The following is a 72,089-nucleotide window of genomic DNA, read 5'->3' on the forward strand; positions in this document are numbered from 1 at the left end:
GTAACCACATCATGGCAAAGATGTAGAATAGACTCTTATATATATAAAGGATTTCAAATTTCAATATTTTTTTTGAAATGATTGCAATTCTTCCCATAATTTTATAAAACAGAAACAGTATAGAAACAGACTTACTTTACTTCATTAAAAAATCACAAATAAAGCAAGTACATCAGTTTATATTCTACACCTGGACGTTTAATAAAAATGCTCATTATTTATGGTATTCAGTTACTAATTTTTTACCAGGCGTTTCTTCAACATTATTATTTCTGGACATTCTTTATTCAGAATGAGTTTCTCGTCTTCGTTAATTTCCTCGCTACTTTCTTCTTCGCTTTCAATAGCTTCTTCTTTATGAGTATATTCAAAAATTGCATCAACAGTTTCGCTGTTTAAGCTTTCAGCCATCTTCACAGAGAAGATATGGACTGTCTTGGACTTAATTTCCCGCGCAAATTGCACAGCCGTATCACGCATTAATTGTATCAGCGCTTTGTATTAGCGTTTACAGTACATTCCCTTCGATAGTCTATGGCCAAACTAATATAATCGTAATTCTTGAACGAAACAAATCCAAGGCCAAGGGCCGTTTAAAAGTCTTATTCATCTAGCATACTTTAGAAAATTGAATTATTTAGTGACCCTGGCTTCATCTTATTCTTAATCGTTCACGTCATAAATAGATTGACCAAAGCTTCGGTGGATATGGCAACTATGTGGTGCAAAGCCGTGAAGAATTCGGGGAGAAGTTGAAATTGATCACGGAAAGATTTGGCTCCGATGCATTTTACGTCGTGTCTGAATATATTCAAGAAGTACAAAGCACTATCGGCTGTGGCTTCTACGTTACAAAATCCGGAAACATCATATACCTCGGAGTTCAAGAATGCGCTGTGAAGAAAGATTTCCAATACCATGGTGGATCAATTGACTGGGACATGCAGGATAAGTATAGAGAGAGAGTGTATGATAAATTTGTGGTGCCTGTAGCGAAATACCTACATAACAAAGGCTACTTCGGAATGGTGGGTATCGATATAATTACAAGTCCCAGGGGAGACTATCTGGTAGACTTGAATCCTCGTATAAACGCCAGCACGCCGCACCTTATCCTTGCATCAAACATGGCAAATTGGGATTGACAAAGTCCCGATACGAAGTATGTGCAACTTTCGATGTCACAAGTGAGGAATTGGTTAAGAAAGCGAATTCTATTAACGAGGAGAATCTCAGCAGCCGGATTATAATTATGACGGCTGTTGATGAAGGCGATAAATGTCATGCAGCCTTTTCAGTGTTTTGTGATAGTGAAGAAATGGTCGATTCTCTGTGTGCTAAACTCCGCCAATATTAAACCATGGACAAGAGCAAACATTATATAATCAGTAATAATTATTTCGTTAGCATTAACAGGAACTTTTTAGTTAATTAGTGCATGACAAGACTTTAATATTAGAAAGTGCATGACAAGACTTTTATTTTAGAAGGTGCATGATAAGACTTGAGCCGTTTTAGGGCATTTCTAGTGCATGTTATAGGTTATGGTAGTTTTTTGTTAAATCTATAGTCATTAGGATTGCATGTGCTTATGATTTTTTCTTATATTCGTTATTTAGTTTACAACTATAATGGACAACCATTAATGATCTTTGAAAAAGCATTGTTACTTAATTGGTAAAAGGAGAAAGTCATGAATAAATAATAATGTATATGAAGGGGCGTAAAATTGGTAGGTAAAAAAATAAAGAGGGGGTGGTGAGCAAAGTGCTGGAAAACCACCAGCCATGTGGTGTGAACGAATTTAGGTTTTATTTGTGCGTGAGAAAAATATTGAAGAAACTGTAGTAGTTACGTGTGTAGTAATAATTTGTGTATTGTTGTTGGTGATGTTCGAAATCAAAAGTATGTAAGGAGGTAGGTAAAAAAGGAGAACAAAAGACAAGATAATCAAGCGTGCGAATCAGTATCCCCGTACGCGGCGTTTCGTCCTTTGTGTAAAAGAAACAAGAGGATAAGAACAGAGCAAAGAATGTCTTTATGTGAGAATTCAAAAGAATCCGCCATGCGTAGAAGTGTATTCATACAAGGTAAAATTGTAAGATAAGAACTTTAACCTTAACCGCTTTAACGCCATGCAGCATTTAATTTTTCGTTTTGAACCAAATCGAATTACTCAAGTCAAGCCTTATATGCTCCAGACGCACGTACACCAAAATGCCTGCTGCCTATTAGATCATTTTCAGACAGAATGGACAGAATGTATGCTACTGGTTCTTCTTTCTCCACTCAGGGCCGTCGCTGGAACCTCAATTGGGGGAGGGGGTGCATTTTCATATATTTGTCTTATTCCTGACTGATTTTTTTAGTTAGCTATTGTTTCTACGAAACATGAATATATGAATATACACCCCCCCCCCCCCATTTTAGGCCTTGTGTCTACTCCATTTAATTCTAAGCATGCATCTTGTTAATTTTGCCCTCCGGTCCACTGGTGTCAATCAAACGTTAATTGAAGGAGACCATGTTAATATATTCTGTTTATTATGCTTTACTAATATCTTTTGAAAACAATTACACTTTTATTAGAAATCAGTCTGGCATAACAGAATATATGATATGGTCCACCTTAATTAACATTTGATTTACGCCCATGTTGCCATTATTAATGGCACACTGTTTCCCTGGTCTTCCAAAAATTTCTGAATAAAACTGTCATCCCTAAAATTCATGTAAACATTTTACTAATTTTAGAAATAACTACAAGGCAAAAGTAAATATTTTAATTCAGAACGTCGGCAGCAATTTCGTCTGATAAAAACTCCTAGTATGAATAAAGAATAAGAGAGAGACTGGACCCTAATGTTTTGATCAGTTTTGGTTTGGGTTCTTTGGTCCAACATTTCGACATCTTCTTTCAAGATTATTTATAAAGAGGATTTCTTGCTTGCAATTTAATAGGAACTGAAATGAAGGTTTGTGAAATTGTGATACTTTATATCCCATTTTATTGAATGGGATATAAATTCATTATATATATTCGATATATATTATTGACAAACAAAATATCTAAAGTAAATTAATATGTTCCCAGGGTAGCCAGACATTCCCAAAGTTGTTGACGTATTTATTTCCCAATTTTTTGTTATATTGAAAAGGCATGTTATAGTCTCGTTTAGTTTGTAGGTGCCTACTAGTTATTTTACTGATATTGCGATATCACCATGCAAAATTACAATTAGTATATTAGTGCTCAACACTGAGAACAAATTGAGTTTTTACAGTTTATTCAAAAGACATTGAGGTATTTGTATATTGTATTTTTGGTGTAATGAAAGTTTTTATTGGTGCAATACTGTATACAAAATTTCAACATAGTTCTTTGGTTTCATGGAACATGGAATACCAGATTATAAACTATTTGCAAGCTACCGCTGAGGTAAAAATGTGTTTGCTTACCCTGTAAACTTGCATGTTTACTGTCGCAAAAGTGTAGTCGCAAGTGTGCTATTTTTAGGTTCAACTGGTTACGCCCCTTTTCTTTAACGATGAACTTTTGCAATGGTAAAATGTAAAGAAACATGTTTTTAGGCACAGAATTGATGGTAGTAGAAATTATATATATATATATATGTATATATATATATATATATATATATATATATATATATATATATATATATATATACACCCGTTTGCAAAAACGTTGGCCGCAGATAGATAGATAGATAGATACTCGAAATCTAATTAGAATTGCATATGTTGTGTAATATTATAGAAATCCCATGCTAATGTAATGATATGCAATTCTAATTAGACTTCGAGTATCTATCTATCTATCTATCTATCTGCGGCCAACGTTTTTGCAAATGGGTGTATATATATATATATATATATATATTAATAATATTATATTAATATATATATATATATATATATATATATGTATATATATATATATATATATATATATCCCTCCTGAAAACCGTCCCAGCCTATAAAGCCGGCTCAAGAAGATGTAACCTCTGCCTTGAAGAGAAGCTATACATTATGAAACGCAAAACTAAATCTCTGCTGAACAAACGCTCTGAACTTTTCACTCGATGTAGACACGTTACCCGATACCTTATATCACGATGTAAATATAGAGAATACCAACTAGACCTGTCATTAGCCTGACGATCGCTTTATAGCGTGAAACTCAGAGTAGCTAAGCTAGTCTTTCAATAAATAAATATATATATATATATAGAGCTTAATAGCCATAACTCTGAGCGAAGATGTAGACGTAGGAACATTACGTGGTTTAACCCTCCATTCAGCAAAAACGTCGCCACAAACGTAGGACGTAAGTTTAGAAATATTGTGAAAGAATCCTTCAAGAGCGGACATATTTTGCATAAAATTTTCAATAAAAACACCCTGAAAATTAGCTATTCGTGTATGCCCAATTTGGAAAGAAAAATTAACTCCCACAACAAATCAATCCTTAGAGAAACCCCACAACAAGCGGAAAGAATGTGTAATTGTAGATCCAAACCCAATTGCCCAATGAAAGGAGAATGTTTACGCGATAATTTACCAGGCCACTGTGAAAACCAACGACGCAAAGGAGACATATATTGGCCTTACTGGTGATCAGTTCAAAACACGTTATAACAATCATACATGTTCATTCCGAGATAATAACAAGAGAAACTCGACAGAGCTAAGTAAATACATTTGGTCCCTAAAGGATAATAACATCAGATAAGCTATAGATTGGAAAATAATGGCTCGTGCAAGCTCGTATTCAAATATCGGGAAAAAATGTAATTTATGCATAATGGAAAAGTACTTCATTATTTGTAAACCCGAGTATTGTACTCTTAACAAAAGAAACGAACTGACTGGTGCATGCCGGCATGCAAATATGCATGCCGGCATGCAAATAAGTTTTTAATAAAGAATGGATAGGTATCACACCACTATGAACGATCGGTACACGGGATATTCCAATTCAATCTGAACACGCACCTGAAGAGAGAGGAGCTTTAATAGGCCTCTCGAAACAGAACTGTAGTGCTTTAAATTTTTAATGAACAATTTTTAGGTTTTAATCTCCAATTCATTTTAAATTTTAACCTAGCTCCACTTTAGTGTAGAGCACTATACGGCTGAAGGAGAAAACCAAATTGTATTTGTATATTTTATATATATATATCAAAATAATAAACCAAAAAGAGTACCTTCAAGTCTTGAACAGAATAAAAATTACCATGGCAGTAAATGTTATCACTATATGAGAAAGTGCCTCTTACATTTGAGATTGATACTAGTAGGAGAACAATATTTTAGAAAGTTTTACCAATTTATGCATGACAAGAAGAAATATGATGTTCATTCTCATTAAATATACAAGCAGTGTATCCAGTCAAAATGCGTTATTTGCTTTTTGCAGTTAAACTAAACTAAATTTTCACTGATCACTAGTGTTAGTCATGCCTGAAAATGGTTAAAATTTTGCATACCAGTGAATTTGAAATTTTGAACTGACCTATTGTAATTGTCAGCCTGTGACCAAAACCGTTTTTTCCTTTTTTTAAATTTTGAAAATCCATTTGGGTATTCCAAGTAACTCCAAGCAGGCTTAGTAGGTTATCGTATTTACGCTTACAATGTGTACTTTTATATCCTTCACAGTAACAATATACTTGCGAGTTGCGATGTTGAGGTCTGCTTGGTGCTAACTGTGAAACTAAAACTGCGTATTTTTGCAACTACGTGTTCTTCAAAATGGCAGCTCAGGGAAATCTGCGAATAGCAGTGAAAAATCTTTATCGACAGGTAATATGAACTGGGCTGTACAGAGGAAGACTTTGGTACTTTGCATTGCCCAAATTCTGGTGCAATGTCATTGCCATAATAGACCTTTTCCCTTTTAAGCGCGCAATGCGTGACGGTAGTTTATTAGCGACATCGCTCTGCTTTGAAGCGATTTTGTTTGTAAGAAAACTTTGCCGATACTTTTTGCTTCTTTGTTAGACCGAATCGCACCTGAACATAGCGAAATCATAACTCAAATTAACATTGATAATCAACTACCGTCACGCATTGCGCGCTTGAAAGCTAAAAGGGATAGTTCTATTGGCGGTACATGCAGTTTCCTGTTCCAAGGTCGTTAGTGAAATTTCTTATATTTATCTTTATCCTCCAAAGTTCTATTCTTAATATTACAAAGACCATTGTTGAGATTTCATAAATTTCACAGCTCTATCACCTTGGTAAAGATTATCCTGCAGGAAAGGAATATTTTCACGCGAAATTACACCAAGCTTTCATGAAGAATAAGGATGTCACTGATCCGAAACAGATTCAACAGCTCATCGATCGAGGAAATTATGTGGTGAAAGAACTGGAAGCACTGTACATGTTACGCAAGTATAGAACTTTAAAAAAACGGTATTATAGTTGATTCATTTGTGTTAATCTTTAATGATATTCCATAAAACTTTGTATATACAGTTGAAAGAAAAATAAACCTGCACAAAGGTGTAGAAATATATGCACGGTATAACCGTAATACAAGAGCTATGATTGGTCGACTTGTTAGCCTCGTTTCCCTCTGTAGAGAGAATAGGTGTATTCAATATTTGACAAAAATTGAGATTTTATAGTTTTCAGAAGCATATTAATTAAATTCTGGAAGCAAAATTTGGAATTTATGCACGCCAGGGCAGTCAAAATGTATTATCATTGCGTAAACTACAAGGATATTATCTGCTTTTGGAAAATAAAAAACTTTGAAAAATCGCACCGCGGGGCTCTAAGGGCTGCTTTCCACTTACGCGTGTTTTGTGTGTAAGTACACGCACGTAAAAGCTTAAAACCTTGTAAGTTGTTTCATAATTAATTTCAGCCAGAAAAATACGCCAAATCATCAACAGAACCCAAACCTATGTATCTAGATGTTCAATCGTTGATTTCATATGTATCATTTAAGTGATTTTAAACTTTTACGTGCGTGTATACGTACATGCAAAAAAAACAACACGACAATGGAAAAACAGCCCTTGTATTAGTATAAAGTCTCATCGTCGTTTTACCAACCTTTAGAAGAGTTTTGAAACTAAGAATAGAAACTTTGTAGCTATATTATAATCTTAGCTTCTTCAATATTGCAAAGCATAACAGCCATGTTTAAATGTAAACTTTTATTTTTTCTATGGTATTTTTTAAAGTCATCAGTATATATATCTCTCAGCTGTAACAGCACATTCTTGCAATGAAGATGGCATGCATGAATTGTTAAACATGAAAAATCAAACACATTATTAATCTCCTGGGGTAATGAAAAGGAAACATACTTGCTCAGAGAGCTCGAGTTTCCACTTTGATCGATTTCAATTTCGCCACGAGGGATAATGAATATATTAACGACTTTTATGGTAGGATAATCGGGGACGGAGACAAATGAAATTTCATTTTCATTACTAATAGCAAGCTTTTTTCTTGTTTCTGGTTATTATTCACTGTTCTAGATTATTGATAATTTTAAAAGCACGCTTAAATAAATACATTATTAGATTCCGGGGTTAAAATCAATTACTCTGTATTCGTTTCGTATTTGGTTGCTTCGCAAGGTATAAAAATGTACCGTCGTTACGTGAATAGGTTAGACATCATCAGCATTGTATAGCGTCGCTATATCGTGATGCATGGACACTTCGTACACTAGGACTGACCGAACGAGAAGTTAGATGGTACAGCGGTACTGGCAAAACTATAACCACCTTGCATGTCCAGATTTCTTGTTTCTACAAAAAATTTAAAACGAATTTTAAATTGACAATTTTCGGTATGAGGTATGCCTTGTTCTCAAAGAAGTTCGTGCCTGGTCAAGGTTGTAAGGTCCTTTCGTCATGATTGGACTTTTGGAGTGATGACTGGAGTAGACGACCATAGTAAACAAAGTAAGCGCGACACACGCGCGAGATCACACGCGCAAGTCAAAGTCTGAGTTGGGGGGGGGGCTGGGGTATTCAGTTCTACCCGACGGATTTCTTTTGTTAGTACAATATTTTTATCGTCAATCAATAATATCCCCAGTCAATAATATCCTCACCTTGTGCCGCCCTCCGCTGATCAGCCAACACGAATAAACGTTGCAGCTCTTGTTTCTGTTCGTCGTTAAGATTATTTGTTAACTGATTGTACCACACTGGATCTTGGGCTTGAATACCTATAATCACGTTGCAGAAATGTGCGATTAAACACTTCCTTATGTTATTACAAGACGCGAGGAGCAATATTTACAATCTTGCCCACATCCGCTCTATTCTTTCGACGACCCCAACCCTTTAATGTCGGTTTCTAACTATTCATTATCGAGCTTTCGTAAATACGCAGACAGTATTCTGTATCGATTAAAGCTAATCGTCCCACAATCATTCTCTCGATTATATATAACATAATAGGGTTTGACTGAAGCAGTATACTTTTGTCCTCCCAAAACGTAAAACTTTGAACAATATTATTAAAATCACTTGATTACAAATTCGAATATGGGTGATCATTTATAAACGCATATTGTTCACATGGCTCTTTTAAAGCATATGATATATTCAAACAAAAAATTCCAATCATAAAAGGAGTTTTTTTTTTAAATCCATTGAAGTGTTATCCCAAGTACAACTGTATATCGCTCATTCTGCGTTATTCACTAATTAACACTTCACCATTACAGTGATCGTGCTTGTCTTAAGAAAGTGACTTACTCAATAAACATTGTTTAAAAACGGAGTACTCGTCAACAGCGTCTTCGTTGTCAATTGTCGTTGTATAAGCCTCAAGTTCCGTTTCATCATCTTCATCACCATCGTCGTCGAGCAACGCACTCGTCGTCTGCAAAAACATACACGAGAAGATTTCATGAAACTGAAAAGCTGAAGGCACGATGCATTTTTTCTCGCAACTTGCAATGCAATTCTACTTTTGAGAGATGTAAATTAGTGACGAGTTTACAAAAAGTATGAAAAAAATCCTTGGAACGTAATGAAAACGAAAGTTTCGTAGTTGCCAAATATTAATTTAGATCACTTAAAAGTAGCTTCGCATTTAATTTACTGCAAGTTGCAAGAAAAATTGAAAAATTTTACGATTCATGCAGAGAGGTTAAGAGATTAGAAGGACGTGTTATTAAGACTAGTTTCTGCAAAATAATGTTGGACAATAGCTTTACCCGTTTTGCAAGATTTTCAACATAAACAATATCATCTTCATTTAACTCATCGTCGTCACTTTCCAACTCTCCTACACAGGAAAAAGAGATGGTTATTAAGAAGAGATAATTATTAAGCCAATTAGTATTGGTATACGTTCCCTACCTTCATCGACATCTTCGCCTTCAACACTGTCATCGTCGTCATCGTCACTGTCTTCACCATCTAACAAAGCTTGTTCTTAACAAGAAATATCTCAGCTGATTTATGAATAATAGCATGAAAAACAATGCAGTCACATGCAGATGTCAAATATATCAAATTTGTAGCAATCGGACAGTGGAGAGAGAACAACGAAAATTCGTCTCGTTCTATTTGCAGTTTTAGATAAAACTTACTTTCATAGGATCTTTGAAGTCCAGAAAAAATCATTAACAAGGAAGGAATGATTTTCGACGCACAATCATGTAATCCCTTTGGCCTCAGAGAACTGTTTATACCAAGAATAGAACATAGACCAAGAACAAACATTTTACGATCATGTAATCTACAAAGAAGAAATGATCGTGAATTATCTTCAACAAATTTCTACCTAAAGGCCGGTTTTTCACTGGAGATAATTTTCACGCGGAGCGACATTTTACTTTTGTTTCAGACCTGTCAACTGCACCATCTGGAATAAATTGCTCAAATACAAAGGAATAAACTTTCGTTTGCGCGTAAAATATCGTTAGTAGAAAATTTTTCAGTCTTTTCAATTTCAATTTTTCAATTCTTCTTATAATTCCATAAGTTGTGAAGAGAACAGATTAATATTAAAGAAAAGATTTCTATATATTTATATAAAAACCTTTTATTTGAATTGATCGACCTCCATAAATTGATTCTTTTCTCACAGGCTAACAGAAAGGAAGCACATGCACGTAATCGCTTTTTTTTTCACTTTCATGCACTATTATTTTTAAATATTAATAGTTGAAATCGAGTTGAAAATTAAATACGATCCTAAAAAACTTTGCTTGTGTTTGAGAAATACTACAATGTAGAAATACTTTGAGTGTTCCATAAAATGCTCTTATGAAATACTGCGGGGGTTTTTTGTCGTTTAACTTTTTGTTGCATGTTTGTTGCATGTTTGTTGCATGTTGCATGTTTGCATATTATACATACCCTAAAAAGCAATTAGCGTCGCCCATCCATTGAGCAAAGAACTGGACAGTTATCGGTTCGTTAGATTCCGGTAAATGCAATTTATCCAAAATAGTCGTAAGAAACGTTGGATTATAGTAAAGCGTAGCCACAACCTAAAAAGACATATCGGGCTTATTAGCTAGTCAATAAAAGTTTTTTCTTTCAAAACTGTAAAACCTTGGGCTTTGAACACAAAAATCATGATCTATATGTCAGTCAGGAATTCTATGTATTTTATTTGGTTTGCGGGACTTATCTTTATCCTTATTATTTTAATGAAGCAAGAACGCAATTTTGGAAGAACCACTTGCCGACAATTAACTGAACACAAATTGCTTATAAAATATCGAGCTTTAACACAAGTTAATAAATAAATAGCCAGTTCATTATTTTCTAAAGGACACAGTGGCAGCACATCACTTGAAGGATAGAAAATAATGACAGGCATAAAAATATGAAAGATTTACTATCAGTATCAACTTTTTTCACCACGAAAAAATGAAATGGACAAAACAGTGTTGTGCAGCACTTCATCACGGAGAAGGTTGTTAACAAACAATGTTGTTAGTTTGCTGAAACTTTTAGTGACAACTTGTTGATCCACAACCATGTTCGAGGAGCGCAGAACAATATTGTTGGTTTGTGACCCGAATATATATAATTATATCACAATATGGGAGATAGGGCCCAGAAAATCTCTCTCGACGCGTGCACTTTAGAGCTAATATAAACAAAATGTGTTCTTAATTGCCGACTTGGCACATCTATATACAGACTATACTAAACACGGTCTATAGCACTGCCAGTCGATACTTGTTTTTATGTTAATGCAAAATACTCACCACTTGCAAACACATCACTCTAAGTTCACTCGTCACCACATTTCTTGTTAATCGGGCCAAGGCAACTTGGGCAAACGGAGTGATCCACTAGAAACAAGATTAAACTCGATTACATCGTGTCTACCCTTCCCTAATTTCCTTATTGAGCGCAACAATAATAAAATATTAATCTCACGAGTCAAGCCTTTCATTTTGTTAATCTCATCTGAAAAATACGAGGAAATGTTTTTGAAAGACTCTTCGTCTGGTTACCTGATCGATACGGCCCGGAAATTGCAATATTGCGACTTCTAAAAGTTTAGCAGCATAGCACTGTGCATCTTCTCCAGTATCATCATCTGCTAGTATCTGAAAAATGTTTTAACAGAATTTCTGAAAAATGTTCTAACAGAATTTCATTTCCATTTTATTTAGACGCTATTTGTTTCATTTTAGAAATTGAACATGGTTATAAAATGATAGGATCACTGATAGGATACGCAAAATAAGATGGAGCCAGCCTCGTACCCAGGGCCTTCTCGCAGGGGGGAGGAAAAGGCCCTGGAAAAGGTGCCCACGTGACTCCAAATTTTTTGGAGTATTCGGTTGACCGAATAGGCAGCCTTCTCCTCCCCCCTGCGAGAAGGCCTTGGGTACAAGGTTTAGATGGAGCAACAACAAATTTGAAGGAGTTATTACAGAGCCTTTTGCGCATGGGCAAGCTCGTGACAACGGCAGTTTACTGGTTTAAGAATTTCGCTATTTTGTTTATTTCTGAACATTTAAACTTTAAAAACCAAAATGACTTTGAGTATTCTGACAGTTCACGATATTTTATAAAAAGCAAAATTATAAACAGCAAGATTTTATGAACAAACAACTTGTTGTACACGACCTTTAAATAAGACCAAAACCGTTACCCTTCATAGGATAAGAGAAAATATACTAGGGACCACTCAGATAAGAAATTTTTGTCTCACGCATATCTTATTACGCATGCATGGCATTACCATATTCACAGCCAGTCAATTGCATTTTTCAGCCAATCAGATCTTCGAGCTGGCTAACGGCAGCCAGTAACTATATGTAAATATACAGCACTGCAGGCTTGCACAGTGAAATGGCCTTACCTTTCTCTCCCGATACAGTGATATAAGGTATATAATTATTATATAATGTACCAAGGACTCCTTATCATACCTTTTGACACATCGTGTAGAGTATCTCCATATTTTTCGGGTTAGAAAGAAACACTTCAGGATCGACAGTTAAATAATTATGAAGAGGACTGGACATATCTGCAAAGTCAAATAAACTGCGTGTATGATTCAAAGAAATATCTAAATCGACTTGTTTAATTACATGCAGAAGTATATGCATGTATAGGTAAAGCGGCTCTGCATGGACTTGCGGGACGTGAGGATTGGTGAGTGGTTAACGCGGACTTTAGTGAACCACGCTCCTATGTAGACCGTCTAGCTCATTACAGCGTTGTGGAGCACTATCTGTCCAGTTTATATAATAAACCACCACACTCCTATGATAGATCTACTAGCTTATTTAGATAGCCATTATATAGTGTTGAGGAGTATTGTCTGTCTAGATTTTCTCACAAGGACATTGGAATACACAATCCATTACACGAGAAAGGACATACAAAGGAATTACCTAAACTTCAAGGTGTCAAGAACGGTTAAAACAAACCTGTAAAGAAGTCATAACCATCTCTTTCAAACGCTTCATACATTATATAGAAAAGGCTCCACATTAGTGGGGATATTTGATATAACGTGGCCGTGACCATAATGGCAAGCACATCTTCATAGAAATCTAAAAATGAATTATGTATGAATAATTTAGCCTGATCTAAAACAGGCGAAAGACCCGCAGGTGGCATTTCTAAGCCAGGTCGTATCTCAGGGTGTCTAGCAAATCATTTGCGAAAAAAATGTGCACTCCCAACGAGGGCTATAAGAAAAACATGCAAGGCATTGCTTCCATTTGAAATTGGTTGTACCCCTGTACTTTGAAGTGGAAAAAAATTATAAAAAAGCATACAATAGCTTTACAAACTACACACAAGGACAAATTGCACATGCAGAGCGATATTGATATAATAATGGCACGTACCAATTATTCCTTGTTTAAGTACTGCTTCGATTATGCTATAAACTATTTTCTCCAACTCATCGCGAACCTAGAAAATTATTGACAACACATGTGAACGAAGAACACGTTTCAGCAGACAACAAACAACCACCAGTCAATTATTCAACTGCAAACAAATTCCAACGTATACAAAAACAAAACCCTGTTGAGGATGTTGAAATTGAGAATGATACAATTTGGTCTACCTAAATAGATGGTCCAATTTTCATCCGTACCAAACCTTAAATTGCACGTAGTGTAAACGGGACTTAAATTAATATTGTCATTATTGTGATGCTGCTATACTCTGAGTTACTAACTGGACAAGCTGAAAAATTAGCTTGACCACCAGCAACCTTTGGTTTGCTAGTCCAATGCACTTATAACAACTATAAACCACCAGTTACGGCTAAAAAAAACACCCGTACCAACAGCGGCATTAACGGTATCAACCATGCACAACCACCATGCAGTAACAGCTAACAACCATCTGCTGATCTGCATCAACACCAACACCAACTATAACGGCCAATTAACAATTCTGCAATATAAGGACAGCTTACTACCGCAAACCAAAACAGATAGTCAAAATGCCTATTAATAACAGCGACAACATGCATGAACTTACTTCCTTTGACTCGATTACGGAGATCATTGTATCAAAATTTGTTAAAATGCCCATCGCTGTCACGGCTTTATCATCTGATTCATCGGAGTCCAGAAGATTTTTAAACGTCATAGCCTGCGAAAAAAAAGTGCATGAAATAGAGAATTAGAACTAGAGTCCCATAGAAAAGAGAAATATAGCTAGTGTAGAAGATAGAAATTACTGAAGTAGAATCATAGATATATAAAGAAAAGGGAATTCGTTACAAACCAAATGCTGTGCGATTATAACAGCCATTTCTCCAAGTCTAGGATCGTTTTGATACTGTTTTATAAGATCTTGCAAGGCGTCGGTTAAATCATCGTTCTCAGTTTCCCGAATAACGTTTAGTAGTTCTGAAAGAAAGTATAAAAACAGCCATTTTTATTTATTAGCACGTCTGGTAGCTAGGATATTGGTCTGATAACCCTTTTCCACGGTTTATTTGTATAAACCCATTTTCACGAGGCCGGTTATATCAAAAGCAAGGTTATAGTGAATCTCTAACAATATAGTTAGTAGAGGAATTGGGCAACTGGATGCGGTAGTTTAATTTATTTACAACCCAGTATATAGTATATGTATAGCGGTAAACCGCTTGACTTTTGCTTTGAAATACTAAATATTGAATTGCACGCATTAGAACCAAAATGGTGACTATAATATATGCAGTATAGGTATTCATGCACTCACCTTGAATAACAGCCTGCATATAAGGTTGAATGAAATCTTTTGCTAAAAAATAGAAAGTTTCTATTTAACTTACAATATAATGTCAATTCAAAAAATTAGGATCATAAAACACTAGCACATGCTGAAAAAATGGGATTTTCAACAATGTTGACGTAAGAATGCAACATGCACACGTATATTTGTGAAGTCATTAACAACCTTCTTTGACACATGCATGTTTTCGTTTTTTTAAGGACAGATGTGGTGATGCTCGAAGTCGCCCTATGGTGAAGTCGTGGCGTGAATATCGCGGTTAAAGACCATTTGTGCTTACGATTTGCCCTAGGGAATCGAGAATTCCGGTCGTAAGGTATTTTCAGCGGAAATTTCCTAACTTTCCGAAGGAGTTTCCTGGAACCATTTACTTTTCTGACCGGAATGTACGATTTCCCAAGGTAAATGGTAAGCATCGCATGCCTCTTGATCTTATATATTGGATCTGTATTGGGCTAGGCAATGTGATTATTTAGGGCCAATATAGTCTCAAACCTGGTCCTTTAGAAATATACATGCATATTCTTTTCATGAAATTAGCAAGGGAAATGGAATATGAATGATGGCAAGTGTTATATGATCGTTTGATAATTTTCTTCCAAATTTCTTACCTTTATCTTGCCTCTTGATGAAAAACTGCAGAGCAAGAGCTGCCTCAACTTTGACAGGTAATTCTTTATCGTGAAGAAGACAGACTCGGACGGCTTCCACTGCACGTTGAAGGTTGGCTTCGTTTTTGAAAGCTATTCTACTGAAGTAGTTCAACACCCAACAAGCCTGGAAAATACATCAGCATCGGTTAATTTCGACAAACGACAAATTAGACTAAATGCATGCAGTTTCTTTACACATTAAGCTAGGACTGCTTCCCACTATTGCGCGGAAAATTTTAAATGCTTCCAAATGTTATCATTCCATTAATGGGTCAAAAAACGCAAACTAATATATGCCGAAAAAAAGTTCTTTCGATTCATTCACCTGGCTTTATCAAATATGACATATATAAGGCCTGAAACCTTTACGTGCGTATAAAAAACGCGACAGGGAGTGGAAAGCATGCAGCCCTAAGATTTCACCAAGTTTATGCCACGTTGATTTGAACTGTGACGTCATGTTGACAGGTCGTTTGTGCCACGGCCCACGTACAGCAAAATGAGCAAGTATTAAACTATAAACATGTTTGATAATTTCTCACTGACTGACTTGCAAATGCCAAGTTTGGCTGCGAAATTTTGTAAAATAGGGAAAATATAGCCATGCAAATTTGGCATAATTTGTATACTTTTGTACTACGTGTGGAAATGTGTAACTAATTTAGTTACAAACTTCCGGCCGTAATACAAAAGTATATAAAATTCGTGAACTTCGCATGGCTATATTTTCCGTAATTTACAACAACTCCCAGTTGGCAGTTTTACTACTTTTAGCATAAGCTTTTTCATAAAATGTCCTCTTTATCGTCGATGTAAGAAATTAGCCTAAAGCGCAAGTCGTCCATTGTTTTTGCATGTCAGCTATGTGCACCTTTCCCGCAATTTGTGAAGCAAGAACACATGTGCATGGGGGAGACGTTCTTAGAGATTATAAGCTCAGTACAATAGGTCAATGTACAAAGTGTTCCGCGTTACCCTTGCGCGTACAAATCCCAATGGACTTCTTGTCTCGTCAAACACGTGATGAACAAGCATAGCTTCCATATGGTCTTTATATTTCTTTTTCTAAACACAAAATGAAAGTAATATTTTAGTATAGAAAATAATCGTCTAACTGATCGACTATTTAACGTCTTTAAGAAAATATAATCCCAGCTTGAACTACGATCAATTTATTTGCAAGGCACGGCTACATTGTTACAATAATTTACGTATTTTTATTAGTGCTCAGGCTACCGATACAAAGGTCGGATACGGATGTGCCAACAAATTGAGTGTGATGTAAACGGGGCTTAAAATGGGTACCCGAAGCCCATTTAATCCGGTCCCGGCCTATGCCTTTAACATGTAACCTGATGATTCATCACTTCCTTGTAATCTTAAGAAGCTTCTGAACTGTCGTACAGTCCAAACTTGAAAGATTAGTTTTGGTTACATCACTTACACATGCATGCAAGTGCAATAAACCTAGCTATATGCAACCAACGTTTATTTATTACGGCGAAATTTGGCCAATTATAAGATAAAATACAGTATTATCATGCACAAAAAAATTCTGTAAGTGAAATATTTTAAGTACCTTTAATAATATATCAGACAAAGTACCGATCATGTGTAGAACACCATCTTTCTGTCTGGGATTTCTTGTCTCCGCCGGCGTGTTTAAGATTTGCACGCAAAAGTTCATCACAGGATCCAATATTTGTTTACGTTTTTGTGTAGCGCCTCGTAACAGACTTTGGGCTGCAGTGACTGGTGATACAAAATCTTCATATACGTCTAAAACAGCGCATTACATCAATTAGATATGGCGGGAGGAAAGGAATTTGTTTCAATGGTCCGGTTTATACTAGAGACGGATTATCCGTGTGACAGATCATTCGTATGAGTATAAACACACGACAAATTATCTATAATATATAGACGCGCGACATAGGACGGATATACCAAACGAAACAGAATAGCGCGTTTAGAAAGTGCGCGAGAATTGTGGAATTATTTATGTAGCTAGTAAAGAGTGCACAAGAGCCGTTTTATGATGAATTTTTTATAGTTCGTCCAACCCCGTATTACCCAACTACCGTTCGTCTAACTAGACGAACTATGGGTATAATTGGTGTTGACGGATGATCCGTCTGTCTGTTTGCCCGTGTTTACACACAGACGAACCAGAAGACGACTATCTTTTAGTTGCTATATTTGGAGTTCGTCCAGTCTAGACGGATGATCCGTCTCTAGCATAAATCTAGTCTAGTCTAATCGGATGATCCGTCTATAGTATAAATCGGGTCAGTGACGTTGCAGTTATTCTCCAAACGGAATTACGCAAAGGGATATAGTTCTAATGGGAGATAGGTGAATCTCTAAAACTATTGAATTGAAATATGGTGTAGTGCTATTATGATGCCTGCAGTCATCTTATACAGTAAGATTGCTATTATATTAAATACAAACAAATCCTACCCCTTACCATACTTGAACCGGATAAACTCATAGGGATCATCCTGCCATAACTCTTCGTCTTCATCCGTGTGGCACATTATAGGAAATACAATTTCAACGATGATTGTCTAGAAGTAAAGAAATGTTTTATCACCTTTTAGCGCCTCACAGACACGCCATGCGGGAAGAATGCACTGAATCGCTACTGAATGGGAGAAGGGGGAAGTGGCATAACATCGTGGTTTTAGGAAGTCATAGATCCGTTTACACAACATTCAATCAATCGGCGTACGGTCGCATAAAATGGGGACCGTATACCAATTCGCTCGTGCTTGGCCTTTGTATTGGTAGCCTGTACACTCATAAAATTGGGTTCGGGTAAATATTATACCCATGCCGTGATAATGAATTGCGTGTAGTGTAAACGGAGCTCATGTGAAAACAGAGGTCACACAGTAATGCCAGGGGTCTTGATTGAGACACTCTACATCTAAGAACACTCGACATCGCGGAAATTGGTTTGCATTCATATAAACTTACTAACTTTGCCACAATTCTTAATCCTTAGGCCTAGTTCATACGTCGCATTTTGGTCGCGTCGAATGCAATTCAAACAATAGATAATGAGATGGTAAACCTCATTCAGCCTCATTATTATCTCATAATCTATTGTTTGAATTGCATTCGACGCGACCAAAATACGACGTATGAACTAGGCCTTAGCCTTTAAATTGGATGAGGGAAAAGATTTAGAAATATAAGCTCTACAAATATGACTTGCACAAAAGATTTGAAGCTCTGCAAATGAATAGTGACTTTTTGTCAACGTAACGGAAGATAACAACTACATAAATAAACAAATTACGCATGATACGTACGTGCATGTGTGGTTTCATCACTTTCCAGTGGAGTGCGTTAGAAACACTGTTATGAAAGAGCAGAAGATTGGAGGTAAACAATCCTATTAAGATAATAGGAACGGCGCATGCATGCATGCACACGATAGGCATATGTTTGTCGACGACGACCCTTTACACGCGCATGGAGGTGAAAAAAATCACTGTGTACGCGTGTCAATTTAACGATTCAATAAATCTTTTCTTACTAACAAAGAATTACTATTAGGGAGGATAGCATGCAGTAGGAGGAAACCTAATTCCGATTTATAAACTGTTGTGTTGCGCAATGATTTGTTTATCAATTGTATTTTAAAATGATTCGCACCATGCATGCAACGTCATGTATACATGTATTTACTGTAATAAAATTTATATCGTTTGCCCCATGTTTTTATCACTGAAAATATACTATTAACTTACCCATTCTTAAGGTAGTTCAAAGCCATTTGAAGAACTCTTGGTGCGACATATATCTTTCGTCTGTGATTGTCGAGAACCTTGAGTACTGTTTGTGTGTTTCCAACTAAAAGATAACGATTTACAACGTTAATAGTTTACATACAATCATACTCAATACATTTTAATATACCAAGGCCTCCTCATCAACTATGCTGACTCTTATATGCACTCATATCTCATATCATACTCTTGTTTTTTCATTGCAACGCTCCGACGATTTTAGTCCATAGTCATTTCACAATTGTACCTTAACAACAGCCAATAGGCTTCAAATTATTATTTTGAAAGATCTCAAAATGTTCACGTCTGCAGATATTTTGTTTATAAAAAGGTTTCACGTATTTCACCTGGCTATATCTTGTGCATTAGAATCAATATTTGACCGCAGAATTTGCATTCAAATATTAAATGGCGTAGCGGTTTAACCAACCTGCGAATGTTTTGCAGAAATATGTTGCGAATGTTTCGTACGCCTTGTCAATCGATCCTGGAGTGCCATACCTATATTGAGATAAAGATAAATTTTGCAGGGTTTATGAACCATTCGCTCTAAAAGGCCATCTTACACGGTGCAATTGTTCTTGCAAGTTGCAATGCCATTCTACTTTTGAGAGGTGTATATTTGGGAACAACGAAACTTTTGTGTTTATTACACTTCATGCACACTGCAAGACTCTTCACTAATTTACATCTCTTAGAAGTGTAACAGGGCTTAATGGTATCATGCAGCGAGCATTTTATTCATATCTGTTGATTCTGTGCATGCATGCAGTCGACAAATATTCCACATTTTATCTTTTCTCTTGCAATTCCTAATTAAATACTTTTTTCTTCACATTATGCCGCACTCTGTATAATTGTTCCATAGTTGTAGCCGTCATATTTTTTCGCTAACGAGTAGGGAAAAAGCCAGTTTTTAAAAGAAACGGTGTTACACGATTTAATTCTTCCTCCAACTTGCAATGCGCAATTCTACTTCTGAGAGATGTAAATTAGTAGAGGGTTTTCGAAATGTTTGCATGTATACAAGAAAACATGCGTGCGTTGTAATAAGTACAGAAAGTACAAAAGGTAAGTACTTGCCAAATTTGTTGCCATCTTTCAAAAAGTGGAACTGGTTTGCAAGTGGCAAGAAAAATTGCAAAAAAAATTGCATCGTGTCACACGGCCTTGATGCGCTAAAGACAATATTTGTCTTGGGAACAAAAAGGAAATTTGCGGGAATAGATTTGTAAATAAGTCAGTTAACACATTTTCGCACGTTATACAAAAGTAGCATAGAAAACTTGCAACTTCACATTGTTTTATTTTGCGCATTTTCCGTTTTATTTTTCGCATTTTCTTCTTGTTACGCAGATCTAAAATTAGTCTATAGCGCATAAGGTCCATTGTTGAAAGTAGCAAACAAAACGTTGTACAAAGTTGATGTCTGTTTTGTGTTTGTCCCGAAATCTGTATACCTCTCGAATAATCGACACATCGAATGGATAGCCCATTTCTTTAGTTTCCACCACGAAGATTTCTCTTGTTCTTCCTCATCCAACTGTGTACATTCCTTTGAAAAAGAAAATAGTTAGTTACATGATACTCAATGATAAGCCCTGCATGCGAATGATTTAAAACACAGTGATATATTAAGGGTGAAGCAGCTTGCTTGCCGAGAAGTTGCTGAGTGGAAAAACGGGCGTGGAGGATACTAATATCTTCATGCATATATGTACGAAGTGCTAATATTTGGGTTCATCCAACTTAGAATATTTAGAAAGCGAAATTTTACCATATGCGCAAAAATTTTACAATCGACGCCAAAATCTCGAAATACTTTACAAACATTTTGCCCTTTTTTTAAATCCTCCCAACACGACAATGTAAGCAACATGTTAAAGTGTCTAAAAATATTTTTTTTGTGCTTCTATAATATAATCAGTTCTTCGACCAGACGTCGCTAAGGAAATTTTGCCCACTATTGTTCTTTTAATCAGATTACGGATAAAGGATAGTCTGTGCAGCAATCACATTTCTGCATGCTAAACGAATGTGTCTTCATAGTCGATCAAAACACTGCAATGCAGTGGCGGATCTAGGGGTGTGCAGAATAAATTACAGACCTTAACTTTAAATTCAAAACACCTTAATATATATAACAACGCTATTGGATATAGATTTGAAAAGAATATTCTTACATTTAAATCTACCAATGCGATTCCGATTTTAAGCTGGGTAATTTATTCTGCACACCCCTAAATCCGTCACTGCTGCAATGCGCAAAAATAATTTTTGCGACACTTGCAATATCAACTAAAATCCGAGATAGACATAAACATGCAGACTAGTCAAGACTAGTTTACATGGCTGATGGCATAACCTGATAAATTTTTGAGGGGGTTTTACACTCAGGCTGATAGGCTTCCTCTTTTTCACAAGGGTTTCGTGGCACAGAGAACACTTCCACTTTATACGAATACAAGTCTTTCAAAGAAGTCACACCAGTTGATACATACCTCGGGTACTTGTTGGTCAACGATAGCTTGATATAATTGTACCCATGTTGGAAGATTCTGTTCTGTTAGCACATCAGTTGGTAGATGATACTAAAAAGGTCATAAATACAAGAATTTTAATATAGTACCTGGCATATGACAAATTCCGCCGGTTATTTTCAATATCAGTGTCTAGAACGTTTGATGGCTTTTCAAAAACTTCCAAAAGTCGTCTATATAAAATAGGACAGTTGTACGCCTGACGTATGAAAATGAGTGATTGTGCCAATATTTTCCTATATATTCACTGATAATGACAATAAATAGTCCAAAGTACCCATTCAACCGCTAATGATATGTGAAAACCATAATCACATCGGCCAGGAGGTTATCAATTGAGTTCGTTTCTCCGTGAAAGTGAGCATGTGTATGTGTGTTTGAGTACAAAAACTCTGACAAAAACCATCAGCAAAAGATTACCTGAAACACTGCAAACAGCGTCTTTATGACCATTTTCTTTATTTCAGTAGCAGGCTGTGATTGATCTTGCATCAAACTAGCACAGCGTTGGTACATTAACGGAAGGAATTCTTTCATAGTGTCGTTGAGGACGGTTCGTTGCTCTGCTTTTTTAAACTCGTACTTCTTGACTATTTGATAGAGGGCGACCAGTGCGCCAAACCACGACGATTTGTTATCACTGGACAAGTAATTATGAATGGTGCGCGGAGCGGTCGGCCAGTGTTCAGGAAAATCGTGAATTAAAATTTTACCAATGCACACGGTCAATTGTAATCTGTAAAAAAGTGAAGTTAGTCATAATTCATTCTGTTTAGAAGGGGAAGAAGAAAAATGAACAGAATTTTTTCTTAAGGTTGGATCTATTATTTCATCGCCAATTAGGCCACAAATAATAACACTGTATTACTCCTTGATCCATACCTATATTCATACTTGATTGTGAGTTCTAGGGGATGGATGCTAGCAAAACCAAACCAAAGAGGTTCCCCACAATACATGCACTATAATTATATTAGTTTGCTTATTTCAAAACATTACATTATAATTCCTTTTTAAAATTATGCCACTATGAATTTTCTATAATATTTTTTTTTCATATACAAATTTCCTCAGATTTTTTATTTAGTGTTTGTTTAATAGATTATTTGACAAATCTCACCAAAATATTTTCACAATTTTACATCATATTATGTATTAGTACATGTAAAAACAAAGGTGACTATTGAAAATTCTGGTCTCAGATTGGTTGAATGACCTTGGAAACATTACAATGACCTTCTCTACCCCCCATATCATGACATTAACATTTTATTGAGGTGGACACTTGGAGGAGGATCTGAGATTTCATTTACCACAGTCTGTCAGCCTCCCCAAAACCCAGTACACATAGTCACAGAGAGGAGAAAACGTTTACATACCTGATTAGTTCCGGTGAATGAATTATTGCTTCAATTATATTGTTTCGAATAAGGTTTTTATCTTCTGCGGAAATAACAAATGGCATCTCAACATCAACACAGTTCTTAGGATCTCTATCTCGCCAACATTGAGTAATCATATTTTTCAAGTAGATACCACCTGAAAAAACAAAATTTATTTAATACATACAGTACATTTGACTAGAATTAAGGTAAAAATAGTACCTATCCCTTATAGAAGCAATCAACAATCATCAATGAGACTTTCTCACAATGATGAATATCTGCAATTTTTGGGATAATTTCAATTTTACTAAATAGGTTTAAACAATCACAACATTATGAAAACCATTTTTCTAGAGTGAACAGACCATTTTAAGAGCCCAAAATTATGCTCTCAATTTTGAAAAAAAGCACCCCAAAAATGGTACAGCATATTTATCACAATGGAAAAGCTAATTATTATGGGTCACCCGCAATATAGCCTTCTGGCTCAATATAACCTTCTGGCTCAATATAACCTTCTGGCTCAATATAGCCTTCTAGCTCATATGTGTGGCCTTCTGGCTCAATATAGCCTTCTGGCTCATACGTGTAGCCCTCTGGCTCAATATAGCCTTCTGGTTCAATATAGCCTTCTGGTTCAATATAGCCTTCTGGTTCAATATAGCCTTCTGGCTCATACATGTAGCCTTCTGGTTCATATGTGTGGCCTTCTGGCTCAATATAGCCTTCTGGTTCAATATAGCCTTCTGGTCAATATAGCCTTCTGGCTCAATATAGCCTTCTGGCTCAATATAGCCTTCTGGCTCATATGTGTGGCCTTCTGGCTCAATATAGCCTTCTGGCTCAATATAGCCTTCTGGTTCAATATAGCCTTCTGGCTCATATGTGTGGCCTTCTGGCTCAATATAGCCTTCTGGCTTATAAGTCTCAGACTGATAGACTGCCATACAGTAAACAGAATCACCATTAATGGTTGGCTAAGTTGCCTAATAAAACACAAAACAATACAATTCTGTAAATTTTTCAATGTTTTATATATATATATTGAAAACAAATGGCTTTTTTAATGCATACCATTCTTCTGAAGAAGATGATTGTAATATACATGTTAAAACAATGTGATAAAATTGTTCTAAACTTTTAATTATTTTGTCAACCCATTAACTGGAGATTGAATTTAATTAATTAACCCATTAACTGGTGATTACCTAAAAGCATTTATGTTGAACACTTTTGTATGTAAGGTGAACCTTTATAGCAAATTATTCGAAAATAGAATCAACTTGCTAGGAGAATATGTGTTCGGACTTATGCAACAATCAACTGAAATAGGCCCCCTGACACAGGCCAGGATTTTTACATTTCTTAGTGGTCTTTTACAGTGTTAAACTGTGCAGCTGTTTGGCACACTTTTATAATGGTGTTAAACTCAGGTATTAAAAAGGGGATACTTCTTTAAAACATCCCATATCATATACAAAGTATCATTAAACCAGGTCTATATTCTGGTTTAATGGTTTTCAGATGTTTGGGGAGCTGATGGTTTTAAATTTTGTTATGCAACACGTTATATTAAGTTGTCATTAAAAGTTTCACTTTGTACAAGATGTGATCTCACTAATTAAAGTTTTTTTAATGTCTTGAATTTCTTGGATTTTTGTGCAAATAGACTGGAACACAACATTGAGAATTTGCAAGTATGCAATTTATCAAATAAACTGGTATTTGAATTCAACCGTTTTTGTAAGTGTGTTTAAAACTTATAGAATAGGAATTTCCATCCTCGGTGAATATAAATAAAATTAGCGTCTCTCCAATGTACCAAAGTATTTATAAACTGCAATACCATTGCAACTGCTGATATATCCATGGTATACATACCAGCCTGGCGAATAGGTTGTTGAACTTCAGTAGACATAACCACTTGAAGTAACCGCGACACAAACCCTGGCGCTCTGTAAACCTAAATACGATTTTTAACATCAAAACAAAACGGCAGTGATTAGTCCTTTGAAAATAAACAACTACTTTAACTAAGTACAATAAAAATTTCAAACACACGTGGTACTTTGACGTATTATTTTTCAACAAATATATAAACCCGAACCTCGTTCAACTGTCTCTCCGCTTCTACTCTTAAATTTGGATCGAGGGTACATGCCAAAATTTGAGCAAGTTGATTGATATCCATTTTGATCGCTGGCAAACTGTTGAATACCGGCGAAATATATGTAGTTCCTCGACAGCCGTTCAAACGGCGGACATGATATATAAACCACTCTTTCACAGGCACAGCCCACAGGCGCAGGCGGATTACATCAGGCATCAGGCGGCTGCACATCTTGCGGGAATATTCGTCCAAATCCAGTTTTCAAGTGCGCTCAGTGGAAAATTCCCAGCATTCTCTGCGAGTTCATTCCGTCAGCTGAAATACTTCATGTAAACGGGGTTCTTCGTTCGAAGTATTTCTATTTCGGCCATCGTGCAAGCAGCCAAGCACATGGTGTACGTACTGTTTGAGATAAAAATAAAGGGAAATGTTTATGTTTTGACGTAAGAAGTAGCAAGAGAAAGACGTTTATACAAAGGCCTAGATATTTGGGACAAGAATGGACGGTGTGGAACATCTGTATAAAAGTTTTGGTGTGCTTGCCGATGCCAAAGAAAAAGCTGGAGAGGTAGGACTACTCGTATTTTATATCAACTAATTACACTGTAATTATTACAGACCTAAATCCTTGCCGCTAGAAACAGACATTTTAGGATAAAAAAACTGAGGTTTTTGTGGCATGTTTAAGACGTTTTTACGGACAGTTTGTGAAGTGACTAGAGTTGATTTTCAAATATTTAGGAATGAAATCGTTGTATAAATATTAAAAAGTGAAAAGTTTAATAACGGGGGGTTAGGCCTAGGGAAGTAAGGTATCAGCTTACCGTTACATGGAAAAAAAATACGTGTGGGATTTTTTCATTATTCATTATTTTCACCAAAATAGGTCTACATTCTATATTTAGTACAACTGCAGAACAGAGGCCCACAACATTTATTAAATATTGTCAAACAAATATATAAACCATAGTATTATTTTATGTCAATATATTATAAATAGAGATCATTTGCACATTCTCTTCTTGTATATACCAGTAATACAACTTCCTACTTTGATCGCCATGTTGCTCATTGTACCCAGACTCTTTGCTCGTAAGTCGTAATGCTCGTTCAAAGGGTCCAAATGTAAAACACTTGATATGATTGGATCACACAGGGCAACAATGGCCAATCATTATGGTTGTTATAAAATGATACTAGCAACATTTCAGAACTGTTTTTCCTTCATTTTTGATCGAAAACAAAGGTTTTTCTTTGAGCAAGCAATGGGTTTTGTAAAACTTGTAAAATAATGAAAAAAATTAAAATAATAAAATATTTCACCTGGTAGGAAAAATACACACATGTGGTGACAGTAAGCTGATACCTTCGGCCTCACTGTTTAGTGTTGCCAATGATGGATTCCATTGACATCCTTCTTGACTGATTTGTACCATAGTGTGGAAGGGGTTTCCAAACACCATGCCATTTAAGAAAATAGGTGTCCACATTCCCAAATTTATATTAATTATGTCTTTTTATGTTGTGTCTAGTGTTTTTTTTCTTTTTATGTTGTGTCTAGTGTCCACATTTTATTTTGCACAAACCTTATAAAACACTTTTACAAAAGAATTTACAAAATGTGCCTATATTATGGTTGCATATTTTGAATATATCAAAAGTTTAGGGTATTTTAAAAAACCTTGGATTCTGCTAAGTTCTGAATTTTCGATGCAATACCCATGTGTAATTCCAAATATCTGAGCAGAATTGGTTAATTAAAAATAAAAGTATTATAGAAATCTCCCTCAAGGTACAGCAACAGCAAATTAATTTGTTTTGTCCTATGTCAATGAAGAAATTTTCTGAAATACTAGAGCAGACGCATGTGAAAATTCCTACTTGAAATAATTTCGAAAAGTTAAAAGTAGAAATTCAAACTATGGACCAGGGACCGGTTGTATGAAAGCCAGATAGCGCTATCCAGTGGATAGTGATTTTTCCAACCATTCTAAAAATGCTTGAAAAGTGATAAAATTTCAGGTTTGGAATGAAAAATTATCACAAAAATCCTCAATTTAGGAATACTAACATTTAATCAAAGTTATACCCAACAACAGGCAATTTTAAAGTAAGTAAAAAAACACTACCTGGTGGATAGCGCTATCCAGCCTTTGTACAACTGGCCCCAGTGGTTTAAATAGCCAATGGCTCTATTTGTTGGATGGTGATTCTTTCAACCTAAAAATTACTAAATTAGAGCAAAATGTTGACCAGCAAAAATGTTGAGCTTTCAATCACTGTACAACAATCTTTATGTTACAGTATAATACCATACAGTTTTGATTGAGATTCTCAAAAGCCAGTCTATTGTCCATAGAATGTACCCCTCGATCAGGACAGGATACCATGAAGCCCTGAAATGCAAAATCAAATTGTTGCAAATTTATTATATACAAATAATTTTTCTCAAAAATTTGGTTTATTTTGTACTGGTTTTTATTCGCTTTAGTTTCCTGAAGAGTATCAAACCATTTTAAACAGTTCAAAAGGAAGCAATGGAGAAAAGCGATTGGGCGCCACTTTCATTCCACGTTTCTTCAAGTATTTCCCAGATTATCAAGCTACAGCCCTGAATTGCTTGTTGGATTTGTGTGAAGATGAAGACACTCCGGTAAGTGTAGAAAAAACGGACCATAAGCCATTCCATCCTTCAAGGCTGTTTTCCTCCAGGGAGAGTTTTTTGGCATGGAACATGTTCTTTAATCTCTAATGGCTTAATCCAGATTGAGTCAGGATTATTTAAGGTGAAAAGAGTACGGACTAAAATTAGCAATACTGCATGCTTAGCAGTAAGTCACTCCAAAAAAAAAAGCCGAGTGGCCTTTGAAACACATGTGAAATCGATACTAGACGAAAGACAAACAGACACGCTACAGAAAACCATCGCTGATAACAAACCCTGCAAGGCTGCAAGCGGGTTCGGTAATTCCTGTTCAACTAGATTCCCAACATGTTCAAATAGGATAATTTGATTATTTTTACTCCGGCGCCAGCGACGGAGTTGAAAATTCGCCCCGGTTTTGTTTTGTTTGTTTTTTTTTTATTTTTCGTCATCGCAAGTCTGGAATGGTGCGAAACATTCTAGTATTTGAAATCTGTATGTAACCGTATTTATCTACGTCCCAGTCTTATCTCCCAAGAGTTGTGGTGCACAGCTTTAACTAATTTTCCGATGCACGATTCGATTTCGCTCGCATGATACGGCAATTCCTCCAAGAGGAACAAATAAACCGTTGTTTTCATGCTGTTCGATTAAGTTTAGATTGAATTGGGGTAAGAATATATTTAATACATGTAAATTCTGGTCCTATTTTAATAATATCGCTGCTATTTCGCCGTATAACAAGATTGTGGTCGTGTATGGGCGCGTTGACACTTGACACGTCGTAGTTTGCACAGGATTGAAGATTTAATATAACTATATAAGCGCAAATTCCAAAGGAAAAGTGTAAAGCCCTGGTCAAACGAGAATGATAGTTAATGAGAGTTGCAACTCTCGCTTGCGTTTGACTGCGAACTCTCATACACTCTCGTGCACTCATCAACTCTCATCGACTTTGAACTGGTTCAAATTTTGATGAGAGTTGATGAGAGTTTGGGCGCGTTTGATCGGTCATGAGAGTTGATGAGAGTTAAAAAACCGCCAGCGGTTTGCATTTGGTAGCAGACTAGACTCTGACTAGTGACAGAACAATAGTGCAAAATGGCCGACGTTCCTGAGCATTTTTCTGACACTGCTCAGGAAAAGTCCGAGGCAAACGATGTTCAAATCGTTGGCTCTGAATCAAAGAAAAAGAAAAAAAAGGAAGATTACGTGTCCTCTTCAAGTAAAGGTTCGGGCAATGATACAGGCAGTGAAGAAGCTACAAATAAGCGCCGAAAAGAAAAAAAAAGAAATCTTCTGAAAACAACGGGCAGAAACAAAAAAATAGCAAAACGAAGTGGAGTAATGACGAAATTTCTTGACTTATCGATCTGTACGAGGCGCGACCTTTGCTTATGGAAAAGACGACGAAAGCAAAGGGAGAAATTGAAGTAGGTTATAAAATTGTTTCGGTGTTTATGATAAAAAATCGCTGGAAAATTGAATTATTACAATTGAATTCGTTCCTAGTCCCTGCTACGCGCGCGTTAATCAACTCTCGCTTCTCAACTCTCATCAACTATCATTCTCGTTTGACCAGGGCTTAAGACAAAGCGAATGTATCATGCGGTTTATTTACATTTTTGAACAATTGAACTTCTATCCTTTTTAAAGTACGATGTGCTTCTGAATTTCGCGATCGAACATTTATAGGTTCGCAATTAAGGCATCTAAATGCGAATATGAACTGTATTGTTTATGTTCAGAAGCTCTATATTGAAGACTGGCACGTGCGCCGGAGTTAACGCCAGAACAGGCGTCTTGTTTTCTCGATTATTAGTTGGAAATTGGCATTATAAAGGACTTTGATCTGACGACTGCAACAAATTTTAAAGGCAATTTATTAGGGAGAAATGATGTCGAGTTGCTTGAGCTTCCTTTACAATTTGGCATATTTTCTGTTAGATTTTGTTTGCACTATTGAGCCCTCAAAAGCAATCTTTTTGTGCATGTATCATTTTTACAAGTCTCCGAATACCTTCACTATTGAATAGATTTTCTCAATCAACAATTCAATTCTTTTAGATTCGTAGGTTGGCAATCAAAGCATTGCCAACTCTATGTTATGACACCAAGGACCATCTGACCAAGATAGCTGACGTTTTAACACAACTTCTCCCAACAGGTAAATTTTACACCTTTTTGATTGCGCACAATACATGTCATAACTAATTTTGTCAGCATGATGTAATTTCCTTGTTGTTTTCTCAAAATCTAAATCGCTGCTACTGTACGACTACAGCACGGTATATCTCAAATTATTGATGCAGCACAGCGATATTGATACTGCTGTGTAGTGAAACACAGCTTACAAGGTGTATTAAAAAACACAACTTCGGTGTTTTTCATATAATCCATTTGTTGTCAAAAAAGTGTTTAATGTTTCATGTTCTAAGAAATTGCTTTTAATTGTATTCTAGAATCTTTGACGAAATTGAATAGAATTTTCAGGGCTTTAGCACTTGATATGCTCCCATACTTCGCAAAAACGATTGCAATCTATTAAAAATTCCTAGGTTGCTAAAATCTTTTTCGCTTCAGAAGCAAGGTGATTTTTTAGGAATTGCGTGCTTGCTTCTTTGAATATAACCTTTCAATGTACCTATCAGAATCTCTATATAACAAGTCATATAGATTAATTGATCAACCCTCGCAGATGCTTTATGAAATATTTCACTTGCTTGTTTTGGTTTGTGATGACAATCTCTCGGCTAATGATATGGCATCCTTCTAGGGGTGGCCAACATGTTTACAAACTTACAAAGTCTGAAACCATATCTTTGTGACAAGTAACGTGATGTGAAACTGTCGAAAGCGCGTAGACTATTAAACTTCCGGCGATTGGTGCAAAATTACATGGAGTGTGACAAAGGGCAAAACATTTACACGTTCAGTTGTGACATGTTGCGCCTGTATTTCTCCCTTTGCAATATAGATATTTACCCCGAACCTTATAAGGATTAAAATAATAGATAGACCCTTTCAAAAATTACGTCGCAACATTATCGTCTTAAATTGAGAACCACCTTAAATGAGATGGATTTCACGAGCCTCGATCTCGTGATGATGAAATCCCCATTTCCAGACAAATTTATTGGTGAAAATGAAACGATGATTTTTTTTCATGCATGTGTTAAAGAAGTATGTTTTGTATCTTTGCACATAACTTGCGAGAGTAAAACTTGAAATACAGGGTGATATCGGTTTGCTAATGTCATTGGGGATGTCTTGTATGTACAGTAGCTACTACTACTTTTGGTTAGTCAATCTGTGGTTGTTATAAAATATTTGCTTCCGTTTTTTTAGGAAACGCTTTAGAATTATCCACTGTTAGAAATGCGCTAAAAGAAGTTATAGAATTGGATCCTAAAGGTGAGAAACAAGAAGACAGAATTGTTCATCTACTTTTTATACCCAAATTAAAGTGCATGTGCAAGTACGTATAGTGAACTTAGAAATTCTCGAAACGCATTGTTGTAAATCTGAGATGTAATTTATATCAGACTGATAAGAAAATGACGTGCAACAAAATCATGCAAATTACTCGTGTCGTATATATGTGTCGTATATATGTGTCGTATATTTTTTACCATATTTCGCTTTCTACTTGTTTAGGGGCAATAATTGGTATATTTTCTCAGATCAACGCCGGCGATGATGAATCTAGGGAACATGCTGTAAACTTTCTTAAAGAAAACGTACTAGAAATAATTCCGAAAGTTTTCGATCCTAATCCCGACGCTGTGGAAGCACTAAGCGAGGAAATTCATAAGGTTTGTTGTGTATGCAACAAGGCGTCGTTGCCCATGTATTCTACTGAGTGTATATAACACGAAGTATATTCTTACTAGAGATTTACTCGTTGAACTGGAACCGTTCCCCTTGAGTTCCGGTCGGTCTAGCTGGGGCCGGTTGTACGAAGACTGGATAGCGCTATTCACCGAATAGAGATTTTTTTTACCTGTGATAGAAATGGTAGAAAAGCAATATAATTTCAGCTTTGGAACCAAAAATTGTTAAAGAGGATCCTCAATTTAGGAATACTAAGATTTAATCAAAGTTATACTCAACAACGGTGATTTTAGAGCGATTGAAAAAATCCACTATCACTATCCAGTGGATAGCGCTATCCGGCTTTCATACAACTGGCCCCAGCATGGATCTTTTTTAAGTCAGTCCCTTTTCACCAATGACCTTATATAATTCCTTTAAATTTGGTAAAAACTATATCCTGTGGACATGGATTGAATATGAGACTGCATTCATATAATTATCGTAATGGATCTTTTAGGCCATGCCAGACGTGACCGGTGATGAATTTAAAGTTTTCATTAGTCTTTTGTCGAAGTTGAAGTCGTATAAACATGAACACGATCAACTGGTTGACTTAATCGCTGAACAAGCTGAACTAGACAGTGAACTTCAGGTTAGTAGCACGGGGGTTAAATGGCCTCGGAGAATCCCAAATGCCCGTCATGCACAGTTAAGGAAACAGTGAATAATTTTATCCAATCACAATGCTTGACAGTTTATATTAATTACATGCAAACACTCGCAGCGAGGTTATTTTGCAATGAGTGAAAAAGAGCCTTTAGTCCAGTTATCCATATCTTAGTGGCTAATTTACGCCTGGACCCCATTTTATCGTAATTCTCCTGAACAAGTCAAGGTGGCTTATGTGATGGAATATTTTTATGTGCATGCATGTGTGCTGTCAACAATGACCGATTTAAATATACAGAAAAAAAAGACAATTTTATATCCGGACTATTTCTTATCGGTGAAAATAACTTGTTCACGACAATTAAGTGATTAAGACTACGTGGGAACCAGGCTGTATGCAGCAAAATGAAGTAATCCATAATTGTTGTCCGTATCTTTTTTAGCCTAGTGACGCGGAAGCCCTAGAGAAGTTCGTCACTTGTACACGAAGTGCAATTCCCTTTTTTCAGGTGTGTAAGTCTAATACACGCGTATGTCTTAGTTTGAACAAGTTTTCTAACTTATACCCGGGTTGTTTTGCATATAGTGTAAAGGCCTGTTCACACGATCAAATTCACTTCTGACGTATAAAGAATGTAGTCAGTTCTTGATAAAGGAGTACGGCTTTGGCTTTGGTTGATTTGCTGACCATATAGCTAAAGTAGTCAGAAAATATATACATAGAACTGACCTGCTAATTTCGCAAATTTTGATATGCTGATATTACGTGCGATAAAATAAGCCGTTTTTGAGGCCTTTGAAGTTCTAACTCTTTCGGCGTGTAGTGCGAATATCCACAACTTTTATTAAGTGTACGTGTACCCTGTCAGGAAAAGGAAGACACATAACACAAATGGGATTGCTATCCAACATGTAGAAAGTGCAGTTGTAGTAGAAACAACGTGTCTGCCAAAGAGGAAGAAGACTAAAAACGTTCTCTTCATCCACCTGATAAATAGGAATAGCCATAATGTGGTTTTCCATTACGTTCGCTCTGCCAAAGAAAGACAAAGCGCGGTTTGTTTTTTAGGCCCGTCACGGCCGCATGAGCAGATTTCCAAAGGCTTTAACGGAAACAGCGTAAAAGGGAGGCTGAGATGATTTATTATTATCAGCCTCCCTCTACGCTCGGATAAAATCGCCACCCCTAGCCTTAACCTATAACTCTTGAAGCCGTGAATATAGTTTAACAAGCATTCTGAAAGAGTTATGATTAAATTTTTAGAAAGGTGCCAGTGCTGAGAATTTCTTCGTGTATTTGTTGGAGAAGATTCTTCCAGTGGTTGAGGATGTTTGCGGTGGTGAGGAGAGTGGTGACCTCAAGCTGGATATTTATAAAATGTTGGCAGAGATATGCCCGCACAAGATTTCTGACGAGAATTTGCATTTGTCCGTGGAACCAATCTTCAACAAATTACTGGTACGAATGTTTGAATTTAAAAGTATATTTTGCTAAAAACCTGTGGTTGTATTGGTGTTGTGTTGATAACACTAATACAATATTTTAGGCAGTTGTTATGCCACATTTGAAACGAAGCTGTGTTGATACGGTTTTAAATTAACGAGTTTGAACATCGTATGTTTTATAGCTAGATTTATCAATGATTAAGACTGTTGATAACGGCTAATCTAAGGCTTGGTAATTTTTCAAATTGTACGGAAACCAAAAGTGATATAGACACTAGACATTTGTTTCTCTATTTGTTGGAAGAGGAAGCGAAATACGCCATTTGTATTCTGTTTGTAAAGTGAAAAATCGATGACGTGATAGTCATAACAATGGCGTCAGCAAGTCAATATGAAGTAATATGGTACAAACGCGTCCATTTCCTTTTTAAATATAGACTCGTTTTGCTTGAAAAAATTAAAAAAACGTCACCACGCATGCATACGCTTGTAGATTTTTGCTTCACTTCATTCCCTCTGCTTCCATCAGTCATAAACGATTTTATTTTTTGTAGCTCTACATGCCTCTTCCTGTTGTGACCGAAGACAAGTCATCTGAAGAAAGTGCAGAACCCACTGAGCCACAAATTGTGTTCTCCTTCGTCGAGTGTCTCATGTACAGTTTCCATCAAGTTGCTCGCAAGGTTTGTGTTTCTACCGTACCATATTATTTCGGGTACCCATGCATTATATTTCGTTGGACTTCGATCTATATATGAAAATTTTGGAAATTTTTACTGACCGGTTTGCAAATCAGGAGCGCATGCCTTGGGTGGAAAGCACTGCCATAATTTTGCTCGATTCTTATCAAACGCGCTATTTGCCGCGACGGTTGTTTTATAGGCCCGTCTACACTTGCAATGTTAGGTGCGATTTTCCTCTTTTGGTGGATGTGAACGAGGGGTCAGTTGTGAATGATGTACTGTATAAACACCCTTATTTTCAAACCGGTAACTTAATCACTCGTTAACATCTATCAAATGAAGAAAATCGCAGCAAACATAGTAAAAGTGTAAGTGTAGTCGTGAAGTGAAAGACCTGTGTTACCAGTTTGAGTCGAGCAGGAAGCACCGAGCGTCATTTATAGGTTGGCCTTTGCGGCAAACCTATTTAAATTCTCAAAACAAATGCCTCAGGTTTCTGAAGTCTAGAAAATTGGTGCGTTATGTTTTAAACATAAAGCAACTATACTGCAACAAATTATGAGGGAGAAAGCGCTAAAAGTTTATACATTCAAATCTGACTTAATTGAAAGTAGCTGTTTGCCGTTAGCGGTTTGTCTGATCGGTTAAACTAAATATTCTCTCGAGCCTAGCCCATGAAATAATCTATACTTAACCACACTGCTACCCCAAATTAACATTGTATTTTCAATGCCCCAATTCTAATCTGACATGTATTCCATTACTATAATCTGACAACCGAATTCTTGTGATCATTTTCATAAACAAATCATTTCAAAAATCCATCAGCATTTTCCCGTTGCATGGTAATGTAGAAGGTTTAAAAGAAATGGACATTGCGAAAAAAAAACTGTGGATAATACTACGTTTGAAAATTTCCATACATTTAAATTGTCTTTGGGAATCCAAGATATGGATTATAGAACAAGAGTATAATTTATATAAACACGAGTCTATACTCTAGTGCTAATCCAAATTCATAGTCTAAAGATATGAATTTGATACGAGTCCTGATTATGAATTTAATATTTCATATATCTCTGAGGATGTTTCTGAAATTGTTTTATTCCTGTCTTGGATCCTGCAGATGTAATTTCCCAGACTTTGTTTTGTCATTTGTAGTATACTGTTTTGAATCTAGTACCTTTGTATTAAACATTTTCAAGAGGCAAAAAGAACCTTTTTGGTCAAATTGTCTATCAGATGCAACTACTGGTCAAGTGTTGTTACATAGTCTGACTGCCAGTAGGTCGATATCAATAGTATATTAATTATTTTTCTATTTTTAGTATCCAGAGTTTCTAACGGCTGCGGATGCCGCTGATAGACTACGCGACTTTAAGTTGAGGTGAGATGTTCAACTCTAGTTGTTTTCATTATTTTTTATAATATCATTTCTCGAAGCTAGTGTTTAGCAGCCATTAAAGAATATAAAGAATATACGTGGTTTGGAGTTTAAATTTGCGCATGATTTGGAAATACTCGCTCGATATCTCGTTATCCATCTTATTCCCCACGTTTTGCAAGAATTTGTTTGTTTCCCTGTGTTTGTCTCCGACAACGCATTAATTCAAGCGGGATTTTTTTCTTGTTTACTTGTTCAGCATACAATGGAAATGTGACGAGGTGGATCAGATTATTTGCACCATGCAATAGACTTTTTGCATTATCGACTACTTTTTGATGAATGCAAGATAATCCAATCGAATCACCACGGCTGAAAAGAGCGTATCAAAATTAGTAAAAATGCAAAGTTTGGTTGCGAAATGTCGTAAAATGCGGAAAATATAGCCTTGCAAAGTTTGCACAGAAATTGTTGCCACATTCGGGCGCAAAATGGTTACAATTTTCGTGTGTTAAACAAAAGTATAAAAATTTGCAAACATTGCAAGCCTATATTTTCCGCATTTTACGACAATTCGCAACCAAACTTTGCATTTTTACTAATTTTGGTACACTCTTTTCAGCTGTGGTGATTCGATTGGATTAACTTCCATAGATAAAAAAAGGTAGTCCATAATGCCAAAGGTCTATTAGACCTGGACATGACAATTAAAGATTAATAATTGCATAGTTCTTTTAAGGCGGTTTTCCACTAAACGAAATTTTTCGCTAGATTTTCTTTTCAATTGTGACCGGAGCGATAGGGAATCCGCTACGGTTGAATTCTCACAATTGAAAAGAGTATCAGACGAAAAATTTCGTTCGGTCGAAAAGTATTGGGCCCTTTCGCACCCACGTATACGTAAAAAGTTAACTACTGTTTATACGTGATCTGAGAAGACAAAAATTATCTGCAATAATTACTGTTTCCAGTGCTCTATTACAAATACTCATTTAGACTGCAATATGTTGGGCAACGTTGTCAGATGTTATATCAAACAAATTAAAATGTCCTTAAACGAAAAGTCGGGCAAGGACAATGAATATAAAGTTAAAGCTTTGCGAACAACAACAAATATACACACCTTAGTCAAGGTAAGGTCTTTGAACTCTTAGTGCGATGTCTCTGTGAATAGATGAAGTGTTTTCTCTATTTTGGCAGTTTTTATATACCATATTTGATGCGAAGTTGTTTAAAGACGCTGCTCCCTGGTTATCATAGAATATTGCTTGATATTTGCAGTAGTATTCTTTTCCTCTTGCAAGAAGCCTCTTCGAGAAATCTTGTCTCTTTCGTAGGAATATTTGTAGAGACCCACTTTAACCTTTTCACTCTTGTCACCTACCTCTGTAGCTCAGTGGCATTTTTCATCAACTGTTCCTGAAGTTATAATCATGAGTATATTAGCTATGCAGGGAACTAGAATTATCCAGATAGGGCAAAGCAGTCATATTTTTTTCCACCTGCCAAAATGTTTCATTATTTTTTCCTGTTGAGCCACCTTAAACCTTTAGAATTTACCTGCCTCGAGTAAAGTGCCAAAAATCATAAGATAAAAAACGTTTAATATTTTTCAGGACCTATTTCACTCTCCGCCTTCATACAATAACCATGTTAATCTTTCGTGGGTTGATACAAAGAAGAACGTAAGTGGCAATTTGATTTGATAAAATGTATTGGTTGATTTTTACGTTTCAATGTAACCACTTGTAATTAATCATCTAGAGCGATAATTTTGTCCGGCGCTGTATATGCTAATATTTCAGTATACATTGACAGAAAAAAAGATATGAATATAGATAATCTTAAAATTGCACAACGGGGACCAAATCCCCGGGCTTGCTATCCCAATCTGATACAAAAATTTTTTTGTTAGCATCGGAGGATGAACCGTATAATCGGTCTTTGAACAACAATCCTGTCTGCAGGTTCAGCGATGATGTTTATTTTATATCAGATCAGATCTCTGCTGAAAAAAATTTGGCAATAAAATCAACGTCTCATGCCTCGTGACTAATATAGCTTTATCTCCGTTTACGCTGACAGTAAGGGAAAGTTTGACATCAGCTTTTCTTTATCATTTTTACAGCCTACTTCGAGCACTACGGCGAGTAATGAAAAACCCGAGGTGAAAACGGACACCGTTCTTGATGAAAAGTAAGTGTGTGCTCAACAGTTTATTGTAAAGATACGCTATAGGCACTGGTAATTATAACGAAAGTCTTACCGCGTTCTTATCGCGATATGCTTGAATGCAACCTTCTTTTTGGTTGCGAAATATTGGGAAAATAGCTATAGAAAATATAGCTCTGCATGGGAAGTTGACAATTTTTTATATAAATGCAAAATATTTTATGAAATATATTGTACATATAATATTTCATTCTATTTGACAATTAAAATAAATTCAAGTGGAAAATTCCGCGTTCGATCGAAAAAATTCCGCCTATATTAAAATTATATCAAAACATACAAACATACATACTCAGTACAAAATTTGACATCTTCACTCGGCGATATTTTTCACACTTTTCAATAATTCGCCTCTTAACTTTCCAGTCTTACTATATAGGATGCTCTTTTAGCTGTATATTAACGCCTTTTTACAGTTATTTTTAATTGGGAAATGGTCCATTGGCGAGATTTTTTTCAGAAAGGTTTTGTCATGGCCAAATTGAGTGTTTTCTCGAATGATTATATCTTCTTGTGTATAATCATCTCAGATTTTAAAAAGCAATTTGTTATTCTTTCAGACGGAAACGAGCTGGAATTACACCGATAACATTCGATGCTAGTTCCCCACCAAAAAAGGCAGCAGGCGAGAAAAAGACGAAGGTGGAATATTACCTCCCGCCTGGCAGACGCGCTAACGCAAGCAATGGTAACGTTGAAGGCAAATCAATGCCTGGCCAATACAACCGTGGAGGATATAAAAGCGGCGGTTCTCGTGGTCGCTTTGGAAGAGGGAGATCAAGAGGGTATAATAGACGTGGGTGGAGATGGTAGATTTTTTAACTGTTACAAGTTTTTTACATCGTGCAATGCTCATGACTTTGAGAGGGTCTGGTGCTAATATATATTGCTAAGTTATGAACAAACTATACGTCATTGTTCTATTTGAAAACTAACCTTTGAATTTGTTTCGATAAACTTGCTTTTTTACCGCAGTGTTTTAGCCATGGGGGTAGGAACCGAGGGGCCAAAACCCTCCTAACTTTAAATATCACAGAATAAGTGCCTTTTGCTTTGAGGTAAAGATTAAGGATAAATTTAATTATATAGAACTACGGTTTTCTGCATGGCTTCGTACAGTTTATTTTTACAGTCTACATAATACATGTCGACTTTAAGTGCCTGTTCCACCAGGCGAGTGCCTTATAGAAGTAAATGCCCCTTCCTCCATGCAACATTCATGTGCTTCCTACGCCTATTGTTTTGGCAAAGCGGTTATTATAGTTCTTCCTGTGATTAATGCTGCCAGTGGTAATTTGTAATATAACGAGTAAATTCAGGTGTATATCGATAGTTGCTTTTTAGTAAGACCCGTTTATGAGAAGTCGAATTTTTCATGCGTCATGAATAATGGTAATGGTAATGAGCTAATTTCTTTTTTAATCTTGCATTCGATCTAAATATTTAGATCTTATATTGCAAATTGACTAAAAGATTTTGTGCATTTTTTCAAGAATCGTTAACCTTTGATATCTGTATTTATTGCTGCAACTATAAACGTTAAACATTCTCATTTTAAATATATTCCACCAAGATAAAAATGGATATGTTGGAATCTTAAAGATGGGATACACGCAGTAGCCTTGTCATCGATAATCTCAATTTAGGTGGAAGTATGACTTCTGAACAGCTGCAAATGCAGTCCAGGTGTATATGAATATTCATTCATGGTTCATGAGTTTCGGAAAGTTGATATTTTGCAGTAACTTCCTGTTGTTTTAATATTTTGGTATAAAAAAATCCCCATCCTTGTTATCTACGAAACTAGAAAAATCAACTCGAAAAATCAACTTTCCACCTGGGTCAAGTAATCTCAAAGCCAAAGGCATCTCGTGATCGATGTAACATGAACCCGCTGAATGGACCACAGTAAGACTGCCAACCACGGATAGTCGTTTTGGGAGTAGAATTTGCAACATGATGGTCGGAGGAAAACCTAATGCCCGATAAAGCTGCTTGTGTTTGCAGAGTACTGTCACAACTTTGGTTCTTAAATATAACCTGCTATGCGTTATTTGAACACATGTTACTGGAAAAATGAAAATGAAATTTGCATCAACGCGTGGAGCAACTTATCGTTCAACTTCAGGTTTGCTTTTAAGATTCGGAAATCGGAATTTTTCAAGATTTGGTTTTACCGGGACCGTCAATTGATACTGGTGGTGATACTGGTGCGCAGTCGTCTTGGAGTCCTGGTCGTCGAGGTTTGCGAGTTTTTTACTCAAATCAGTAAAACTCAAACCTCTGACGGTCTGACATGTTTTCATATTTCGAATTCTGGCGTATGGAAAATACGGGATTCATTCGACCTGAGAACGTGTTTCATGGGATTAAAATGATTACCGGTAAAAGTGCATACAAAAACTGAAGAGATCAGAATCAGCTGGCGTATAGAGAAATATTATATATATAAGGTAATAGTTCAAAATATATAATATTTTCCGTCGTAGATTATGTCGAGTTTATGAGGGGAAATATTTCCAAACAAGTTAAACGTGTGCTAACACAATGACAATTGACAACAGTAAATATTGCAGCATCTTCAACTAGATAAGCCTGATTGTGACTTGTGAGAACTTTGAAATGCTTTAATGCAAGGGCATTGCCATCCCAGAATGTTAGCAGTTTTGTTTACTCTGTTAATTTTAAGTATTTTTATCCTGGGCATTCAGCCATTGCAAACTGCAAAGTAAATATGTAATGAAAAGAACCCAAACTTTCAGCAAGTTTGTGCACGGATCCAAATCACGTGTGGTGTATGGTATAAAGTCTGTTATTGATAAAGCAGTACTGCATTGGCTTTAGTTGATTTGCTGCCCATATGCAATGCAAGTCAACAGACTTTACTCTGACATTTCAGGAATGTTTTGCAGAGACAAATATTCATGCTCACATTCTGGCAAGTTGCACAAGTGTGCACCCTAAATCCTTATGTAAAGCAACTACTGACCTGTATATATATATTAGTATGTTAGTTAACCTGGCTGAGTGCACCAGCAAGGTCAAAATGTGTCAGTGGGAGAACCAAAACTTTCTGCTTAAATTGGAAGTCACTGAACAACCATCAGCATGTTTGTCTTTGCTTCGCCGGAAACTTTTGGCATTAAACTTCATCTTGCACACTCATTCCAGATAAACTAAATTCATATACTAATGCATACAAGTCAGTGAAAGCAACTTGTATCATAGCCCAGAACATGTGCATCACTTTGCACAGTTTGTTGTTTCTGTGCCAGCATTTTTGAAAAACACACAATGAAAACAGTCAAATGCAGTTAAAGTCTTGCCATCATGGCTGATCTTCAGGTGTTTCATTACAAGCTGCCAAGCAATGATTTCCAGCACGTACTCTAGGCAGTAGGCTGCTTTGTATCTAGTATTAATTTTTTAAATTTTTCTTTCTTAGGTAAAAAAATTTAGCATGTCTTGTTTTTCTCAAATACTGAGAAGAAATGTTCATGAATTCATGCAGCTGTCAAGATTTAACCTTTCAAATATCCGGCATCTCTCCACACCAACGCTGGAATTTGATTACGTAATTGTTGGTGCTGGCTCTGCAGGTTGTGTTCTGGCTAATAGACTGTCAGAGGACAAAGCAAATCGAGTTGCCCTGTTGGAAGCTGGTCCAAAAGACAATACATGGACAATCCAAATGCCAGCTGCTCTGACGTACAACCTTGCAAATAATAAATATAACTGGTTTTATCACACTGTACCACAGAAGCATTTAAATGACAGGTAATATTTCATACCACTTTTTTACGGTTTGTGATGACATCTCTGATTACATAATACTTGTGATATTATATGCAAAGGGTAGATTTATAGGTAGGGATGGTTCACCCCCTATCCTAGGCCACAGGGATATGCAATAGGGGTTTTGAATATTTAAACAGATTAGTATCAAACTATAAATATTTGGTGTACTTAATACCAGCCACCCCATAGCTGGTTTATCCAACCCTAAATTTTCATTGTACATCTTCTTCCTCCTTTTCCTGCCTGACTTCTCTGCTTTCTCCTTTTCCTGCCTGACATCTCTGCTTTCTCCAACTATAAGATCTGAATTATTGGGTAGTGTCACAGCTCCTCGCAAGAATGATTTGAGCAGCTTTGGTTAAATAATTTGTATATATAAAGTCATACACTACACATTCAAGTGAGCTTCCTGATTTTGAGTGAATGCATACGCACTACATCAAACTAAGAATTTCAAGATCACGGTGACAGGGCAAGAATATTATAAGGCTACCAGGTACATTATGATGTTATTATGTCTTCGTTGTAGGGTAATATATTGTCCACGTGGTCGTGTTTGGGGCGGATCCTCTTCGCTAAATGCTATGGTTTATATTCGTGGACACGCATATGACTACGATCGATGGGAGAGTGAAGGATGTGATGGCTGGTCGTACGCCGATTGTCTGCCGTATTTTAAGAAGGCTCAGAACCATTGCTTAGGTATTTAGCTCACCTTATAAAACATGCATCAATTAACAACCTTATTTGGCAGTATTGCATTTGCGTATAAAACGTCAGATTGCAATAAAATTTGGTCAGGATTGAAAATTTAAATGTTATATGCAGGTCATTTGGAAGTTTGATAACTCCTCGATTGGCAGTAGTTGAAATAATTTTGTACGTCTTGAAGTCTGAAAAATAGCCTGATGCCTCTTTCTGCGATGATTCTTCATTTTTATTGCCACATTCGGTCGGTAGGCACAAACACTGCCCCACTTGATTTTAATAACTATTAAGTCTATACCAGGAGGAGGCGTCTAACTGTAGATTCAACACTGGTTCTTCTCCTAGTTTAATGTGAATAGGAAGGGAAAGGGCAAAAGAAGAGTTCAGGAAACAAGACGTTTAAGTTAAAGCTCAATTCTTGGTTTGCATATGACGTCATAATCAGTCATTCAGCGCCATCTTGGTTGATTCTACAAAGTTTTACTTCTGCTACTATTCTGTAACTTCTTACAACTATTAAAAACTATTAAACAACAACTATTAAAATACAGCAACGATGAAAAAATTATTTGCGCACATGTTTTGAAAAATCAACCAAGATGGCGGCAATTGCAAACCACCTATTGTAACCGTAATTATTTAGATTTTAGGGTATACACTATGACTTTGAGGTATTGAAATTAGTAAATAACATGATCCTGGTAGTTTTGTAGTCATCCTAATAACATGTGCTTGTTTTGTTTCAAAAAGACTTATTTTAATACCTCAAAATCATCTCACGCTTCGTTAAATCTCGAGTAAATTCGTTAAATCTCGAGTAACCGGGCTCAATAGTCAACAGCCCCCAAATCAATGACCCCTCTGTTTCAATCTTAGGCGAGGACGATTACAGAGGAGGCAGTGGTCCATTGCATGTCAGTCAGGGCAACTGGGATAATCCCTTGTTCAAGGCTTTTGTCGATGCGGCAGTACAGGCCGGGTATAAATATACTCCTGATATGAATGGCTACAGACAAGCCGGGTTTGGTCCCATGGATATGACTATACACAAGGGCAAACGTTGGAGCACCGCAAACGCATATTTGAAACCTGTGCTTGGTAGAACTAATCTAGTTGTGTTGACCGAGACCTTTACTAGAAAACTGTGCATCGAAAACAATAAGGTGGTTGGTGTGGATTACCATAACGCTGGAAAAAAGATTGGTCATGTACGAGCCACGAAAGAGGTGAGGTGATAACTTTTAATCACGGGTTATCCTTTCGGTATGAATAACAAGTGTATGCAGTAGTGGCACCACCAATTTCACGATCTCTGAGGAAAAGCAAAGGTGCCGTCTCCCATTGTAATAGTGAGCTTAAGATGCACCAAATCTAGGACACGTACGCGAAGTTAATACTGCTCTAATCTCCACAGTTTCTCAATAGGGATTGAAATTATGGGCGTTTGATAAATAAAATCATAGCCGTACGTAAAACAAATGAATATCAGTATCCTAATAGTATAAAGTAGCGGTTTTCATGTCACGTCCGCGTCGTACATTTGGTGCTCTTAAACTCGCTATTAGCGAGAGTTTTAGTGCGGAACGAATATGTAATTATCGCTGTCATAACTATCTACTCGTTCACATCTGTGAAAAGAATAAATTGGCACATAAAATCGCAGGAATTAAAAGTTGTTCTTTTTCTTGCGGTTTCCAGTTTTGGTAACACTATAGAGTGAGACAAATAACTTTTAAGGAGAATGTGATTATTTAAGCAGTTATATATTTCCATCTCCACCCTTCATATATGATTGTGGTGTGTGTGTTTTTCATCATATATTTTTCCTTCTTTAAACACCGCTCTTCCGCTTTTTAAAGAATTTATCGAAAATGACGAGTCTGCAAGTTGCGTCTTGCTTAGCTGTGTAAATTGAACTTTGTTGTGTTGTTGATAAGCATCGTGGTAGGCCTGCATGTATCCACAATTCATTGTTCTGAACCACTCACCAAAAATATGTATCCCCGCTAGCCAATTGCAAATTTGTAAACTAGAGGAAATTCTATGAGTCGAAATACTATATGTGCAAGTTTGGTAAATAAACTGATTATAAAACCATGCTTTTTGCATGCAATTCCTATAGGTGATTTTGGCCAGTGGAGGTATAAATTCTGCGCAGCTTTTGATGCTATCTGGTATTGGCAATGGTGATGATCTTAAAGAACTTGGAATTCCTGTTTCCCTTCATTTACCTGGGGTCGGATACAATTTACAGGATCACTTGGAAGTGTATGTCCAGCATGTAAGTTAAACGCTGAATATCCTCATCTCTCAGTTGTATCATCGCTTGAACGCAGAACGAGTCTGCACCAATCAGAATGCAGTAAATCAATAGTCAATTCACACTAACACTGGAAATTTTTTCAAAATTCATACTATAGAAATTTGCTATACCCATTCTGTTCCCATACTATACCCAGAGTATAGAAGTGGAAATTAGTATGGATATTATGAATTCCATACTATTTCCAACTAGAATCCATAAACTATTACTTAATGGTTTTCGTGTTTGGATGGCCTGATCCAAACACTAGCTTCGACCAATCAGAACGCACGTTATAAATGTTCTTTTCTAATATACTCTCTCTTGCCATAATATGGATATGAAAAAAATTTGCATAATAAACAACTTTTCAAAACTCATATCGGTTGTAATATCGTGCGACGTAAATTATTTTAATTTTATTGCAGATATTGCAAAAATTTATAATTTTCCCCCAAAAAATGGCAAATTATTTAATAATTTAGTCGAGCTTTGATCCGGATGTTATATGGAGGTCATTGGCTTACACCTACTCGAAACTCTCGAACTAGCCGTAATCATGTTGCTGTATACTTATATTTTCCTCATTCCTTCACAACCAGGAATGTACTCAGCCGATCACACTCTATACAGCGCAAAAGCCATGGAATATGATGCCCATTGGAGTCCAATGGTTCGCCTTCCGGACCGGTTTTGCGTCGTCTTCTCATCTAGAAGCTGGTGGTTTTGTACGCACTCGAGAAGATATACCGCATCCCGATGTGCAATTTCACTTTTTTCCCTCGCTCGTTATTGATCATGGACGAGTTCGACCAAATAAGGAAGGATTTCAGGTTGGTTTGCGCGTACATACGTTTACATTATAGCGAATGCGTGGATTTCATCTTTGCCCATTTATGATTTAATCTTTTTTTTTTAATTTGAAACGTCATTCCATCGAAATTTCGTGGAACGCTTAATATCAGGGAGTGTGCTAATCGCGTTTATTGAAATCGGGGCTCGTCACTTCTAGTCATCATAGACCTCGCGGGGTTAACACCGGGCTGAATTTTTGGGATTTTTTTTCCTATTATATAAGTATTTTGATATTTTTAACGGATTTTCGGATTTCGCTCTGTGGGATGCCCAAAGTTCAAGGGGATGAACTCCTTAAAATATTTAGGTTTTTAGTTTTCTGAAATGTGTTCAGATGCATTTAAAATTGGGCCTTTTACTCTTTAACTTTTGCTTTTATACCATGAATTGTATTCAGCCTTACAAAAGTGAAGCTTATATTTATGTTGGGCATCGTTTGATATCAAGAACCAGCTCTGGGAATTTATATCTATCGAAAAATTCCCTAGGGCTGAAATATGTCGGGCATATACCACTGACTGGGCATGCTTATAGTAATAGCTTCCTGCATTACCGTACACTTTTTAAGAAAACTTATGTTCTTAAAATCATACAAGAGCGCATAATGCGCATTTACATATCCTGAATTTCTTAATACAAACATTACGATTCCTGGGGGGCACACTATATGTAATATTAAAATAAGCAATAGCCGAGTTTAAATTATGATCCCGGTTTCGATGGGATCAATCTACTGGTAATGCTCCAGGGGGTGAAAATAGAAACTTTTTGTCTGGATGAGCGTTTGCAAGAAGTAAACTTGACGTTTTCTACCACTCACAACCCGTGTTTTAGTCTTCATGCCCCCAACATGTACAATACCGCCATCTATAGTGTTTCGAGCAACGCTCTTTTCTAAAAACCGTGACTTCCTGGAAGTTCGTTGTATTAAGAAAGAGAGCCCTTACAGACAGTTCTAAGACAGGGTAAGAACTGAAAAAATGTTGGGGGGGAGTGTGCAGTATCTTCACAGCAGGTAAGAGGCATCATTGCAATGTTCAAATATGGTCGTATCTGTAAATATTACCCCTCTGGATCCCCCTATTTCTCTATTGAGACAATCGAAAATACCAGTAAGCTGTCCCTACAGAAATGCAACAGTACCGGTCTGGCCGTTTTTACTGTTTTTATTGTAACATGTTCATCTAAGCTCGTGATTATTATTGTTTCATCTCTTCGTTAATATTCTTTCATTTCTTTCATGTTTTTAGGCTCATTTGGCACTATGCGTGCCTTCAGCCGTGGTTACATGAAGCTGGATCCAACGAATCCATATCATGACCCCTTAATACAACCAAATTACTTCGAACATCCCCAAGATATCATCGACATGAGGGCAGCTGTGAAAATTGCAAGAAAAGTATTTGCCCAGAAAGCTTTAGATCCTTTCCGAGGACCAGAAGTCACACCAGGTAAACCGATTTACTTTGCTATTGCTTGCTTGTGGCTTGTGATGATGAGTTTATAGACATGGGTTTAGTTTTTCCAAAGTACATCCAAAAACAATGAACAAAGTTTATCTCACGTAAAATAATTTGATGTGGAACTTTCTATGTAATTTATGCATTATTATTTAGAAGTTATCAATTATTTGTGAGTATAAATGAGAAAAATTTTTGCTCGCCCCAGCGGCTCGTCCATTTTCAAACATCACTTGTAGTATTAATCCCACATTGTACTCTCTATATCGATGGCTTACCTATTAGTATCAGGACAAGCGAAATATTATGTCGAAACATGTTTGTTTTCCACGGCACAGTTTGTTTCAGAAAATCTCCCTTAAATTGTTTATGTAGTCATTTAAAAAAGTGCGCATGACTTCAAACAGATAATTGCCGTTCAAGATTTGAACAAAATTGATGCTTTTTAGTTTACGCAATGTAAACTATGCACGCTTATAGTATACCTTTTTATAATTATTTTGGGAACTCCGGTCGAAATATATGAGAATATACAAGCGGTATCTGTGCTGCAGATTGGCCATGGTATGCCATACCGGCTACCGCTTGTATTCTCACATAGCTATTTCTCCTTTCGTCCCCTCATACAACCGAAATCATACTTTTTCAATCTAACCGAACAGCCCTTATATATAATTCGAATTTTACATCTTGTGATTACTATAGGAGTGGATGTTACGAGTGATTCGGCCATTGATGAATTCCTGCGAAAAAAAGCAGACACGTCGTATCACCCGTGCGGTACTTGCAAGATGGGTCCAGAAAACGATCCTATGGCGGTTGTAAATCCTAGTGGTTGTGTATATGGAATAGAAGGACTTCGGGTGGTTGACTCGTCAATCATGCCCAGTATAGTGAGTGGCAATCTTAACGCACCGACGATAATGATGGCTGAGAAACTGGCTGATGTGATTTTGGGTAAACAAGCACTGCCCAAGTTAAACAGCCCTGTCTGTGAGAATGTGGAAAAATGAGTTCGAATATATAAGTATGGTTTTTATCAAATTTTATGAAATTCTGCTAAAAATTCTGTTTTGACGGTCAGGCAACAAGAAGGGGTTTCGTTTTTAACTAATCCGCAATTTTTTTTACATTTTTCAGGCCAAGCCAATTATAATGCCTAAATTTTTAATACTCCATTTAAAATGGTAAATATTGCGCCGCTTTACTGGAAATAGTCAATATCAATGCATTCTGATTGCGTGGGGTTTCTGAAAATGTAAAAAAAATTGCAGATTGGTCTGAAGCAACAAAGAGGAATTTCGTTTTGAACAAATCCGCATATATTTGTAAGTGAGAAAAGAAAATAATGTTACCTTGCCGAGATTATTTCGAACGCAGTTTAAACTCTTTTTTCCCTTTAATAATTATAATACATATTAACAGTTGTTTATCAACTAGGTTTGTTTAATCTCGTTTGTCTTCTTTTTCCTAAATTTATGGTTATATTTACATTTCTTTTCGCTATTCCTAAGTGAGGCTTCGTTCTATTTCACATTTGCTCCTTTGTTAATTTTTCTAATTTTTCAAGTGCAGTTTCATGTGTTGAACATAAAATTCCTATTCACCATTTTTGCGATCGCCTCTTTTATGCACCATCGTTCGTTGAAGGTGATTGTTTTTCGTTTATGAAGCCCGAGTAGTTTGATAGCGTGTCTGTCAGTTGCAATTTTCGTTCGGTGACGTTATCAACAAGTTTTTGATGACTTCTCGACCACCGGATGGTTGCTGGATTCCAGCGTTGTTTAGTAGGTATATTCCAGTGAACCGATATAGAAATTAGAAAATAAATTAACTGTGAGCATGGCGCGGTTATAGAACTGCCAAGGAAAGTAATCCCAAGAAACAGGTTTTGCAAGCGAAACAGTCCTGAGTCCCTCTGGCCGAGTTTTCTCAACGACACACGTCACACAAACCATTGTTATCGTGGCTCTCCGTAAATTATCTCCTTAAAGATATGGCGTTTAACGATTTTTACACACATGCAGCTCCCATTATTTTTCCATACGTCAAGTCATAAAATTTGTGGCCGGTAAAACCAGTGAAATATTCAAGTTTGTTTTCTGCGTAATAAACTTGAATATTTTGGAATGTGTTTTTTAAAAATCAGTATATTGGATTTAGAAATACGACTGACTACGCTGTGTGTTGTATTTGCGAGATTCAAGTTTCAAAATTTTTCCGGGGTGGATGCCTCTTAGAGAGCTGCTGTATTGTTACAAATATCGCGCCAGACTTTCACAAAGAAATGAATCGGAAAAGAAATGAAATTTTACGGCGTTAGGAATTGTATTGTATGGTGCTAAATTGGCTCTCACGATGGCCGTTTGAAATCTTAATTCCAAGATTGCAAATATCACCTTTGGTCATAGGATAAGCTATTAAAATTATCTTGTCGCCCGGACACTGCGAGCAAGTATATATACATATACGCCGCGCTAACGCTTATTGAACCCATCAACAGCGTGAACGACCAATCAAAATCATTTCTGTTTTCGATTATCCCAGAGCCTTTGTTTCCTCGCCAGAGGAAATCGCGGGCTCGGGGAACAAGATTAGCTTGGTTCGCATATTTGATCACTGATGTGACGCCTCCGAATGATTCAATTCAATGATAGGATTTCGGATTTAGTTTATTTTAATGACGTCAGATTTATAAATGTCCCGAACTAGGCTAAATCTCTCTAAATCTACCAAACCGGTACATTATTTCCTGGTTCCCATTTGGTCGTGAGTATCGTGAACACGCCAAGGTGGCTGATGACTGATGTGATAGAATATTTTTATTCATGCGCAGTCAACAATGATCGATTTGAATACAGAAATAAATCCTTCCTCACTATTTCTCATCGCTGAAAATGACAATTACGAATAAATGGAAAGCAGGCTAATAAAGCAAATATGTTTTCCTATAGTACGTTTTTTACAGGACATGAGGATGGTTTTGGCGGCCATGTTGATTGTTCCCAGTTAGTCATTTATCTGCAAAGTGTTCAAAGTCATTTATCTGCAAAGATTGTTCCCAGTTTAACTGTCATTTATTCTGCGAACTCGAGTCGTATATGAGCTGATAGCCAACGAGGCGCGTAATAACTGTTTTATTATATACAAACTTTGTCGCCCTTTCGGTGCATTTTGGTGAGCTATTATCAACCAAAGCTTGGATTTCTATTCACTCAACTCCCCAAATCTTTCGGCCATTTTGTTTACTTTCTCTACTAGACAGATATGAGCTAATATCTGTCTAGTAGCCAACCAATCAGATTGCAGCATACCTCATATCTGGCGCTTGTGTATATAATAAAAAGAGTTATTACGCTATTGCTGATCAACAACTGCGTGGAAACGTTTAGAATCTCCTTACTCCTTAGACATCTCCACAACAACAAATTATAGTTTAAGTGCAAGACCATTAAAAATGGCTGCCACTGGATTCAATCATTCTTGTGACAGACGCGTGCCAGTCCTCATGACGGTTTAGACTCAAATGTTTTTTCGAGGAACATCGCTCCTATTAGTCCTATAACCCTGTTAATTTCCCTAAATTTTATTACTATGCATAAAATATCATACCTTGATACAGAACAAAAGTATACCACAGGTTCAAACAGTTCAACACCCATTCTAAGACGCTTCGTCAACGCTCCCCAAGCATGCTGATCGTCTACATTAATTGTTTAACGACATACTTGTGTCTGCGTATTTGAGCTCGTCTATCACTAATATTTGGTCGATCATTAATTACCGTCTTCTAATTATTTGTTTATTTTAATGCCGCCAAAATGAATAACTTAGCCATTGGTGCATATATATTTTACACAAATTGCATGATCGTGAATGTGGCACATTTACAACTCGTGCTTCAAGATTTCTTATTGCATTTTAATAGTTTTACTTGTTTTCAGTGTGTTGATAATTAATGCGATATTTGAGTGGCGATTTATGTCCTCTGGTAAAATCTCTCCGGTTGCATCGATGCATCATTATACTGAATAGAAACTGCGCCGTATATTTATGGTTCATGGGCATAGATTAGAACAAATTATCAAATATATAGTAACATTCCAGTACTCCACTTTCTGTTTTCGCCTGCCGTGACTAAAAATTTCGCCAAGGCCAACGGCAAAGTACTTTTTATGATTTTCCAAGATTGTCAGTTCCGAAAACAAACAAATTTCTGCTGCTATAAATTTCACGTGCATAACCAAACAACCGACATAAACCATGCAGTTAAACACCAAGAGAAAACTCCGGCGGCAAGCGGCATTGTAAAGAAGATCAACGGTCTCAATGAGACGACTCACGGATGCACGAATAGCCGATTAATTGTAGGCTGGTAGATCTCCAGATAAACAAGTTTTTACTACTAAGCGCGCAAAGCAGGTTGGTCGAGTTAACGGCACTAAAGAATGCGAGACCGTTAGCAATGACTCCCTGATACTGGTACGGAGTATCCGTGAGTCAAAAATGGGCCATGCGATGCTAGAAGTAGGTCCACGTGTCAGAGGCTAGTTTAGTAAAAACATTACAACCGCGCTCTTTCTGGATTCCTTGTAATAATTTTGTGTTTGTTTGGCAATAAGGATCAATCACAAAGAAGGCGACGTGTAGTGAAGGAAGCACCGCATGTGTCAAATTGCTTCAGTAAAATGTAGCAACACGCCATAATTAGATAATGTTGCATGGATTTTATTCACCGGTATAGTACAATTTGGCAATGAATAGATTAACTATTAAGAACATTTTATACATATTCACTCAGATAAAGTGCATTTGTATTGGTTAAAACACAGTGACAAAAAATATTACAGATTTCCTTGTCTTTTGACTGTTTATATGGCACCCTGCTTCAACCTTTTGTATGGAAAGGAATTTAAACAAAGTCATGGATATGCCAAATGACACGGCTATTTGTGGGTTGAAACAGAATTCATTATGAATATCTCTGGAATTCGTATCATGCGTATCCTCACTTGTGGCAATCAATTCGTTCACTTGCTTTTAGAAAATCCCGTATTTCATTCTTTAAGATTCAACTTTAGTACATTATATTTGCACATCGGAATCCAAATTACAATTTTCCACAGCAAATGTTCTTGAATTGTAACACAGAATTTACACAAATGAACAATTTGAATAAGTGAGATTCCAGCCAAAAATGCTGGCCAATGATAAGCGTTTCGCGTAACCAAGATTGCATTTTGATTGGTCCATCAGACTTGACTGAAATACCAACGTTTTTAAGGTGTTGAAATCTGCTCCACTCTTCACTCACCAGTCGTCAGGCATTAACACAAGCTTTCTGTTGCAGCAAAGCCGCTTATAAAATTTGCAAGTGTTGTTTTCCTAATATACACTGGTAAGTAGAATTACAATATAATAATACGTTCCGTGATATACCTTTAGAGATAATCTAAGATTAGTTATAGCATATCTGATACAGAACATGTCACTCAACAGAACAGATGGCATACCCATAATCTGTTCTAATAAGGCAATAAACATTTTGTTGATAGCTCATTGAACCATCTGTTTTATGTTTTTCGCTTTCTGTCCGTTTGATTTTGTCACAAACATACGTATTAAAGCAAGCTCACTCTGACGCAACTGATTATAGTGGCTGTTAGCGGAAAATTTATCATGCCTGCATACATGCATGTATAGGTTCGTTCTATCTGTGAAGAAAATCCGGGAAAATTTTGATGTGAAAATATTTACTGATGAAACATTTGTCTGGCAGAGTCACCGAAGAGATTTGTATCGTATTATTTTCCAGCACATATTAACCAAGGGACCATATTTCATATGTTTTCATACGAACATGTGTGATATTTATCTGTGCGTTCGCAGAATGTGTCTAAATTAGCAGTCAAAAGATTTCAACACACCAAATTTTATCGAAAGCCAATCAGTTGTTTTTTCTGCACATTGTTTCAAACTGACTTGCCACGATGAAGCAGGTGGCTCTGTTGCTTGTCTACTAATGTCGTTTCGGTTTCATTATGCACACGCCTCCATACATACATACAGCATGCGAAAGTGAACCCTATACCCCACATGGCTGCGAAAGTGAGATGCGAACCACATTCACACATTCGCATCTTCTCCAAAATATTGAGCGGTTTATTCCGGATAAACTGATTTGTGGTAATTGCCACCATAAATTACTTCTATAGAATGCTGTCCGACGCACTATGCGTTAAAACATTTTGAGAACGGAGAACCACAGATTTAGAAAAATATCTCATAAAATTACTTCAGATTCGTTTTGAATTTTCCTATGATTAAAAAATTACCAACTGAAACACGGACAATAGATGGTAGTCATAAAAAAATACATCCGCGTTTAAACAATCACTTAAAAACCACCGGAACGATTTTTCTTATAAAAAAAACGATAGGTCAAACTACAAACATGTCCCTGATGTTCGGCTTTTTAATAGCATTCAAAATATTAACCGCGAAACACGAGGCGTACGCGACCGCTTGCCGGCGTGCAAAATTATTTTAATTTTTCATGAATGCATACAAGCAACTATAAATGTAAATTAAATGAGGCATGTTTGCCCGATAGGTTTCTGAGATGTTCTGTTTCAAAGCCAAAGGCTAAACGAGACCAAAACCTAAAGGAGTTCAATATAGCTTCTGAAATATATTGCAGAACGGTTTCTTCAAAACGCTTGTAAACAAATACATACATTTGGGATGTCGACAATGTAGTGTCTTTAATATGATGTGCCGGCGGAGTAACAATAAACATATTTAAAACTTCTGCATCAAGCCTAGTGCATGGATGCTAACAAAGAAGCCATGTTAGGTCCCAAAGGAAAATCACCGAACCCGTGATTTTGACATTGCCTGCTGTCCAATATTTTATTTAACCGGATTTTTGTTTAGGTAAAACAATGTCTGAAGTGTGTCCGTGTTGCGATAGTGTTGTTTACTCCGCGGAAAAGGCCGCAATGTTTGGAAAGAAGGGTGATGTGTACCACAAAAAGTGCCTGAAATGCTGCGAATGCAAGAAAGCGCTAGACAGCATGAACTTCCACGAACACGACGGTAACTTTTTTATCTATTACGTAGCAGGATGTATAGCTATGGAATTAGAAGAAACTAGTACTCTCGAGTGGTCCGCCGTCCATTTGTGGACCAGTAATGCGAGTAATGCATGCATGGACATCGTAACTTCTTTATTTTTAGCTGCAGGTCCTGCATGGTACTAAGAAATAACTAATCTAAACTTTTTTACTGTCGCTATTTTGGTTTCGACAATCTGACGCATGCACATGCACTTGTTCGGAATCCTCACTTTTCAGTTACTCATTTTGACATCTGTATTTCATCAACGAATGAGCCTATATATTAAAGTGCTAATGCATGCGACTCTAAAAAACTAAAACTACATGCAGTGCTGTGCGCGTGAGGTCCCGGTTGGCGCGAGTAGTTATTAATCTAGAATATTTACAGTTTGTCTAACATGAAGCATATAAAATTCGCTTAAGAACACAAGAGTATATTCAGTATAATATTTGTAATATTGACATAAGATTGTAGGATTGTTTCAAGTATTTCAGGATATTTTCCAATGCATACCCTTGCCTTTGGCGCTTGCGTGGTCTCTTACTTTTCTAGAAAACAAACGAGATATAACAAGTTATAAACTTATTATCGTAATGGTGCTGACCCTGAGTAACCAACCGGGAAAGCTAAAAAATTGGCTTGAAAAGCTAGGGTGGGACTCGCTGCTGAGATGCTAGGTCAGGCCGGTTGAAGCATGTGATATTTTGGTCCTATACTAACCTAGGATGAATTTATCAGTATCACCCAGGTTTATACCTAGGCTAAGTGAATATATATTGGCAGTGCCACTCTCAGTAACCAACCGGGCTAAAAAAAGTCCGGAGTTTAAGCGGTGGGAAGCGAACTCCAACCACTTTCTTTATAGGTCCATCCAATATTCTTCCAACTAAATTAATAGTGCTGTGTGTATGACTCATGTGACTTAATATTGTGGTAGTAGCTACTACTTTATGCTATCTACCACCAAACAAAATGTCGCGGGTTCGTTTCCCACCGTTCCCGTGAAGCAAATTTTTCAGCTTGGCTGGTTGGTAACTCAGAGTAAAAAATTACCATCAAAATCATTAGTTCACCTGAGTCAATGAAAATTTCGTTCCACGCGCGAAATTGAAAATTCCGCCTGCAGTGCAAAACCGCCTTTATGAAAACTATTTTAACAATGATGAAAAAAAATTCCACTTCCCGCGTAAAATTCCGCCTAATGGTTTTAAAACCGCTCTTACCATGTGTGTACTTTCATTCAGGTGTACTGTACTGTAAACGACACTACTGCCGGGAATTAAAAATCTGTGGCTATGGATTTGGTCAAGGCGCAGGAACGTTCCAGTACACCGAATAGTGATATATCTCAATGCTGAAAGTGATATGATATCTCAACGCTGTACTTTATGTAGTTTAATTCAAATCAGTAAAAACCAATAAAATTATATGCTTCTCTAGCTATTAACTTTTTTGCTCTTATAGGAATTCTATGACCACTGCAGTGTATCTTAGTAGAAATTATGTATCTTAGTAATAGTTTTTTTCAGTTTTCACACTTTATATAAATATATTTATATAAATAATTATTTACACAATAAAATTCATGATACCCGTATGTTCATGGTTATTCATTATATACTTAATAACATTAAGTAATGAGTACATATTTCAGTGTGCTTATATTCTTTGCAAGTTTGCAGCATCCCGGAGTGCCGTGTTTTCCCTCAGACCTTTCACTTTCCCAAGTTATATGATATGACAATTTTATATTTTTTGTCAATTATGTCTAAAGCTTCTTACAGACGAGCAAGTTTTCTATCACAAGTTTTTATGTGACAAGTTTTAATTGTTTGTCTGTACGCCCTAACTTTGACAATTTTTTCAATGAAAAGTACACTTGTTCAAAATTAAGTATTCTTGATTTTGAACAAGTGTACTTGTCATAGAAAAAATTGTCAAAGTACAAATTTCGCTCGTGCGTATGAGCAAACAAAGAAACTTGTCAAAGTAATGTGAGCACTTGTATGAGTTTGACCAGCGGACTATTGTATTTTGCAGTGGCAGCTAGCATTAGCGCTCTACCCTCACTGATTTGGCGATAAAAACACTGCACTGCTCAGGTCAAGTTTAGAGAGAGTTTACAGAATATTAATTCGGAATCATATAGAGATAGAAACAAGAAAAAGACTGAATTACGTTATTATGACAGTACAATCCTCACGTTATTACATTATTCAGAAATGAAATTATAAAAATGGCGCCTGTTAGGGCGCTTATACGTTTTCCACTGTACGATTACATCGCTGGTTGCAAACTAAATTGTCAAAGTAAACTTGTTGGCACGTTCACACGAGCAAATAAAACTGTCAAAGAAAGAATTTGTCTTAGAAAATTTGTTGTACATACGTGCATACACACAGCAATTGCCAATTAAAACTTGTCATAAAAAATTGTCATATAAAACTATATAGTTAGTCTGTATAAGGGGCTGGTTGTGTCCATGGGGGAGGCGGGGGGTGCAAATATTCATATATTCACGTTAACCATTCTTTCTTTTTGAAATTAAATACTCCACTGTATGTATTAAATACTTACGTCGTGTACCTACGAGCTAATTTACTTGAACAGGCAATAGATAAAGAACGATATGAGAATGAGAACAGGTCAGCTTCACCTCAAAATAGATTTTATTATCCGCTTAAATGATTGAATAGAATCGGCAGTTTTTTCTTCAAAAGGTGGATTATTCCAATGGAAGCTCCATTGTATTTGAAAGTTCTTTTCAGAAATTCTTTCTTAGGTTTTGGTAATATTAAATTCGTTTCACAATTTCGAAGATCATAGGGGGAATCGCCCTCATTGCATCGCCGAAATGTTTTAGATTTAGAGCAGTATGATTTATTTTATACATGTAAATCGATTTAATATTATTACCTCTCACGTCTAGAGACTCCCAACCTAACAAATATAATTCAGCACATCATTAAATCAAATATCAAAAGTAGGCCCTGTTATAACTTTCGCAGCGCGATTTTGTAGTCTCTGTAGCTTATCGCTGAGGCCACTTCCACAAATGTCCCAAAGGGGGCCACAGTAATCAAAATACGGTTGCACCAGAGCATTATACAGGGTGTATAAAAAAAAACGCAACCACTTAATATTCTAAAATTCATATTGTTCATAAGCTCAATAGATTTTATGCCCCTGGGATTTTAAAATGGCTTCTAATCGTACAGTTCAACTGCTAATAGTCAAATCAGCTAAACTAATAATGGTGCAGCTAACAACCGAACAACGAGTTTTTATTGTCGTGCATGATAACTTGAATGCTAACTGTCGACCTTGTAAAATAAATTGTAAATAAAATTTTACTCGTTAGATACTTTCAATTCAGCTCGTTGGTTTACCCACCCGACTTTGTTTACCGACGATTGTGCCGCTAGAATATGATTACAAGCTTTCTCGCATTCCAGGGGCCAAACGTCTTTTGTGTTGTAGAACAAAGAGGATATTCATGAATATTAAGTGGTTGCGTTTTTTTTTATACACCCTGTACAGGGTGCCTCAAAAAAAACGCAACCACTTAGATATGCAAGAACGTTAATACAGCTCTAAAGCGTAATACTGTAGATAAGCACCTCTGGGAATTGAAAATGGCTCTTAATCCTTCATTTAAAATGCTAAAAGTCATTTTAGCTGAACTATGGTGCAAACTCGAACAATATTACAGTAGTCCCCCGCTAACTCCAACTCGCTTAACTCGAACTCCTCGCTAACTCGAACTAAATCCAATTCCCCTTGAATTTGATAGTGTTTTTTATTTATTATTGTTTTATATTATTATTGTAATTTACTCCGCTTAACTCGAACTCGCTTAACTCGAACTCCTCGCTAATTCAAACAAATTTTGTTTCCCCTTGGTCAAATATATTCGGTTAACTCGAATTTTGGTTTCGAATCACAGATCAGTGGCGTAGCCAGTATCGATAATTGGGGGGGGGGCATATTCATATATTCGTGTTAACAGACTGTAAAAGACAATTGATTTGAAAAGAAATTAAACCTGCGTATCACGAATATATGAATATTGGCCCCCCCCCAATTATCGTTCTGGCTACGCCACTGTCACAGATCAGCAAACTTTAAAATGTGAGAAGATAGAATTTTGACAACTGGAAACTATCAAAATAACAACAAGTTAATCAATGACAATGTATATGATTTATATAAATGCTTATAAATTTTAAAAGATTTTGTGTGGTGCTACGGTCGTTATTGATCTAACTTTTTTAGTTCCTTTTGTATTCTTTCGATCTTTTTAATTTTAAAACGTCGTCCACTCTCGCTGACCATTCATATTGGGAGGCCTGGTATCCCTTGAGGAATGATTCGATTGGATTTTATATCTTATTGTATTACTTATATAATGAACGTAATCTGACACCAACTCGGGTTAACTCGAACCGAACTAAAGTAATTCCGAAAAATGAAAGCATAATACAAATTTTATTCTGTATATTTCGAATCAAGATCGATTCATTTTCAGCAGAATGGTTTACAAGATAGTTACGCAAATCTTGTAAACCATTCTGCTGAAGATGAATCGATCTTGATTCGAAATATACAGAATAAAATTTGTATTATGCTTTCATTTTTCGGAATTACTTTAATTCTATATGTACTACGGTAGTATTCTTGCATATTTAAGTGGTTGCGTTTTTTTGAGACACCCTGTAAAGGGTGAGTCAAAAAAACTGACGCCTTTGAAATTCAAATTAGCCGCAAACCTATGGCTGGAATATGACAATTCCCATGTACAGGGTGTATCAAAAAAAACGCAACACTTAATATTCATGAATATCCTCTTTGTTCTACAACACAAAAAGACGTTTGGCCCCTAGAATGCGAGAAAGCTTGTAATCATATTCTAGCGGCACAATCGTCGGTAAACAAAGTCGGGTGCGTAAACCAACGAGCTAAATTGAAAGTATTTAACGAGTAAAATTTTATTTACAATTTATTTTACAAGGTCGACAGTTAGCATTCAAGTTATCATGCACGACAATAAAAACTCGTTGTTCGGTTGTTAGCTGCACCATTATAAGTTTAGCTGATTTGACCATTAGCAGTTGAACTGTACGATTAGAAGCCATTTTAAAATCCCAGGGGCATAAAATCTATTGAGCTTATGAACAATATGAATTTTAGAATATTACACTTAATATTGCGGGTTTTTTTATACACCCTGTACAACCAACAAAAACGATTTGATAAAACTGTTCTTTTTTATTTACGCAACTTGGAATACATTTTAACTCCCAAAGGGAACAAGCTTAATGTTTTAGGTTAATTAATGTGACATGCTTCGTATACCCATGAGATATTTTAAACAACTTCTGTTACATTACAGCCGCTATAATTTGATTTTCAAAGGTGTCAGGTTTTTTTTACTCACCCTGTATACCAGCTTGAGTGTTTCCAGAGGTACAAAAAGCTTCATGCTTCTCATAACTCCAATTCCAGCCCCAACCTTCAACATGAATATATGACAGGTTGTAAAATTATTGGTAACAACTTGGTCATGTGCAGCGCATCATAGTTCAGTCATACCATAGCAGCCCCGGTCAATGCGGTTACGTCATACTATCTTATGTATGTAATTATCCCTATGCGAGGATATCGTAGAACAACAGTTTGACACAGGGGTCGCAAGAAAAAATAATTCATTCATTCAAAAATAATTTATTTTCAAAAATTATCACAAATAATTTAATACTGTTTTCGTGCTCGGCGGATGATTTTACTAAAGTTCTATCCAACAAAGGTTGGCTTATAAACGGTGAATTTTTTGAACGAATGAAATTTTTGGCCCAGTGGTAAATTAAGCCGCATCATCAAAAAATATCTTGCGCGAAGCGTATGTATTCGTTTGTATTTCAGCAATTTGTTCCAGATGGGCGAGTTGACAGCTCTGAAACGAAAGTAAAAGGTCTCTTTGCCTAAAAACTATCGCTGGTCAGTGGAACACTGACCAATAGCCTAGGTTTTACGTCGCATTTTGGTCGTGTCAAACAAAATTTTGTTCCTTCATAGGGGGCTGGGAAGGAGAGGGTCCGTTTTTAAGATAAAAGGAAAAAATATTTACAATATCATTCAGTACAGTGGAGTAGGAAGCACAATAGTTGGGGGGAGGCACAAATTCGTATATTCATACTGTAAAGACAATCGATTAAAAAAAAAATTGATCATGCACAGGCATGAACATCAATATGTGAGTATTTCGCTACAAGTGTTAATGTCATGGGGTATGTAAAATAGTACAGGAATAGAATTACACTGTTGTTGGTGTACGCTCCTCTTTACGTGAAAAAGAAATAACAATTCTTGTGTTTTCATAATTCAGATAATGCAAATATATCATACATGTATTTTCTACTGTTGTAAACTGAAAATCTCGACCCACAAAACGAAGGGAATAGCATCTCCTGTATCCCAAATTTAAAAATTTCTTGTAAGAGTGCTCCCCCTCAGAATATACGGCATAGGAACGCGATTCAAGCTGCTGCCGACAACGCCGTTTATTGCTTTACAGTAGAATTTGCAGCAATTCGTTCGAAGTTGCAGAAGAGGACTGTGCATGAACAATACACGCTTCAGTGAAGAGGACGTAAGCAAAAAGAATAGAACAGCCTTTTCGTTAGAATAGAACCAGGGGCGTAGCACAGCACAGAAGGCACGTGCCCCCCAAATTTTTCAATTGATCAAGAGTGCCCCCTTTTCTGCGTTTGACAAGTAAGGCCTGTTTTGCAGCCTATGTCGCTGAAAATCAATTTTAACTTCGACCGAGGGACTATTAACTCTTTATAGACTTCTAAACACATTGGCGTATGTCCATAAGCACGGCTAGTTACAGTTCAAGTACTATTTTAAAAGTAAAAATGCGCTTTTTGTTTTTAAACACAATGCAATATATGCCGTTATGCTCAGTTTTTTTAACGGGCCTACATTTTCTTATAAATCCTCTTTTTTCGCTCAGCCGAAAAAATGGCAGCGATTGAAAATTTTTTGGAAGACTGAACAGAATAACTGAACCTACATCTTTAGAAATATGTCCTCCATTATTTATATCGAACTATTTCAGCAAATTGTTCAATAAATAGATCGTCGTTTAACCGGCTAAACACCTTTCAACAACGAGCCTTTGGGAGTAACTTGTTCCAGGGTCTTTTCTGGAAAGTGCCCTGCGACGGAGGTTGTTTTCATACCTGGATGGCTCTGGGAAAAGACATTACTTTACCCAGAGAATGAAAAACCCAACACGAATTCCATTGTTGTAGCTATATTTTTCGGTGTTCTAAATTGCAGAGGCATGTTGTTAAGAGTGTGACAATTTTTTCGTTTCCAAAAAATAAAAAATACGATTAAATTTTGGTCAGGACCATCTAAAGCCGCGTTTACCCTACGTGCTTTGACCTGGCCTGGACCAGGCCTAGGTCTAGATGTGAACGTTTTTTATCCGACCCAGATCAGGTCCAGGCCACAAAATCCAGGCCAACAGCAGAAGGTGGCCAGGACCTGACCTGGGGCAAGATTTTGGCAATGTGAACAGGCTTTACCGAGTCCTGACAAGTTTTGAACTTAATTAATATATAGTATGATTTGTACTGGATACATATAGCATTACCACTTGGCGTGTTTTGGGTCTTTTTGGCTATCCCATATCATCAACAAGGAAGACAGTGTGAACGCAGTGCATATTACCTAGACTTGTGCAATACCTAGTCCAGGCCAGGTCTAGGCCCAGGAGTGTAAACGCGGCTAAAGTTACAAACGGCACTTGAATTCACAGCCCCTGATTGGCTATATATGCATGTGTGAAACGTCATGTCTAATAAGGACGTCATGGTGTAGGATCACCTTTGTACGTTCGCCATTACCACCTAACCTAACGCCGAATCTGGTGCACCAAGAAGGCGGCGAAAGTATATAGATTTGGATTCTGATCAACTGCAACGGGCAATCCATGTTTATTCATATCAATAGTTGCCGTGTTTATCAAGATTTTATAGTCAACAATTGACAAAGAGATCGCGTTCCAGTTCCCAGTGTAGTCGACGATTGACTAAAAGATCGCTTTCAGCTGGAAATATAGAGATCACTAACCAACTGATCTTTATGAAAACACTGCAGTGAACCTATATTGATGTTTGCGCCTGGGTACGAGGATGGTTTATACACAATTACACATGACGATCATATCTCTGATTGGGGCTGTATGTGAGAGGTGCTCATAAAATAACTTTGTTATATTTCTACAGCTTTTACGTTAACATAAACATGCTATTGACACCAAGTGCACACATGTCTGACCAAGTCTGTGTTTGTTAGATATAAAACTGACATATTTTTGAGATCCAAATGTACATAACAAACTCCATATGGCGGCGATCGATGATGCCGTAGGACAACCTTGCGCAGCCAAACAATGTTCTAGTTCGCCTTTGCCACTCGACGGTTCATCATGGTAGATGATTCGCCACTCGACGCAAATTATGCTACTATATTAAACTGTCTAAAAGTGGGAATTCGCGACATATTTATCAATTTCAAATGAGGTTGCAGAAAAAGGTCTTGGATGTAGACCATGCCGTTGAATGATATCGTATGACAGTATCATAAAATATTTGCGAGTCAAAATTCTCGAACGTGTATGATATAAGCTACCTTTCGTTATTGCATAATTTTGTTTATTCTAATGTGCGTTCAGTAAATTTGTTCAGGATAGCGGCCAACTTGTGACTGGATGCACAAACGATCATTGAACAGTCGAACATTCGGATAACTGTAATTTTGTATACGCATTCTATCATGACGATGAAGAATGCGTCATTTAGACGCAAGAATTTGATCTGTTTTTTTGCCTCATTTGTTTATACGTCTATAATAGCCTAACGTACAAGGTATCAAGTCAAAGCTACTTGTTTTTATACATATCTTAACAGAACCGAATGACATTCCATTCGTTTCTATAATTACACAACTTCTTTGCGCTCTGATGATCATAATAAATAGGGCGCTTCCGCACTGGTGTGAATTTAAATGACAGTCCAGATTTCCAGCAGACTAGGAAGAAAATTGATCAAAGCTATACAGCGAATAAGAAATCGCTTAACCAAATTACAGGCTAAGAATGATTTTGTACATCGTAATTCATAAATTCAAAATTCGGCATATTTGTCAATACCGCAGCGAAATTTTGTCTGTATTTGGGTTTATCTTGGTATTTACGTCCTTGCCATTTCCGAAATAGAATGTGTATGCCATACCATATATGGCGAATGTAACAAAATCCTTTGGAATGTTGCCTGCGTATGAAAAGGAGAGTTTTTTCAGGCAACGGGCACATTTAATGCGCCACACCAACGAGGAATACAGCACTCGAAGCCAAGGGTCTCACATTTAGCGTGAAGAAGCAAGAAGCAGAAGTAAGCATTTCAAATTTACTATTTTCTGTTCAATAGTATGATATTAGGAAAACGTATAGCTTCAAACGCTGACCCTTTCGTTCGATATTTATTTTTTTAAGGTAAACAGATTTTGTATTACAATGGCTGAAATCTGTCCAAGTTGCGATCAATCAGTTTTCTCAGCAGAAAAGGCCGCGATTAGTGGAAAGAATGGCGAAGTTTGGCACAAGCAATGCATGAAGTGTAGCACTTGTAAAAAACGGCTAGATAGCGTGACATTTAACGAACATAAAGGTTTGTATGAATAGTTATCCAAATATGACCGCATGATAGTCTGTGCAGGGTGTTTAATGTTTATTATGCTATTGTCCCTTTCCTGTATGTGTCTAAAGTCCTAATATACAAATACCGATAAGAATTAAATAATTTTTTGCTTCAGTCTTGTCTGTTGAATAACCAGATTTTCAAAAGAGCTGCGCTGCTGTGGCCACGCCTGAACCAAACATTATTATTAGGTGCACAGCTGTTCTGTCATCTGAACTTCAATTGAATGTAATTCAAATATCATTTTAGATATTTATATAAGCTTAGACAATATTTTGCCTGAACTAACTTTGTCCAACGATCGCGAATTTTCCCAATAGGATAAACATTCCTCTTCAGGCTGTTCATAGTGATAATTGTGTATCAAATGACAATGTCAAAACATCTGTTCTAAACAACAGCTAGTCTAATGGTCTGTTCCTTTGATGAAGCTCAGGGACAATTTATCATTGCAAATTGCTAAGGCACTTTTGAAGAATAAACCTTTTCTTTGCTTCGTAGTGAAAATTTTTAGGGCTCGACGCACGAATTGTATATATATTTCAGTCCACAGATGTTAATCGCGAGAAATGAAAAGAGCTTATATGCAACAGTTATCTTGAATGAAAATGCTTTTATGAAATAGTTCACGGTCAATCGAATCAAGATATGCAAAGAATAAATTGAATCATAATTCGCGAAGTCGAAATGTAGAAAACATATAACCAAGGCTTCGAGAAAATAAGATGAACTGCAAGCTGATAAGCTATTAATAGGCGTGCCTTTGAACTAAATGAGATAGTACTAGACAATTGCTCAAAATTCTATGCGTATAATGGAGTATATTTTCGGTTTGTGTCCGCATAAAAGCTTAATTGAAAAAACAATGAGCACATGTTTTGTTTATTGTATGTCACAGACAGAATAACGTTTACTTTGACCGGTGCTTTGTTGGTGATATTTTTTTTGCCATTTCAAGCATTTATGCGTATTGTCATTCATGGCAAATATGAAGATTACATTAGCAATTTCAATTGAACTCGTTAAGTACGCCTTAATATATTTTCATTCAGACGAAGCAGGCATGCATCACGCAGAGCTGGCATCCAACGAGTACACTATAACAACGTTCGTATGCAATGCTTGTCGCTTGTTTTCAAACCCACGCAAACAATAATAATTTAAATGTGAATTCTTTCCATAATATTGCTTGGATCTATCCGGCACTTGTCTTTTGAAATCAAATTTCAAATCATCATAAGTTATAACTTACATGCAGTCATTTTATAACACCTCTTCCCGTTGTCATGGTAGCAGTGACGTTTTCAAAGTTTTTGAGCAAAACACAGCGAATTTGGTAGTGAAAACAATGTTTTTTAGATCTTTGCTTTCGCGGTCTTCCTGTTGTTTTTGAGCGATATATTCCTCAAGATCCCTTGAACGATCTCACGTTTAACGTGCCGATTACGCGACAGAATGTTGTAGAGCTGTTTTATAATATGCGCAATGCCTGCTATATGACCTTAGTTTTTTTTAAATACATTAATTTTGAACCTTCTCGAAGCATCGAAGTGCGCTCTGCATGTTCTTTCCGCAGTCTTATATGCAATGGCAAGGACGAAGACACACAATAGAAGCCATCACACGCCTAACTCGATTTTTAAACACATGCACGCTAATATTATTTTTAGAAGAAAATTTGAAGTGAGCGAACAGCAAACAAAAACTCGTGTTCGTCATTGAACAATTAGCTATCTCGAAGTTGAGAAATCTTGATAATGAAAATGAAGCATGAAAAGTGAACTAAGCTGTCGAAAACTTGCAGGGTTTACTTTCAAATGTGATTTAAAGTTTGCCGCTCCCGCGGTTAGCGATTTGTCGTTAACGTCGATCTCAAGGTCTCTATGAGTATAAGTGCAGTGATATATATATTGTTTATCATCAATGTGTCGGCGTGTGTTGCCGTGAGGAAAGCTGTGTGTTACACAAACACCCCACTAAGAGCTTACTGCGATCCTGACATATAATATATATTCCATTATTCTCAGGACAACTCTTCTGCAAGGCTCACTACAGCAAAGAAATCGGGGCTAAAGGTTACGGATTTGGACAAGGCGCAGGAACATTCCACTACACGGAATAAATGGACGTAAATCGTAGTGATATGCATCGAGGTTTATTTTGTATAGATTTTAAGGGAATTATCGAAACTGTCTATGTTCCTTGTCAATTGCTGGAGTATTAATTGCTTTATTGTAACTAATGCTAAAACACAAATAAAACATTTGTTTTTAGAGTAAACACTAGTTCAAAATATTTCTCAAAAAGCCAGTATTGCGCAGTGAGTACATTCTTTATCACTTAGGGCTGCGTTCCACTGTCGCGTTTTTTGTACGTAGCCTACGTATACGCACGTAAAAGTTTAAAATCGTTTAAATGATACTTATGAAATCAACGATTGAATAGATGCATAGGGTTGGAATCTGTTGATGATTTGGTGTGTTTTCCGGCATAGAATTCATTATACAACAACTTACAAGGTTTTAAGCCTTTAAGTGCGTGTACTTACGTGCAAAAAACGCGACAGTGAAAAGCAGCTAGTTATGCAGCTATACTAATTCTCTATATAATGATGCATGAGAATCTTTGCCCTATATTAGACATGGGCGGTTCTGATTAAAATCAACAGTAGCCTGTCGGAAGTAAACTCTATTTTAGAATTCCTGCTATGCTATTATCCAATTTAGTCAAGAATAGGCGCCGCACTAGTCATGGGTGCGCAGTGCACCTCGCCTATTGCCAAGCCACAGCCCCATGGACATTGGCCATTGTAAAATCTCTGTGCAGCTTAGATTTAGTTTCTGTAATAACATTAATTAAGGCACCAGTTTTAAATACTTAAATGGGCTCAATGCGGTGAAACACATACGTGTATGGCTACCAGCTGTGCAGCACCAACATAAATCCAATCGATTTATAGTTTCGAAGGCAACTAGCTGTCGTTAAGAATTTATGCCGGGTTGACAGTAATCCGAAAAATCTCGTACACGCATTTTTCAAGGTTTTAGGACATTTGGAGTCCTTACCCATAAATCGCCAATTCTGTCGATGTGAAATAGTGCGGGTTTAAATTTGTCTTTGTCTTTGCTTTTGGTGTATTAAAATCGGTCATTATCGACAACACTCATGCAGAATTCTATTACAACAACCAACTCGCCAATATGACTAAATGTATAACTATAAGCAAAGTGCCAAAGTTAATAGAACCGAGTTATCAAAGCACGATTCACACTTGTACAATGGCAATTGAGTTAAAAATATGTCACAGACAATGTTTATAGAATCGCCAAGTGCCCAAGTTCAGGTTACTAGAAATCTTGTCTTTAATTATCTTTGAAGCCCTTTCTCGCGAATCGTGTTTATTAAAATCGGTCATTATCGACAACACTCTTGCACATAGCAAAATTCTATTACATCAACCAACTCGACAATATGACTAAATGCATAACTATAAGCAATAAATTATTAAATTAATAAGGCTGAAATATAAACGCGCACAGTTTCGTGTTTTAATCTGGTCACTGCTTGCCACTTAAATCCCAGTGCAGACGTCACTTTTACAAGGCTTATTTTGAACTCGAATCCTCGTAATAATGAACCTTCAACCTGCCCTATTTTAGTTGTACATAAAGTTCGAATCCACCATTTTTGGTTCTACCAGACAATATATGCACCCAAACAAAAACTTACGCACAGGAAATTTTGGATTGGATTGCCAACTTCGAACCATATATGGTCAAGATATACCTCATAATTAACATACCAAAAATTAATCTCTTGATCAGTTTGACAGTGTCGGGTCTGAGCGACAAAAGTGTTGGGGAATAAATCTTTCATCTGGATATCATTTAGAGACAAATAAGATGGTATGATTATTATCGATTATAAGATATCTACTTTAGGTTTATTTAGATCAAACTAAACTCATCAGAATTCACTCAAACTTCTGTTAATTCGCCTTCGGAATGCATCAAACGGCCAAAACAACCGCAGGACATCAGTTTATATTAATAGATTATAATGTCAGTTAACATGATTGTTGTCCATGTATTTTGTAAACCGAGGATGTTAGTATCCAGGTGGTCGGTTTGCGTGAGTTTTAAGTCTTTTCACTGAAACGTATTTAGCGTATAGTACCAATCAAGGTACCAATAAATAAGAAACTAAATAGACTGTATAATTCTGACATATGTATACATAATATTGTATATTTACATGCACTTGCTTTATGTTGTATCTTTTTAGCCATTTTGTAAACATAATTTGCATGAAATGGTGATAATTACTGTAATGAATTAGAAAAGTTTAAATTGTATAAGACCTGCAATAATTATTTGACATGGTCCTAGAGATGATCATAGAGAGATTTGAGTGTTCTAGAAATTTCATCCATGTCTAGGTGACAAATAGCTGCAGGTGTTGACCTTCATTTTTCACAGTCAGACATTACCTGATCTAATGTGCTGGGGGTTAATGACATAAAAGATTAAGGGAAGTTCAGATTCAATTGGTAGAATCAAACATGATAGAACACTGCACAAACGAGCTTGTCTATTTAAAACAACTCCACTGTACTCACACAATGATGAAGTAAATAGTATAGCATCAAATTTTATTCTTGCATATTGATGTATTTAACTAAGATTCGCCTGTACCATATTATTACCATGAAACTTATGGGATACTGCACCAATTTTCCCATGAAACTGATAACTTTTTGTTTAATAACATGAGTTTGCAGAGTTACACACTTACACCACACCGAGGGCCTTAAAGGAAAAAGGAGAAAGGAAACATAAATATGATACTTAAAGTTACTACTGCAAGTGGCATATAGCTCATTTACTAAAGTTTTCCACATAATGCTCAAAATACAAAAGATTTCCAATTGTTCTTATCTACAAAAAGGTTCAATTTTCACTATACTAAAATTCAGTAAGGCTAAATAATAACATTAATTAATAGTTTTCATCCCACTACACAAAAGTATAATTATGTTAAAAGTATGGTTAAATTAATAACAGGGTGTTCCCAGTTGTGGGTCCAGGGTAAGGCTGAATAAATTACTACAGGTCTATAACTTTTAATACCATTGGTGGATTTTTATTTAAAAAAATTCTTTAGGAATTTAAAATTAAGCCTCAGCCTATTCCTTTGCCGGCACTAAAGTGTATAGGCCACTTGTGAATAAAACCTGAAAAACCTACAACCTCTGTTACTGGTTGTTCAAAACAATTATGTGAATCAATAGTCAATCACTAAAACCTCTTGAAAGATGTGAGCATAGACATTCCAGGGACAGACAAAAAACAACAATGCAAAACTTTGCAATGTCTTTTGCAACACTTGTGATATAGGCCTGCATGTATTAAACATAATGCTATTTACGAATAGTGTGACAGTGCTCTTTATTCACAATCATATGCTGTAAAGGGCCTCTTAGGAGCAGGAAAAATTCTCCCCAATGCCAGAAACAATAAAAGTTCAAGAGAAAGAAGAAGGGGAAAGTGACTATGTTATGAGTGTGGCAATGAAAGGGTTTGTGGGATTTGACATCCCCCAATAATTCACTGAAATTTTAAAACGTTGGTCAAAATGCTTTGTCATTGGTCAAAAATACATTTATATTGCAAGGAACATATATACACCATAATTTATATTACTCCCTTCAGTCCCTTCTGACACTCCTTTGTCTGGTCTGGTTTCGAATAAGACTGGTTTAATTAAAAGTACTTGCCTAGGATGTAGACTATAGTTGCTTACTTTTCTGAAATGAAATAATTTTGAAGATATGTAAATTTTCTTGGAAAATGTTGATTCAAAAAGCCACTTCCCCGTAACCCGAAACTGTGTTTGATGTGGTAAATATTCCATTATTATAATGTCATAAAATTTTAAAACAAACACGCACCTTTACGCCTTTTATAAGTTCTTCAAAAAGCGTCAATTCGCTTTCAACGATTTCCGACTGCAGGATGCATCCTGGAACATCCGCCATGTTTAATGTTTTCTGTGGCTTTTAGTAATTTAGTGCCGCATATCAGGTGTGTATGAAGTGTGGGTGTGGGCGTAGGGTGTGACATCCTTCAAAAGGAAAGAAAAGATTAACAACCAAAAACAAAATTTTAACAACCAAGTAGAGGCGGCGTTAAAAGAGCGAGTCAGCAAAACCTAGGGGCAGAGCACGTTTTGTGCTTATTACGTAACAGCTTCTATCTTAATGATATTCTTGGAAGTTTACATAGTGACATCAATAAGTAAATTAGCTTGTAGGTACACCACGTAAGTATTTAATACTTACGAAACATAATATTCTAAAATCTAAATCTTTTGATGAAATTGACGAAATTGCAAGTGGAATGATTTTCAAGATTCGTCACTTGGGATGTTCAAATGGCTTTCAATAAAACTTCAAACGTAATTCAAACAGGTTTTTTAACCAGACACGTATAAGAATCGAAAGGAATACCGTTAACCCGAGCCTTCATCAGTGCAATATTTGCGTGGTGTACCTACAAGCTAATTTACTTAGATTCTGTCTTGCCCCGAAATGGCTGCTACTGATTTTACGTATTATCGTTACAAGCACTCTGAAATAAAAGCGTTTCTTGTGCTTGTTAAAACATTCCCCTATAGGTTCTAAGGGCTGCAAGAAAAAGAGATAACGCCCAACTGTCGTATACGGGCTACAGCGCAATATATGTGTCTAACCGGGTGCAGCGAGACGAGTGGTTCACTCAACGCGAGAGTAAACGTCGTTTTGAAAGTTGAAACAATCAGCAATTTTGTCCAAACGAAAATTGGGGACTGTTGACCGCACAGTGAAATGGGACTGCCTCACTGGTTTTCTTCATACTAAAATGGTCCATCTTTAGATTTCAACATTTAAAAAAGAGTCCATGGTCATGGAGTATGTGAACTTCGGCTTAAACGGCATTACGGCAATAAGAAATTTAGTCCACAAAACTAGATTGTTACTCGGTAAAATTTTCCCCCTATACTACGATAAAACGTCTGCCTGTGCTGTGTGTTTCTTGATAGGACCGATTGCTCTGACGTAGTATTTCGTACGAGTTCTTCTTCTCCTACTATATGCTTTCTTGTCTTACTGAAAAAATTGCTATACAAGAGTTTATATGGTTCGCCACACAACGAAGCAAATTACTAATTATTAATTATTCCTGTATTGTATGAGAATTTACGTTTTTTGCAAACTTTATGCTACGTTCATCTGTCCACCAAATTCCTATTGTTACATCATGGCTTAAAGCTTTTTATAATATAGCTACTCACTATATATGAGCTATTCCGCAATCTGATTGGTCGAGCTATACCCACCGTATATCAGCTCGTATACGGAGGGTAGCAAAACCAAAGAAAAAGCAAAATGGCTGACAGAATTATTTTTATGTGAATATATATTAAATTGTTAATAAATACTTTTGTCGCTCAACCATTGATATTTGACTATATATTTTATATCGCGGTATAATGGTATAGTAGTTAAATATATAGCATGTGTAACTGACAGCCCAGGCCGCCTGGGCAGGTTGAGCTTTTTATATATAATACTGGCACAGTTCGGGCCCGAACCCCCATCTAGACGCATAAAATGGGAGAAAACTTTTGATTAACCTTTTTAACGCATTGAAGGGATGAACCCCAGTACAGATCTGACTTTCTCTTGGGCAACATCAATAAATAAAGCCTCATTTAAGGTTTGGTACGGATGAAATCTATTTACAGTATTTGAAATCTATTTAGTCCAATATATAGCCCCGTTTACACTACACTCGATTTATTGGCACGGCGCGGCTAAAATGGGTACCCGTACCCATTTCATCTGTGCTCGGCCTTTGTTTTGGTAGGCTGAACACTAATAAAATTTTGTACGGGTACCAATTTTAGGTGCCGTGCCGATAAATTGACTGTAGTGTAAAC

General features: G+C 36.5%; 4 protein-coding genes, 3 long non-coding RNA genes and 1 pseudogene across 7 annotated transcripts in view; 7 read left to right on the top strand and 1 right to left on the bottom strand.

Annotated features, from left to right (window-relative positions):
• Positions 1–686: 686 nt before the first annotated feature.
• LOC114535935 lies at positions 687–1,940 on the top strand (annotated as a pseudogene).
• A 940-nt stretch (positions 1,941–2,880) lies between these two features.
• Positions 2,881–6,759, top strand: LOC114535941. The gene is made up of 3 exons (XR_003688378.1): positions 2,881–2,975; positions 5,683–5,826; positions 6,251–6,759. It is a non-coding gene; the product is annotated as an uncharacterized LOC114535941 (long non-coding RNA).
• A 129-nt stretch (positions 6,760–6,888) lies between these two features.
• LOC114535938 (importin-7-like) lies at positions 6,889–25,507 on the bottom strand. Its single transcript, XM_028557280.1, has 28 exons — positions 25,218–25,507; positions 24,992–25,073; positions 23,105–23,264; positions 22,146–22,461; positions 21,687–21,776; positions 20,646–20,740; positions 19,616–19,686; positions 19,147–19,249; positions 18,706–18,751; positions 17,856–17,955; positions 16,965–17,164; positions 16,361–16,450; positions 15,344–15,509; positions 14,700–14,741; positions 14,238–14,362; positions 13,989–14,102; positions 13,343–13,409; positions 12,917–13,042; positions 12,413–12,510; positions 11,486–11,581; positions 11,234–11,320; positions 10,371–10,504; positions 9,599–9,747; positions 9,366–9,440; positions 9,221–9,291; positions 8,757–8,883; positions 8,105–8,221; positions 6,889–7,796 (listed from the first exon to the last, which is right to left on the bottom strand). Exons 1-28 carry the CDS (start codon positions 25,449–25,451, stop codon positions 7,714–7,716), a joined length of 3,264 nt encoding a protein of 1,087 aa, XP_028413081.1. The 5' UTR covers positions 25,452–25,507; the 3' UTR covers positions 6,889–7,713.
• Positions 25,508–25,587: 80 nt separating this feature from the next.
• Positions 25,588–39,648, top strand: LOC114535939 (apoptosis inhibitor 5-like). Its single transcript, XM_028557281.1, is given in 15 exon segments — positions 25,588–25,788; positions 27,712–27,873; positions 29,932–30,031; positions 31,213–31,278; positions 31,522–31,679; positions 32,198–32,332; positions 32,793–32,858; positions 33,614–33,808; positions 34,350–34,478; positions 35,807–35,865; positions 36,859–36,889; positions 36,891–36,995; positions 37,479–37,547; positions 37,991–38,058; positions 38,655–39,648. Coding segments are annotated over 15 exon segments (1,665 nt in total). The 5' UTR covers positions 25,588–25,719; the 3' UTR covers positions 38,908–39,648.
• A 603-nt stretch (positions 39,649–40,251) lies between these two features.
• Positions 40,252–48,271, top strand: LOC114535944 (choline dehydrogenase, mitochondrial-like). Its single transcript, XM_028557284.1, has 8 exons — positions 40,252–40,547; positions 41,540–41,871; positions 42,422–42,594; positions 43,477–43,826; positions 44,723–44,881; positions 45,505–45,739; positions 47,008–47,208; positions 47,923–48,271. Exons 2-8 carry the CDS (start codon positions 41,555–41,557, stop codon positions 48,228–48,230), a joined length of 1,743 nt encoding a protein of 580 aa, XP_028413085.1. The 5' UTR covers positions 40,252–40,547; positions 41,540–41,554; the 3' UTR covers positions 48,231–48,271.
• Positions 48,272–52,532: 4,261 nt separating this feature from the next.
• On the top strand, positions 52,533–55,616 carry LOC114535942. The gene is made up of 3 exons (XR_003688379.1): positions 52,533–52,615; positions 54,154–54,315; positions 55,581–55,616. It is a non-coding gene; the product is annotated as an uncharacterized LOC114535942 (long non-coding RNA).
• An 8,077-nt stretch (positions 55,617–63,693) lies between these two features.
• Positions 63,694–66,389, top strand: LOC114535943. Its single transcript, XR_003688380.1, has 3 exons — positions 63,694–63,803; positions 63,905–64,079; positions 66,137–66,389. It is a non-coding gene; the product is annotated as an uncharacterized LOC114535943 (long non-coding RNA).
• Positions 66,390–67,725: 1,336 nt separating this feature from the next.
• LOC114535937 (cysteine and glycine-rich protein 1-like) overlaps positions 67,726–72,089 on the top strand; it is a 9,177-nt gene continuing 4,813 nt past the window's right edge. The window contains exon 1 of the mRNA XM_028557279.1: positions 67,726–68,014. Coding sequence (XP_028413080.1) covers positions 68,012–68,014 — 3 coding nt within the window. The 5' untranslated portion in view covers positions 67,726–68,011. The remainder of the gene's footprint in view (positions 68,015–72,089) is intronic.

This window comes from Dendronephthya gigantea, unplaced genomic scaffold, assembly GCF_004324835.1.
Source record: "Dendronephthya gigantea isolate DGI-Jeju-01 unplaced genomic scaffold, DenGig_1.0 000128F, whole genome shotgun sequence".
Classification (NCBI taxonomy): domain Eukaryota; kingdom Metazoa; phylum Cnidaria; class Anthozoa; order Malacalcyonacea; family Nephtheidae; genus Dendronephthya; species Dendronephthya gigantea.

Bases quoted from the DNA above. Each gene is read 5' to 3' on its own strand.
- LOC114535938 (XM_028557280.1), bottom strand. From the start codon at position 25,451: ATGTGCAGCCGCCTGATGCCTGATGTAATCCGCCTGCGCCTGTGGGCT. The intron at 19,687-20,645 runs GTATACAGATTT...ATCTCAATATAG, and splicing joins ATGTGTCGATTATTCGAGAG to GTATGGCACTCCAGGATCGA. The intron at 15,510-16,360 runs GTAACGCGGAAC...TGTATTTTCCAG, and splicing joins TGGGATTTGTACGCGCAAGG to GCTTGTTGGGTGTTGAACTA.
- LOC114535944 (XM_028557284.1), top strand. From the start codon at position 41,555: ATGTCTTGTTTTTCTCAAATACTGAGAAGAAATGTTCATGAATTCATG. The intron at 41,872-42,421 runs GTAATATTTCAT...TCTTCGTTGTAG, and splicing joins CAGAAGCATTTAAATGACAG to GGTAATATATTGTCCACGTG. The intron at 45,740-47,007 runs GTTTGCGCGTAC...TCATGTTTTTAG, and splicing joins TAAGGAAGGATTTCAGGTTG to GCTCATTTGGCACTATGCGT.